General features: G+C 33.5%; 3 protein-coding genes across 8 annotated transcripts; 2 read left to right on the forward strand and 1 right to left on the reverse strand.

Moving 5' to 3' along the window:
* The first annotated feature begins 18,938 nt into the window (after positions 1-18,938).
* LOC108366642 (location of vulva defective 1-like) lies at positions 18,939-53,471 on the forward strand. 6 transcript variants are annotated; one of them, XM_017621095.1, is made up of 4 exons: positions 18,939-18,984; positions 22,624-23,439; positions 49,210-49,395; positions 53,201-53,471. In XM_017621095.1, the coding sequence occupies exons 2-4, from the start codon at positions 22,875-22,877 to the stop codon at positions 53,386-53,388; spliced, it is 939 nt and encodes a 312-aa protein (XP_017476584.1). In that variant the 5' UTR covers positions 18,939-18,984; positions 22,624-22,874; the 3' UTR covers positions 53,389-53,471. The 6 variants fall into 6 exon arrangements, with proteins under 6 accessions (XP_017476584.1, XP_017476585.1, XP_017476586.1 ...); XM_017621096.1 differs by having other exon boundaries at positions 18,939-18,972; XM_017621097.1 differs by having other exon boundaries at positions 18,939-18,972; positions 22,629-23,439.
* On the forward strand, positions 53,392-54,363 carry LOC108366641 (uncharacterized; the record flags this gene model as incomplete). The annotated part of the gene is made up of 1 exon (XM_017621090.1): positions 53,392-54,363. A coding segment is annotated over one exon (390 nt), but the record flags the coding sequence as incomplete, so codon positions are not given.
* A 5,265-nt stretch (positions 54,364-59,628) lies between these two features.
* Positions 59,629-60,995, reverse strand: LOC108366643 (uncharacterized). Its single transcript, XM_017621098.1, has 2 exons — positions 60,552-60,995; positions 59,629-60,481 (listed from the first exon to the last, which is right to left on the reverse strand). Exons 1-2 carry the CDS (start codon positions 60,949-60,951, stop codon positions 59,679-59,681), a joined length of 1,203 nt encoding a protein of 400 aa, XP_017476587.1. The 5' UTR covers positions 60,952-60,995; the 3' UTR covers positions 59,629-59,678.
* Positions 60,996-64,170: the final 3,175 nt, after the last annotated feature.

The following is a 64,170-nucleotide window of genomic DNA, read 5'->3' on the forward strand; positions in this document are numbered from 1 at the left end:
GGCTTGTCCGTGGATTACTTGGGCTCGGCTACTACCCCCTGCGAGTTGGATGTCAATTGACCTTACCGTAGAAATTTTCGTTAGAGTCTAGACTACCACTGCTACTCATGTCAAAAATTAGTTATATTTTTTTATGAATTTACTCATAAATTACCAGCAAGAAATTATACTCAATTTTCACTTCAACACGCATAAATAAATGCCCGCATTTATAATAAGTTTCTTCCACAAATTGTGGCATACGCAAATAAATCTCGCAATAAATTACATTCTTAATTATATAATGATTTATAAGCGCATTTTCTAGCAGCCAAAAGTTAATTTTTAAATGCGCACTGCGCGCGAATTGAAAGCGCGCTTACTTCCTTCGCACAAGTAAATCGTAAATGCCAAAGAAGTTACCCAACTGTAAGTTGAGACTTGTATTTTGAATGCGCTTAACTTCGCCACTGCAACTGCTGAATCTTTCATAAACTCCCACCACTTTCTTCTTATTCGCTGCTTTGTGTTCAAATTCAACCTTTGACTCTTCCTCGTGTGCCTGAGCCACTTGTGGGTAAGTAGGTCAAAAGCGCAATTAATTTAAATAATTACAGCCACTCGCCATTTGCAGCACAATTACGATAGGTACGGACAAGCAAAGTAAGCACTAAGAAAGAGTTAAATCTTTTGAGAAGCTCTTTAATTAGTTGTAAGCATACGTAAGTGAATATTTTAAGTTTTGGTTGGCGCGTTGTGGGTGTGAAGTGGAGGTGAGCAAGAGCGGCATGCGAAATGTGTTTTTCTTTTGATTTTTCTTTTTGCTTGGTTTTCATTGCGCTTTAAAGCGAGTACAACCAAGCATATTGATAGTTTAACAAAATTTATTGCATAGCTGAAGGCGTAAAGGCTTGTAATTTGTGAATTATTGACATTTTAAGCTGCACATTCTAAGGTAGAATTATGGGAAATTAGAAAGGTTAAATTGAAATGGTTTTAGGCACTTTGAACTATTGGACTATTATATAAATGTGAAAGCATAACTTTAGGCGCAAATGTATAAATTGGAGTTAGGCGAGGGGAAGTCAAATGTAAATGACAGTTAGTAAAGCTCTAGTAATTTTATGAAATTTATTGCATGTGACTAGAGGCAAGATTTCAATCTCTATGCTTAGTTCAAAGTATAGTTTTAATCTTACTTGATAGAAATGATATTATTGTGTCACATTTTAGGCGCTCCATGCAAACTAATTTCAGATTTGAGAATATTATATTTATATTTGTTAGTGAACATGTATCAGAAGCTGTGATCTGCTTTTAGGATAAAGTGCTTAATATTTCCTCAAGGGGAAATCAAAAGAAGTTGGGAGTTTGAAAGGCTTTAAGACTTTTCGACATTTATTGCATAATTATGGGTTTAATATTTTTCAACTTTACTAACTTTAATCTCTTAAGGAGGGTAGTAATATACTGATGTATGCAACTCAACTAATACCTGATTAGTCCATAGATCTCTCTTGCCCACACTCTTCTTCTAGGGCAGTCGAGGCAAGGATAGTTACTGAGTTAGGTCAAGCTGCAAACCCTTAATAAACGACGAAAAAGCCGCTGGGTCTCAGGGCGGTTAAAAAGGAAGAAAGGAGGATTGGAAGGAAGGAAATAAGCCTTCGAAGCTCGGCGAAACCCCGGTTCTGAGGCTCGACGAAAGCTAGTAAAGTGGGAAAAGGCATCTTGACCGCGAGCCGCTTCCAACATGGAGCGGAGGAAAACACGAGAACGCTTCAAGCCAGACCACCAACTAGGGCTTTCAGCGAACTATCCTGATAGAAATCTCACACCAGATAACTGAATATCAATCCTGGTTGGTCTCTGCAAGGTATGTAAGAAGATCCTGGTCAGGAATGGCAGTTATACCAAGAGCTGATCAAGCTGGAATCAGACGCAGATGAAAAATCGGATACGATCTATCAAGATATTGCTTCCTGTAGGATGTGTGAACTTTGGTCGGGAGCTGACCTACTGGTAAAGGCTTTGTCACCGGAGGAACCCTCTACCCTGACGGTTTCATTACTAAGGAAGCAGGCAACGTTGCAAGCATAGCTTTAACTAGGTTTCGGATATGGATAGTGCCACAGGTTCTACATTCATTAGCAGAACCGGAACTATGGAATACCAACTTTCGGCATCAGGGTAAGAAGATGGAACGGCACTATCGTTGAAGCACATTCCATCGACAAGCTAAGGATGCTGAAGAGCTAAAGCTATTTTTCTCTTACTACTTAATGACTAAATTGTCTTTATACACTAACCGGTACGTACTTAAGGCTTCAAACTGTGCACAATAAAAATTACAAGGCATATTTCTAGACTTAGGGCCGTTGTCTTGAGTAGCTTTTAAAATTATACTGTCTTTCAAACAGAAATTTTGTGCTGAGCAAAAATGTTTTTGAAGGGCAGAAAAATTTTAAAGGCTACTTGAGAAAATAGCACTTAGTTGGTGTACAATGATTTTTTCAAGCGATAATCAAGTGTAAAAGAGGCTTTGGAAGACTTTGATATTTTCAGGCTAACTCGTTTTCTATAAATTTTATTTTATTTTTGCCAATATTTACATTTCATAAGGCTGGCGGAAAATTTTGCGATTAAATAACAGGCAATGAAAAATGTCTTCAAACACAAATAGCTATGTACTAATGCACGCGTGACTGTAATAAACATACATTTACGCGCTTTTCACTGTATATTTTTCCATATCAATGCAAATTTGGTGACACGAGTGCTTGAAATTCTCTATATAAAGAGGTGAATTTGTATAAGTAGCTAGATTGCTAAAAGCAAAAACAATTCTCGGAACGCCTTGACGTTTTTATAAAATTATTGCATACTTCAAGGCACACACAACTTATTGAAAATACAAATTTTTTTTAGATTAGTTTAAGAGATGTGAAATACTTATATTTTCAAGTGCATAACTCTTTATTAACAAACGTGTGTATATTTTTGGCAAGTATTCTTTAGCAAAACTAAAGCATACCTTCAGGCGCAGAATGGCATATTTAAATAATTTGATTTATTTTACGGCATGTCTTGTGATAGTTACTAAAGTCGATTAGTTCTTGATTTATTGAAGCGTTTTGTGTGCTTTTTTGAGTTGTTACGACAATTCAAGAAAATCGAAAGCATACCTTTAGGCGCAGAAGCACATGTGTGTGTGCCCACGCATGCAATGAAAATGTGCAAATTAAATTAATTGAATTATTAAAATAATTTAAAAGCAACAGTTGCTGCCATTCCCGTCAAAATTTTGTTTCACTTCGTTGCATACCATTAGGCGCACCCACATTTGTAGCATTTAATGGTTTACTGTTTAATGATTAATATTCTAAACTTTTCAGCGACTACATAAAACAACGCTTTTACGCTTAATTATTTAAAACAATCCATTAAAGTACTCGACAGTCAATTGTGGTTGTCATTTGGGCGCTTGAAATAAAGTCAGCATAATAAAATTTGCAATTAATTTTGTTTTTCCAGCTTTACGGTTTCAATGTCACTCATGCATATCAAATGAAATATTTAATACACCCACACTTAAACACGCACATGCACATACGCCTTGTTGCATACATTTAGGCATCTGACATAACTCACTTGGGCACACACGCTTTTCAAATCAAAAGCAACAACGCCGTCGGGTAATAAATGTAAATTGAAGCCAATAACAAGCAAAAAAAAAGGAAAACCAGCCAACTTACACAAAAAGAGAGGGTGCAATACAAAAACAACTAAGCACAAAAACGCCCACACAACTGCACTGCTATATTGCATACGCTTGGGCGCTTCAACTATTTTGACAAGTGTAAACTTTTGGTGTGTCTATTTGCAAAAGTTGCAGTGAGATTATTCAATTCAAGTGCGAGTGGTTTGTGTGTGTGTGTGTACCTTTGTGACTGTGTTGCAACGAATTAGCGCCGCAGGCCATTTTCGACCTAAAAAAAGCAAACAAGCTGTTATGAATTTGCCACAGCAGCGCACACACAACGTGCTTGAATTGTATATTAGCGGTATGCCTGTTATACCAACAACAACGCTTTCTAATGTACATGTCGCTGCATTCGCACATCCATAACTCACGCGCGCGCATACAAATGCCATTAACTTGCGATAGCACGCACTCATTCATATAAATATTTAATGTACCTACACTGACTCAAACAAGTGACCATGTGTTGATTTTGTTTTTAAATATTCAAAATTTTTTCAAGATAATTCTTTTTGTTATTTTTTTATAACAAAACTGTCCAAGCTTTAACCCTCTTAGGACCATAAGCTTATAGTTAGAAAATAATGATTTCAATTTAAAAATGTGATTAATCGCTGCCTAAGTAAACAAATTCTTATATAAAAATTCAGTGTAGAAAATAATTTGCTCAAAAAAACGTTCATTAATTTCAACTAAAATCTTGTTTCTAACTTTTTTATTCTAAGAACAATTTTTCAAAATTTTTTGGGGGGTTTTCTTAAGTATTTTTTTCCCACAAATATTTTACCAAACAGTGTTTTCCTGCAAAGAAGTAATTTTTTGCCAAATAAATCAGATTTTTCATTATAAGGGCGAATATTTTTATTAGTCTTAAAAATTATTTTTTACGTGAAAAATCTTAAATAATTTTTTTTACTAAAACACTACTAAAATTTTGTTTACCAACAAAACTTATTTTTGAAATTTTTTTCCCAAATTAATCATAAATCATCCTTAAAATAACTTTTACTGCAAATGTATTTCATCACTAAAAAAATTTGTTTCTAAAATCCTATAAATTTTTTCTAATCTAGGTAAACATTTTTTTCTTAAACAACTTTTTTCCAAATTAGTCATTCAAATTTTCTAAAAAAAATGTTTTCGTTAAATTTTTCTAATTATAATAAAAATATTTTTTTTTATTTATTGATCAACATGATAATATGAGGTACACTGTAAAAATTAAAAACATAACACTATTACAAGCTTACACAGTTTTTTTTATGAATGGAATCACTGCTTGGGAAATATGTTTTCTTTGGTTCTGAAAAGGTTAAGCAGATTAACCTTAAAAATCCATATAGCCCATACAATTATAGTCCGATGAAGGGCAAGTTTCAAGCAGCTAAAAAATCGCACTGATTTAATTTTTTTTTTGCTGACGGATATTTGCACTTTTTTTCATATATTCATTAATTTCTTATGAAATAATAAGCGTACGACCGTTCGCAGAAAAATGTCAAAAAATCAACGCAATTTTTCATAATTTGCACTTTTTATGTAAAAACCGCCGAAGCCATCACCAAAAAAATAAAAAATATAAATAAAAATCAAAGAAATTTCCTAGCCGTTTATGTTCTAAAGATTCAGATTAAAAAGTTGAAATTTTGATGAAAATTTGTGGAACTTTCCAAACTTTTGTGTAAAAATCGAAAATTTCATTTATATGGTTTTGGCTAAAGCTTGGGCAATATTTCTATATATAAAAATTATCTTGAAAAATATTGTTAATATTAAAAAAAAATCAATACTTGGTCACTTGTTTGGGTCACTGTACATGTGATGTGTTTATATGTGTATGCGTGTGTTTGTATGTGCCTGCATGCACCAGCGCCTGCCAACATATGCTAATTAAAAAGCCATGTAGCATACTTTCAGGCATTTATACTGCTGCTATGCAACCACAATTTACTATTTTTGTGGCGCTTGAAGTGAAATGTACACGGTTGGCTAGTTGTGGTCTAAGTCATAAAAATATGCATGCAAACATAGTTTGGCATGTACATATTTTCATATGCAAATGAAATACTTTAATCGCCTAAAAGTAGACTATAAATAATTATGTCGCTTTTATTTCAATTTTCTTAAAAAACAAAATATGAATAGTGAATAACATTCAATTCAAAGCTGTCGGTTGCAATAAGGATAAAGTTTAAGAGTATAGAGAAGAGCGAGAGAAAGAGAAAATGGAATGGAAAATAAGAGAAAATTCAAACCGAAATTGTGAGTAAAAGTGCTAGTGACTTTAGCAGAGAACCTGCATTTTTTTGGGCTCTCTTAGCTTGCTCTCTTTCCGTGGAAAATCTTTTACTATTTAATTTTTATTAAAACCTTTTACTATTTATTTTTTATTAAAACTCAAAACATAATATTTTGTTTTGGCTAAAATATATAAAATATATATAAGTACAATAAAAAATAAATCAAGTATTTGAACAGTTTTAGCCTTAAAACGATTATTTAGGCGAAAAAGAACCGAAATTACAAATTTTTTCATTGTCACTCGAAAAAATCAGTTTTTTTTTTATATAACTTTGGGAAGTTTTCAAATAAAATGTTCATTTCAGAGTAAATGGACGTTGGCATCAAATACAAAATAGCTGTGAAGTTTCAAGAGTGTGCCACCAAACTAAAAAAAATAGCATGCAGAATATCAGTCGGGGCTGTTTCGTAATTTTTGAAATTATACGATTTTTGTAATTGTAATAATTTAAGATACTGCAAAATGTTAAAATTAAATGCTGAAATGTTCTTGCGAAATGAAAAGATGACTATGCTTTGAGAAACTAAAATTTAATTTTTACAATTTTTATATGTGCAGAGGGAATACTGAGTAAAAATCTTTTTGAAATGGCATATTTTCAAAAACTAATTTTTTTATCAAACAATTTGTATGTGAAAAATTTTTCAAAGAAAAAAAAATTATAAAATATTTCTTTTCATAGAGAGTTTTTTATGTGTGTATGTGTGATTTTTTAAAATTTTTTCCTCGTCCCGTTCTCGAGATATTTGGAAAACTATTAAATCGATTTGTTTTTATTTTTGTGCTGTCAAGTTTTTTAAAAATGTATTGATCAATCTCAAATTTCATATTTATTTATTATTTATGTTTGTCCATCTACCCTAAAAATTTGAAACAAATCAAACACAGGAAGTGTGAAGCCCGTCCTATTTCGTATGGAACGCCCCATATATAAACAGTTTTTAAGGCATATTTTGGGCTGAGAAAGAAGTTTTTCTCTATTGTACTTGCTAACTAAAATTTACTACGCTGGCACCTAAAACTATGCAATAATAAGTTTCTCACAATGTCGAATTCGCCTGAATATACTCGTATGTATTTTCTAATCCATGCCTTCATACAAATGTACATATGTATGTATGCCCACACAAATAGCGCCCTCATCCTCCTGTGTCCCACTTAGTTGCCTAATTTTCTCGTAATTTGCAATGTAACCACTTAATTGCGAATAAATATTTATCGTTGGCAAATAACTCCATTCTCTGGAGTAGGATATATGCATGTATAAATTGCTCTAATGCCGCTCGCATTGTTCGGCCTCCTTCCCTCTGTTCTGGTGGGTGTCACTTTGCAGTCATTCGCATTTCGTCCTTAATTGGCTATAGATTTCCTGCATTTGATTCAGCGTATGCATGCGATGAGTCTACCATAAAGTGGAACAGTTATTTTCTGCAATTTATTTAATACACTGTGCCTTAATGTAGACCAAAGTTTACCTGCGTTGTGTTTAGTATCATTTGTATTAGTTCAGACGCTGAAATCTAAATGAAGTTCCTTTGCTGACTTCATTTGCTATGTCAACTTATATGTGGGCAGAGTTGCCGGGTTTGATTTATTTTGCATGTTAAAATAATATTTTTTTAGAACATACAATTTTAGTTTTCGAGCTCTTTCCCGACTCTGTCTCAGTAGAGGTCTTCCGTTGATACATTATCGATATTTGATAGCTTTTAACGCATCTTCTTCTTTTGTATGTAAAAAGTTATCAAAAACTGCATACTCAAAAAAATTCTGTTTAAAAAAGTGAAAATTTAAATGCGTCTTTGCAGATTTTTTTAATCCCAATTTCTTACTTTGTGCAAAAAAATAATTAAAATTCTGCTAAGTGCGTACCACCTTACGTAAAAAAAATTTCCTATGGCGAATTTAAAATATTTTTTCCAACGTAATTTTGAAAACATTTTTTTTTCTTTGGCCCGAACCTTGGACCGCCATTTTACATTTTTCGGTGATAACTATATTCGGCAAGAAAAATTGCTTTTTTTTCTGTAATAGTTCTACTGAATCAAACTACTTCCTATTTAAAAGTAAAATTATTTTTGGCGAGTTTTAAGTACTAGAATGGCGTACTTAAAGTTAATGAGCTTTGGCACAAAAAATATTTTCTCCTCGATACGTGAACATCGACTTATCATATTTTAAAATCCGACTGTAATTGCCAAAGATTTAGCAAAAAATATATAAAGACGATTCCTACGTTCGGAAAAAAAAAAATAAATAATTTCGAAATTGCAAAAATACATTACACTCAGTACACATTTACGGCGATAAGGTCTAGTACATAGCTGCTCAGATTTTCATCCTTTTCAGGTTATTTGCCTGTTTTCCAGTATGGCAATACATAAACCTACACTAGGCGACAAATGAAAGTGTGCACCTTGTTCTAATGCGACACCATGCGACAGTAAATTTTACACACAAAAAATTAATATATTCGCGAAACTATGGGTAAATTATAGTAAAACTGCGTAAATATTTAGTTTTTCACTCTGACGTCAGGATTTTTTTATAAGGACTTTGAAATAAAAAACTATGATTATTCCAAAAAAAAATATTAAAAAAATAAGTGCAATGTAGGATAACAATAAGGGTATCATATAAAAGAAAAAATTCTGCAGAATTATAACAGAAAAAAAAATGTTTGGTGCATAAGGATGAATGGGTATGGAAAATGTCCTTTACAAATTTTATCCTTAAATATCCTTTAAAATTTCCAATATATATTTATGAAAAAATGATTGTTTGAGAACTAATACACATGTAATAATGTACACTGTAATGAAAAAATTGATGATTTTGAGGAAATTATTTAATTTTTTGTGAACTTTATAGAAAGTGTGAAAGTTTGATTCATATGGTTTAAATTTCAATTTAAATTTAAATAAATAATTAATGCAAAAAATTTTTCATGAAAATAATTGTGAATATCATTTATATAAGAACCAGGTGTACACTTTCATGTGTCGCCTAGTGTATGTATCTCTAATTTTTTTAACCATAAATTCCTACTAAACGCTTTATTGTCTTTATACTTGATGCCCCTGCCTTTGGTAACTCTAATCCAAAATTTATTGTACATTCATGATTTCAACTATTTGCCTGTCCTGCACACTTGCTAATTGTGGGTATGCCGGAATTGCATACTTAGTTACAATAACAAATTAACTTCATGAAATTGAGTTGCATTAGAGGCGAAAAGGGTAGGGAGAGGAATGAAAAATGCGGTAGCCTGTGGACTGTTGGGATACATGATTTTGCAGAGATTTGTGGTCACAGCAGTGACAATGCAAAATGTAAATAATGTAATTTAAGCTGAAATTTGGGAATGACGTTTTTTTTTGTTAGTTTACTGATTTATGAGTTTACAAATTGTACAAAAAGCCTTTTCTTGCCGCTTATGTAGATTAATAGAAAAACTTTTCCCCTCTCGTCACTCAGCACCATATTTTTAATCTTCTCGTCTTTTCTCCTTACTCGGTCATTTCACACACCCAAGTTCACCCTTTTCGCACAACTCATTTATTTTGATTACCCTTCTGCGTAAGCAAAGTTATTGACACCAAAGGCGATGATCAATCTGGCCACCACCAGCCACCACACTGTGCGTCTTGGTCAGCTTAATTTCCACGCTTTATCGCCACTTCTATATCTTCGGCACTTCAGCAAAAATGGTGAAAAATGGTTTTTTGCCATAAACAAATTACGTGGCTAAATCGGTTTTGTTTTAACACTTTAGTTTGGTTATATATTTTTGCAAGATTTTTTTTTTGGTTTTGTTGCTGACCAGCAGTGCGTAGATAAGTAGTAGAAAGCCAGCGTGGCGTGAAGCGCTTATGCTTATCGAGCAGTTTGAAATTAATGAAAGTCATAAATATTCAAATGGTAGACAATATGGCTGGGAGATGGAGTGAATTTGAAGGGACTGCAAGTGACAAGGCTTTTAATTTTCTTTAAAATCGCCTTGGACGCATACTTGCTGAACTAAAAAAGAGTGAGGAATCAATAGCTTATGAGCTTTGAGTGTAACAATCTGATTTCTTCCTCAAATACGCATATTTTCCCGTTTCCATTGCTATTGTTACTGGAATTACTATTACTGTAACCATTACCATTTGTATTACCATTACAACAACCATAACCGTCACCATTACCATTACTATTATTTTTACCGTTATTTTACCGCTACCGTTACCGTTACCACTATATAAGTTATTACCATTCCCATTCCCATTGCTACTACCATTAGCATTACCATTACCATTACCATTATTTACAATTACAATTACTGTTATTATTTCCATTACCATTGCCCTTTAAGTTACCTATACTATTATCATTACCATAACCGTTACCATTACCATTATCTGAGAGTATCATTACTATTACTATTACCATTACCATTGTAAATAATTACCATTACTACATATTATCATCACCATTACTATTATCAGTATAATTATTATTACCATTACATTCTATTACCATTACCATTACTATATCCATTACCATCAATAATTTGCGACTAAAAATACCATTAAGGCTTGGAAAAAAAGTTAATTACTTTGAAAGTTCACAAAATTATATGTAATTATGCTACTAAAAATATGCTTTGCACAAAACTAGAAAAATTTCAATTTCGCATTTACCACAAAAACTTAAAAATTTTTCCATAATTCTATTTTTCTAATTTTCCTACACACTCACAGAAATTTCATTACCTACTTAAATCTAATTTGCTTCTGCTGCTACTTTTACGTACTACTGCTGTTGTGACATGCGAAAGAACCAGCATTACCGTCACTCATACGCCATGTAAGCCATTGCAAAAAATTAATAACACCCCAAAGAGCTGATCCTACACTACCCTACATACACACATACATACATATGTACCGTACGCCAACGCACTCCATTGCCGCTTGCATGCCACCAAGCGTAGCAACGTAAAGCAACCGAAACTGCAGCAGCAGAAAATCCCCCTGTGACACTTTGTCAGCTTTTGCGCTTTTGCGGCGTTGCGACAGTAATTTTTCTTGTACTTTGCAAAAAAATTCACATTTTTCTTTGCAGCATTTTGTGGTTTTCATGGAAAACATTTTAAAAATAAGATGTGGAAAAAAATTGTGCAGGCAAACAAATGTGCACCGCTGTGGAATGTTGTTGTCATAAACTATAAAGTTAGTGAAACAAAAACTTGAAGAAAGTGAAAGCGAATTTTTTAAAGCAGTTTAGTGTTTGAAATGCAAAAATATAAATTGAAATCGGAAAACTAATGTGGCGCGAGTTGGTGAGCTTAGTTATTGATGAAACTTTGATACAAAAATAAAGCAAAAATGGAGTAAGTATTTTTTTTTTAATTTTTATTAGCTTCATTTTTGTTAGTAAAAATTATAAATCATATTAGAGATATTTGCCTTTAATTTTTCAAAAAAAATAAAGATTGTACGGAACAAATTGTAAATAAGTTTTATTCTGAGAAAATAAAATAACATCAAAAACTTTAAATTTTTAACAAATAGGGAAAATTATAAATTTATATAATTTATAAATTTTATTTAAAATATTTGCCTTTATGTAAATAAAAAAGAAATATTGTAAATAAATTTTACTTAGACAAAATAAAATAAAATTAATAAATTTTCAAATTTAAAAAATTAGTGATTCGTTTTCCCATAAGCTTAAATATTTCGTGTAATTTTTTTAGATTTCCCTTTTTTTCTTTTTATTAAAATAAAAATTTCGTTTTTTTTGTTTGAAGTGTTCCACTATTTCTCCAAATATAAATTTTTACATTTAAACTGCATTTCAACGAAAAAACTCTCTTAAAAAATGGTGAATTGACTGACATTTTTTTCCTCTCCTGTGTTTTGGTCCATTTTTAAACAATAAAAATCTCCAAGATATTTTTTTAATCTAAATCTTTGTTTTTTCTAGTTGTTATATAAAAATGTCTATCGAAATTCCGCTGTAAAGTACGCGTACGCTTACAAGCACAATGCCTCGCCTAGGACTCTTATCTTAAGGTCCAACAAATTCGACTTCGGAACCGCTATTTAGAAATACTTATAATATTTATTATTTGGCATCTACACTTTTTTCACTTACACGCGAGTAAATGCTCAACTCCCCTTAAATTTTTTATCAACTCCTCTCTACTAACACCTACGCAAGTAACAACCTCGTTACCTACACTCGATTCACCTGCCTGGCGTTGCTCTAAAATTCGTACAAAATAAATGTTTAACAAATGGTTGACAGTAAATTGACAACTTTACACCCATACAAAATTCATCAGCTTCACTTTAGTGTTACTTGCCGCTGCTGCATGTATGTATGTAAATATGTGTGTCACTTTACAAGTGAACTCAAGTGCGAAATGTCATTATTTGCACACGTACATACGTGAATACGTGTATTTATTACAAACCACTTTGACATCCATTACCGCATCATTACTTGCGTAATTGCATTTATACGTTGAAATAAAAAATAAATGTATACAGGTGTACATATGTACATACATATATGGGCGAGTGTGTGACAGCTGTTGGGAATTTAGCACTTTTATGAATGTACATATGTCTACATTCCCTAAGGAAATTGTTGTTGTCGAAAATCGTCAGATTGATTTATTGTCAATGCCGGTAGATTTTACTGATGTGCGAATTAAATTTGAACACATTTTTTTTGCTCCCATTAAGATTTCACAGTGGCAGCTGGAATATTTTCTTTTGTAGGGGAGCCCCAGTCAGATATCAGATGATTAGAGGAAACTAGGAAAGAGCCGGTATTGAATGCTGGATTCGCAAAAAAATGCATTAAAAATCATATGAATCTTTTTTTTACTAATTTTCCCTGTATCTCCAACACGTTCATCTACCAACGTCCGCGGGTAACTTAGCTTTGAGTAATTTGCTAGCTTCTGAAGTTACCAACTGCACGTACGTGGGACTAGGGGCTGAAAGCGTGCCCAAAAAGCAAAATTTAAGAATTAACAACAACCAATATGGTCGCTTGCGAGCTACACACACACAACTATTTTACCAACAACAACAAAAATCTTTATCAACAACAGAGCAATCGTCACTTTAATGCCATGACCTTCACATATGTATGTTCCGCATGGTCGTATGTGTGCAACCAAGTAAATATACATGCATATATCCGAGCATGTACCCTGCAGGGAATGCCCGAACTAGCCAACCAAAAACGAACCAGTTCGATAGTAACTAGATCCCTAGAACCTAGACCAGTTTAAAAGCAGCGAAATGTGGTACGTTTAAAAACTACTATGATTAACTTTTTAAAACTACAATCACTTGCTAAGAGTGAAAAGCTGCTGCCAAGTCCGATTTTTCTAAAAATTATATTTTAATGCAAGCAGCAAAAACAATTGGAAATGAATCGTTTTTTAACAGATCGAACTACCTATTTTATCTTTAACCATTTTTGTTCAGTGATACGCAAATTTGCGCGGTTCAAATAGTAACATAGTAACAGAAAATGTGGCAAGTCCCAAAAAATGAAAAAAAATTAAAACACTTTTCATTAGAAATCTATATTTAAGGTGATGAATTTAGAAGTGGTTCGAAACTAGAAGCGCACGAGTTCAGAAGTAGAAATTTTCCCCACAGGGTATGTCCATTTACTGTAAATACACTAGGGTATATCTGTATGCCCCTATGTGTAACATATGTATTTTTGTGTACAGCCATTAAGCATTGCCAGCATTCAACATCCATATAACAAACAACGTCTTTCTCTAGTGGCATGCCATTGTGTGTCCGTCGCTGCGCTAGTCAGTGTGTGTGACTGTGCTTGTGTGTGAAAATTCACTTAACTTGATCGAATTTTTATTTCACACTCTCTTTGTTTGTATCTACTGTTCTTGTTGCTTCTAGCGCTGGTCTTGTTGCTTCCGGCTTCATTTCGCTAGTAATATTGGTGTGCAGAAAAGCGAGGTGTGAGCTTTCGAGGTCTAAAACCTCACTTGAAATTTTCGCAATAATTACGTTAGTAAAGTAAGAAACAAAACGTGCGTATTTATTAAGAAAAATTTAAGTAAAAAATTTATAAAAAAGTTGATATGTATGTATTTGAATAACTACACATGTATGTACGTTTTTGTGCAAAATATAAAAAAAATAAAAAAACAACTTTTTAAAAATTTAACATAAACTTTTTTGTAATTTAAAAACTGGACTTAATTTGTGGGCATACATTTTTGGTCATTAAAAAAAACAGGGCATAATTTTTGGTGGTTGAAAACCTGCACGTAACCTTTTTTTTAATTTAAAACCTACAGGCATAATTTTTGGTCATTAAAAAATGGCCAACATTTTTTGGTAATACGAAAATACGACTTTAATGTTTGGGCAATTCAAAAAGTAGATATACATTATTTTTTTTAATAGCCACATATAAATAAAAAAAAATAATGTACTAAATAAGAAGAAAAGAACCATTTAAAGTGTATACAATTTTTTGGCAATTTGGGAGTTAAATAAACTATTAAAATATTAAAAAAATGGCTACAATTTTGTTTTTCATATAAACTAGATAAAAATTTTTGGACTTTAACTTTTTTACTTTTTTACTTTGGACTTTAGATATAATTGCTAGACAAATGTTTTTGAATATATATTACTGGTCCTCCGAGAACTGAAATTTTCAGATAATGCAAAATGGACTTAAAACTTTCGTTAACCTAAAAACTGCAAAATATATATTTATATATTATTTTAATAAACAAAATTTTTTGTGATTTCAAAATAGGTTAATTTAAAATTAGACATAAATTTTTGGTAACTTAAGAACCGAAAAAATTTTTATACAAGAAATAAATTTTTATTTGAAAAGTGGACATCTAAGTGGACAAAAACGAAATATAAAATAGGAACTTAGACCCTTTTCCTTGCAAACAAAGTTTCCTGGTGCATTCAGAGTAACATAACAAAAAAAGCGAATATATATGATTTTAAAAAGAAAAAACCACCAATGCATTACTGACTTTTTGTTGCTGTTGACATTGGTTTGTCATTCTATTTTATTTGCTTTTTATTCTTGCCTGGTGCCGTATTGTTCATTTTAATGTATTTATTTTGCATTTCACTGAATTAAACACAATTTGCGGCCAACAATAGGCGACGAACAACAAACACACACACACAAACACACGCGCTCACAATGGACTAGTGGTGAATTAAGCATTGTATGTGGTTCTAATAGTAAAAAAACAGCAACAGTTACATGGCTCGTAAAGCGTGCGGACAAAAGAGAGCTTTATACATACACGTATGAATGTATGTATGTATGTGCATACATATGTATGTAAATTCAAATTGAGCGATTTCTATACATATACTAGTGATATCTATGTACATATGTATGTATGTATGTGTGGGCGCCTGTATTCGTGGTTCTATAAAATGTCACAAAAATCACTTATCTAAAAATTTCTAATTAAATGTAACAATGGCATATTGAATACCCAGTAATGGTACTCGTATTGGATGCAGGCTTTTAAATTGCAAAATGCATAACATGATGCAAATGAGCAATTGTACTACGCATGTATATATAAGTGTGTATGTGCATATATACATACATACATATGTACCTACATATATTCATGCCATGCTGCACTTTTCGATTAGTGTTCACTTTGTTTTGTAAATAGAAATGTGTGCAATTATTTGGACAAGGGGACATGCATGCGGTTGGACCAAGCGGTATGCTTACGTAATTAACGGCTCTTAAATACTTTGTAAAAATTTTAATATTATTGGAGATGACAAAAGTTAGCCTTCACTTAGTTTAGTTGTAACTATTTGCGACGGTGTAGTACCAGGAAACCGGCTGTGGCAAAATAGGGCAAAAAGTGAAGTGTGAAAAGAAGTAATTTGATTATTTGAATTGTGTTTTTTATCGATAACTATTTTTTCGGTAATTGTCTAGAGGAAGGACAATTTAAAATTTGAATTTAAAGAAGATTTGTTTTAATATAAAACAAAAAGCTAATATATGTATGTATACACACAATGTGCTACATTGTGAAAATTGTAACCCTTACGTTTTTTAAGTTTAAGTTAAGTTTCAACGCATCGATATATTTTTTATTTTTATTTATTTTTTTACTTATGAATAGACTTAACGATATATTTCAGGTACTATTTTTTGTTGGTGGCATATTTTTGTTTATTTATTCACATATTCCTATATACTATGTATAGATTTATCGTTTCCTTTACGGAGAAATTTACAGTTGTTATTGCAGCCAAAATCATCGCACATATGGATATCGATATTGTCGTAGATATATTTTATCGAGTTACTTTCGTTCGACATTATCGATATCACTGTTGTTATTGTATTGCTTAATTTTTTGCATATCATTTCTTTATCGCATTTTTATACGGTGGCTATTCGTATTCAAAAACGCATTCGATACACAAATTGTAATTTCGAAAATTTTTACTACGCCTTACAATCCTTGAATACCTCATTTGAATGGATGTTTTATTTTTTTATCGAAAGTTATCGATATTTATTGATATTTTTTGGTGAGTTATCGATATCGAAATCATAATCGATTTGATTGATTTTATATTGGTTTTTTTTCAAGCTGATATGGACGATTTTTTTTTCCTTTTTCGATATATATGTGTGTACCTTCGAATCCGATTCACCGCAATTGAGGCAAATTTTCAGCAGTCAGTATGTAGTATAATGATAACTGTAAAATCAAATGCTGATTGTTTACATTTATATGTAAATATGTACGCTCAGTAAACTGACTCAACAAAATGCTGAGCGCCTAAAAGTAGTCAAAAAGCATACAGAGAACTAAAAATGTAGCGAAATTCTAACACACAAAATGCTTTCAAAGTACATACATAACAACAAAATGCATACAGATGTACATATGTAAATTGCATTGCATTGAATGTGGGAAAAAAGTGCATACAAAAAAATATATTCCATTGGTTTCGATATGACATTTCTCTAAAACCAAAAACAAAAACAAAAAAATACAACCACCACTGTAGTAAATACTTCACAAGCCATACAACGAAAACAAAAGCACGTTCATTTAAAATTTATGGCCGCAAATTGTCAATACTCACTTTTCAATGTTACAACATAAAACAAAATAGAAAAAAATATGTATAAATAACAGAAATTTCGGTTGCACATGCAAACGAATTCCTAACATTTTTTGAGAAAAACATTTTACGAATTACTCATAGCCACTAATTTATTTTATTTAAAAAGTTGTACTTTTGCTTACTTTTTCAAAATCAGTTTCGTAAAAATTTTGGCACAGCAAATTTTTCACAATATATGCAACAATTTTTTCTAATATTTTCCGCTATTTTTTATAAAAATATGGTTTATTTTACAACAAAAACATAAAAATATAACTCCTAAACTTTGTACAAAACTTGCGAAATTTCAGCAAATTTTCATGCAAATTTTCACGTTTTTAATCAGATTTTTTGGAACTTTTTGAGTATGCAGTTTTGCAGCCCATTAAATTCTAGTAAAAAAATGCAAGTTCGGAGTTAGTCAAAAATCGCATTGTTTTTTAAAATTTTTTTTGTTGAAGTGGTTATGCATTTTTTCCATATAAAGTATTTTCGAAAAAAATTTGTTTTGTATAAAAGAGACTGCGTGAAAAAATTGCCAACAATCGACGGTAATTCCTAGCTACTTAAAACTTGTGCTTTAATTGAATGGTCTACAGATCTACAAACTCAATAATATTCTAAAAAATTTGCACAAAGTTTATGAATTATATTTTTATGTTTTTTGGTGTAGAATAAATCACAAAAAGTAATTGTGAAAAATTTGCTGTGCCAATACTTTTTGCCGGCAGTGTATGTACATATGTATACTTATAAATATTTTTCGAAAATATTTGGAAATAAATTTTTTATTTTCAAACCAAAAAGTATCTTTACAATTGAATTCAAATTAAAAGTATAAAAAAAGTGTTGCGAATTTCTGAATATCCTTAGAAATACTGAAATAATCCTCTAATTTCTATAGACTTGCAAAATTTCAAAAATTTTACAAACAAAAAATAAAAGCTGGCTTTTTTCGTTTTGTTTTTTTTTACCATATTTTATACACAAAACTTTTCAGAAACCTAAAATTTCAGATTTTTAGTTGCCTTAAAACTACAAGTAATTTTTAGAAAACAAATAATTTTTAAGAAAATAAATAATTTTTAAGCAAACAAGTAATGTTTAAGCGAAAAACAATTAATTCAATTCTCATATAAAAATTTAAGAGGACCGTTAATTTTTTCATGATCCAATGATCGGACATAAACCAAACACCTGTGAGACACTGCCTTTCCCATAGAAGAAGAATCATCGAAATCGGTTAACGTGGTCCAAAGTTATGCGGTACCATAAGTAAAAAAAAAAAATATATTTCGACAAATTTATTACCTTCCCAATTTTTGAAGTCGGTTAAAAATAAGGAAAACGATAACTCTGCAATTTTTTGTGACACTGTACCTTCTTTAAATGATCTGACTTGCAGCAAATGCAATGCCTCAATGGAAGGCTTTAAAAATTAAAAACAAAAAAATTCAGCAAAATCAATTCAAAAGCATAGCAAAACAATCTACCCTCCAGAGGAAGTTACGTATACGCACCGTACATCTTTAACTGTACATGCGCTAAGTAAGAGAACCGCCGCAAAATTTTCTCAACACTCTTGCTGCACATTTTAAGAGAGCGGCATTCACATTGACCGAGGCATTTCACTTGGCTGGAATGTTTGAAAATTTGCCGCTATAATAAAAACCAAAGCACAAATGGCCAAAGCGAGCAGTTGAATGGCGGCAGCAGCGGTGGTAACAGCCGAAAATTTACCGGTAAAAGTAGTGGTAACTGTTGTTTCGAAGTATAAAAAGGACATTCACACACACACACACACACGAGGTGTGTGCGGATATGTGGTAGTGAAAGTAAGGATAAACGCATGATTTTTTGTCGTTTTTAAATTTCGTGCAAGAACAAGCGCGCCCTTTGAATGAGTGAATTTTTTAAGTAATTACCAAAATAAATGTTTTGGTTCACTGATTTCAAACGCCGAAGAATATTTGTATGGGCTAATAAAAAATGGGAAAAGGCAAAAAGGGACTTTAAAAAAAGTTAAAAGCGCAAAAATTGCAAGTAAAAAGTTTTCAGCGGAAAATCAAATGAATAAAAAGCCAATCAAAGCACTCAAGCGTGTGACATGTGAATATGTGGAAATGTGCCTGTGCTTTTGCTGTGCGCTAATGCGGCAAATGAAACAACAACAAAGAAAAGACAACACAATAATCAGCAGCAGCAGAAAATAGCAAATAATGAAAATAATAAATATAAAATTTTATATGCACAAATACACATACATTCATACATACATACATATAGCAGTATATCCGATTTTGGTGAATTTGTCGTAAAAATAAATTGCGGTTAAACGCTTCAATGGCTTTGCTTTGGATTTACCTCTAACCAATACTAGTTCGCCGCCATAGCGTGACGCCAAACAATAGCTGACCGGTCGGTCGATTGTGGCGATCGACAGCCACAGCGGCGAGCAAATCCTACACAACTACATACATATTTGTTTAGATACAACTTAGGAATAAAACAAATAAACATACATACAAACAAGCATGTACAAATATTTCTTTAGCACTTACCAGTAGTGTGCGGTCAACTAAGTGTGTATTGCTTGTGTGTATCGCCTTTGTGTTAATGCTCGCTTTTATGTCGGCACTATAGCCAAGCATATGGTACACGCTGGTGCTGAAATGACAAAAAATACTTTTCCAATACAATTTGTGTGCTTCTCTGTGTGCTTGCATGCTCATGAAAAGTTTGCAGTTGATTGAAAATTGTAATTTAGTGCAGAGTAGTGGAAACTGGCAGAGGATATATTAAAGCAGTGAAAAAAACACATTAAAAATATTACGAAATTTTTAAGTGAAATAGTTGCAAACTGTGCGAAGTGATGAGTGAATATTTTTCTGGTGAATGCATTTAAATCGTAAAAGGAAATAAATTTGAGACACATAGAACATTTTCGCAGTTCATACTTTTGGAAAATCGAGAAAATAAGGCAAAAAATGGCTAAATTGAGAATCGTTTAAAAAATTAAATGCTCTAAGAAAATCTTAAAAAATAGAGAATTAAAAAAAGATTATATAAAAATATATATTTTTTTTTAATAAGTGAGAAAAACTGAAAAATTATTAAAAAATATCAAATAAAAATTTTATTAAAAATTTTTTTTTTCGCAAAAAATTCAAAGATGCCTGAAATGCTTCAATGGAATTAAAAATAATAGCTTATGTATTGAATCACTCAGGAAAATTTATATTTATAATTTAAATTTATATATATTGAAAAAATGTTGACTATGAAATTTAGGTGCTCAAATATAAATAAACAAAATTATATCAAAGTGGTTCTCTTTATGTAGGATTGGGCCAAGTTCTTATTGAAGTTGTTTGCTGAGTTTGAGCTGATGCGGCCGTTTTAAATGTTTTTGATTTCATTTAACACGGCCGAAGCAGCTGGTTCTCTTTAGTATACAAAAACAAAACACAGGAATAAAATGTTTGGTATGGAGATTTTTTATAAACTTTTTTTAATTTAAAATTGAACTAAATATTTTTTTAATATAAGTTTATTTTTTTAATATAAGTTTTTAATATAAGTTAATTGCAAAAAAATCGCGCTCTATTTTCAAGCTAAAAATAATAAAAATTTTTAAGTTTAAAATTGGCATACATACATATTTGTATATGGGTGTTTCCAGCGGAAGGTCCCCCCGACAAAAAAAAATAAAAGTTTTATATCTAACGTATTTACGGGCCGATTTGTCTGCTTTTTAAAATATATACTGGCTAGTATCATCTTTGCATAAAATGGTCTTCCTAGGTGGTGCCAAGGTCGAGATATTTTGAAAAACCGTATTTATGGTCTGATTTGGTTCGAATTTGGCGTATGTGGTTGAAACATAATAAATCATAGATTTCTAATAAATTGACCCTGAATTGGCGCTGAAGTCAAAATATAAAGTATATTCTACATAAAATACATGTTTTATTTGCGTTAAAAATTCATTTAAAAGCAATATTAACAAAAATATAACGATGGAAATTTATGTCACGTGACGCCACGTCACGTCACGTTTCACACTTGGGGTTGTAAAAGAGAATTGAAACAATTTGCATTAATTCAAAAAACTCTAAAAACAACTAGAATTGCTCCAAATCATATTAAAATAAGTTTCATGAAAATAGCCATCCACAATTCGCAGAGTTTTGCGATTTTGTAAGAAAAGAAAAAATCAACTTCCATTTTTTGTCACGTAACGACACTCTCTTTAAATGCTTATATTTCAGGACCAAGCAGTTCGATTGATTTCATTTTTCGGTTAAATATAGAGCTAATTATGTGCTATACAATGGCCCAAAAAAGTTAAAGAAACAAATGGTATTCCTTTTTTGTATCACATTGAAATCGTACGACTGTCCCGTGCGCCACCATGGGAATGCCCATATGCAAATACATATGTATTATAATGAATTGGGGATAATTTAAATTAAAACATTTTCTTAAAAAAAATTTATGGTGAAATTAAAGACTTTCAGGATTAAAAAAAGTTCTTAACTTTTATTTTCTGTAATTAAAAATTCTGCGTCTTTGCAGTTTTTAATTTTTGAGGTAAAATTTTTATATATTTGTGGCGAAAAAAAATTCTGTTCGCCAAACAAAAGAAGTAAAAAAATAATTGACTTTTAAAATTCGCACTTATAAATTTTTTAAAATAACAAAATTCAATTCTCCTTTATTTAATAAAGTTAATATTCTCCTTTGCACTACCTTAGAAGTAAATAAAAAATAAAAAAAAAATGTTAAGCTAATACAATGTTCTATAAAAAGCTGCATATTTTCATATTTCTTAAATTTAAACGACTTTAAAATTGTGATCTAATTTTTTTCCAAAAATTGTATTTCTTTTCTGTTTTGAGGAGTAAAATATTTTAAAAAAACATTCTACAAAAGTTTTAAATTTTCTGGGGTCGTTTGCTCAAGTAATTTTTAAAATTTATGTGCCTTCAAATCCAAATGTTGTCCTGAATAAATGTGATTGGAAAACATGTAAATTTTAAGAGCTATGTACTTGATAAAATGGCACGTAAAAATCTAAATTTTAGATAATTTTGATAAATGTTTTTTTGGAAAATCTTTTTTTCTTACATATATACATATTTTTTTTAGAAATCTGCTGCAGCTTTGTTGAAAAAATAAAATATAATAAATTTGTTAAGGAAAAATCTTTTGTTTTGCAATTTTAATAAGAATCATTTATTTTGTATATTTTTTTGTGCATCAGAGTTTTTACCATTTCATTTAAAACAACAACAAAATTGTAGCTCAAAAAATATTTTTCGATTTTTGCAAAAAAGATGTATTTAAAGCATGCAATGTTTTTAAAAGTATAAAATTTTTGAATGAACTAGAAAAGATATAGAAAACTATTTAAAACTACTCGAGCAACCCTAGTAAAAAGTGTAAAAAAACTTACAAAATGATCACCAAGCAATTTTGATGTCTTCAATCAAAAAAGACAAAGCAAGAACAATATCAAAATGTGTGAAAAATTGTAACAAAAATATAAAAATTAACCAACAACCCAGCGCCCAAAATCGCACCAATCGGTTGTACAAAACTCACAACTCCACCCGCACCCACGACACCGTCCTAGCCGGCGATGCTTTTGGAGCTCCTCGAATATGCCACAAGACTGCTGAGAAACAATATGACAACAATTATACTCGCAACAACAACGGCAACAGCAACAGCAACAGCGACAAATAACATCACAACAAATTTCAACAACATCTCCATCCCAACCGGCGCCACTCCCGTCGTCACCACTACCCTTACATCACTTCCGACCACACTACGCGACATGCTACCCGAACGTCCTGCCGCAACGACACCAGCACTCGAGACCTTTAATTCTACACTTAAGACGCTTTTTAATAAAACACTCGCCAATGTGGCGCAAGCTAATTTAAGCGATTACACCACACCGTACACGTTGCTGCCGCCCCTCAACAATGTCACTGGCATTAGCACGGGCATTGGCATCGGCACGGAGGGGAGTCCGTTGGATAGTGGTAGTGCAACAACGGTGATGTCGTCTGTTCTACCAACGCTACCTGTGACGCGCTATACCATGGAGGCGACTACATCGTTACCCGCGCAGACAGTGGCCACATTCATGGCGGCGGGACATAAAAATCGCGCCACGATAATTGTTTATCCTACAGGTGGGTACATACATACATACATACATATACATATGTACATAAGTGGTATTGTGTAGAGCTAAGTGCGAAAAGTACTGGCGTTTGCGATTAAATTAGGCACATGAAAATAGGTTGAACACCTGCTGAGCCTTGAGTGAAAGAATGGAAAACGAGGTTTGCGTCTGAATGAAAATAGGTAAAGAAACGATTTTGTTGAAAAAAGGGGTTTATGTACATATATATAGGTAGGGATAATTTAAACTGAATATGTCAAATGTATACCTAAAACAAACTTCGTTCAACTCTCAAAACCCAAAAGTGTCCAAGCGCGAATACTTCCCGCACCCCAACTAATGATTTTTACCTTTTTTCAGATGACTTCGAATCCTGGTACTCCTTATCAGACTTTATCCTTTGTGAACTATTTTGATTTTCATCTGATACTTCACACAATTAATCCTCTAGCTACTTGGTACGAACCTAGGTGGTGGGGATTGGGCTGGCATAGGGTAGTCTGCAGGGCTCCACCTCAGGAACTCAGCTAGAGCCACTCAGCAAATGTTGAGCCAACGCTGGCAACCTTCTGCTTTTTGTGGAAATAAGGGAAGGGACGGTTGGATGTGAGTAGAATGGCCTCACTAGTCGGAATGTCATATTTGCGGAGTAAGTTTTTAGACTATGTGTGGGCTCCGTTATTGGCCAACAATCCAGAGCAGTAATGCTACTGAACTTTCAGTAGATTCGATGACGAAGTCTGAACCGATGCTTAGTTCTGGTATCACGGTGGGCAGGAGTCCATAGAGCGTATTCAAACCTGTTCATCTGTCACGGCCCTTCAGGGATTAGAAGGGTGGTTTTGGTTTGTGCCAGCTCGATACGGAATTGTATTTCAACCCTATGTCGATCCAAATTACGGCAGAGGTTTCGAGTAGACCTCGAGCTCTACCAAGGTGGTTGGTATTCACATTTCACAAAGTTGATTGGTACCGATAATGATAATGCAGTCTTTTTGAGCATCGTAAGGTGATGCCTTCCTCGCCTGGGCTCACATAAAACACATCGGACCCTGAGCTGTCTTCCTTAGACAGTGCTAGTATTTGAAGTAGTTAAATTATAAGGATCTACAGAAAGGGATTGGCTCATAAAGTTAAATATTATTAGAGCTATGAGCTAAATAAAATTCGTTTGTTTCCACGAGATAGACTTTTCTGACTTAATGTATTCACAACTTAGGGTAAAAACATACTGTAGCGGTAACAAAGCGCATCGAGCAATGCGTCGATTTCAAACGCATATGTTTCAAGGGAAAAAGGGAGGTCTGGGAAAACCGGCGTCAGCTCCTTCTAGGGAAATTAGATCCCAAAGCACACACACCTCAACTCAAGGGCGAGGTGCGGCACCTGCTTTAAGGCTAAACCGGCAGGATGCTGCTGATAGAACCGTTGGAAAGGTTACGATTTTATTTCCCAGCCATAGTGACTGAGGGAATTAAATACAAATACTAGTCGAGGTGATAGTCGCTCTCCAAGTCTTTTGCTCTGAGAATTCCGACAAAAACTCCTCCATATAAACTACTACACCGATTCGGGAATACCTTTTTATAAAAACGGTACCTTTTCTTGCATGTAACCGGTGAGAGTATGTACATCATCCCTGCTAAAATTTAGCAGGTACACAAAAAGTGCCATAGAGTAAGTTTTAGATAAATAGAGTTTTAGATACAAAGGATCTGTCGTGCTTCACATTAAGCAAGTAGGTCAGCTCTTTCATTGCTATCAAGCTTCTGATAACCCCTTCTCGGACAAACGAGGTTTATTAAAAAAACATACCTAGCACATCGGGCCGGTCTTGCCAATCTTTGGCAAACAAATCTCTCTGGAGAAAAGTCTGTGGCAAAGCCAGGGTCTAGCTCCACCCTGATCCAACCGGGTCAAGTTTGCACGGCAGCAGGGGCCCAAGCCGATCATACAGTCATCAATACCACCCATGCCCTTAGGCATGATGGTGGTGATGCCTCCATAGCCTCTGGATGTGGGCAGAGTGTCATCTTTGACACTGTCTCAAGACCTTCTCCACCTCTAGTGGCAGACTCGACGCTATGGCACATCTTGCTAGTCTACCTTCGGGAAGCTCTGCCGGTCATGTCCAAAAACAAGCCAGTTGCGCTGTCACCTCCCCAGCTGTGGTTTCTCCTGAAAGGGGAATAGTGGCTTCAACGGCTGTGGAATCGAATTACATGCCCATGCACGCTAAAACTTCCTTCCAAAGCGATAGGTGCCTCTGAAAGGAACTATCATATCAGAAGAGCCGCTCTACGTATCATATTTATATAGATCATATATAGGCTGAAAGATGCCAAACAAGAGGACTTGACCGGAGAGCAAATTAGCTCTAAAGCTTGGACAGAACCTTCCCCGGAGAATCACCAGAAGAAAGCCAAAGCTGACCTTCGAAAGCGGAAGTGCTCGTAGGAGGACAAAACGTCCGCGGGGAAGAAAAGAAAAGGCCTTCCAATACCCAAATGGAAGCAAACAGGGAGACTAAAAAATCCTTTGCCGATGTGTAAAGCCTGGAACACTATGTATATGTATTTTTAACGTCCGAAGGCGCTCCAATTTTCTTAGTCCTTAATTTCTTAGACTTTCTGACGAATATCTTTCGATTGCGCTCAGCTAAAGGCTAAGCTGAACTGAGCTGAACTGAGCTGAACTGGGCTGATATAAGTGTGTTAAGCATACATAAAGACTGAACTGCAAGTAGTTCGGAAGGGTATCAGCTGGTTTTGGGTATATAAACTTTTTGGTGTCTTCTTACTTAACCGCTTCCACTACAAAAAACTACAAGCGCAAGTAAAAAAAAAATCAATTCCACGCGGCGGGTTACAAATTAGCATATATCGACAACAACAAAATTGTCAAACAGATGCAAATACTGTGCAGCAGGGTGGAGCAGCGAGCATACGTCAGCCGTCAGCCAAACATATAGTTAGGTATATATATATATGTATGTAACTAGGTAGTCAAGTAAGAAGTTAATGAACTCTTTAGCAGCGAAACTTTCTTAACACTTCCTCTTCACAAACTCAGCCTCTTTCCTATAAACGCCACCAAGCGCCAAGTTGTTGTGTGAAAAGTGTTGGATTATGTAGTGTTGAAGCAGCCCATTTGAGCTTAGTAAACTTTTTATAACGTTTTTTTTTTGTTTTTGTTGTTTCTTATACGAAAAGTTTTACCTTACGAAAAGGGAATCTTAATGCGCGCCCGCACATGTTTTGCTGCCGAAAAGTTTTGTGCGCTTCGTGCGAAAGTATTTGAGTGTGTGTTTACGTGTTAGTCCTATCAAAATAAATAGCAAAGCTTCGCTTCTTGCAAGTATACCTGCCGGCTGTTGGCTGACGCGCTAACTGCCTTACTGCCTGGCTGCTGGCGGAAGCATTGCATGTCCTGGCTTTACTTGACTTGGCTTAACTTACACTCTTCCTTGTTTTTGTTATTTTAGTTTGCTTGAGTGAGATTTATTTAAGCAGATGACACGCGTTTCCATTTTGTACCTAAACAACTAAGCAAGCCAAGCAACTTTGCTCATTAAAGATTTTCTCAGCGCACTAAATTGATATAATAAAAAAGAAAAATTGTTTAAGTTTCTTGCTCATATGAGACGAACAGAGCGGAGCGGGTAGCGATATGCTGTTTCCGAGTTGGAACAGGGGGATGGGAAGCACATCTGGCGTAGATATGCGACCAGTTGGAAAATCGCACAATTCAGGCGGAAAAGCGATTTGAGGTCTGACATGACTTTGGTTGGGAGTTGAGGGGGACGTATGGATAATAATGGCTTGAAAATGATAAATGTATTTACTTAATACGCATTTGTGGTCTTATCTTTTATGAGTTGAATGATTGATGCACGAAATTAAGCTATGAAATCATACGTTTGCTACTTTTCCTTTGGGTAGAGCAAAGTTGAACCAGACTGTCTAAAAAGTTATCTCAAATTGGCTGAATGTATGCATATACCGAAATTAATTTTGACTGATTTTTATTAGTTAATAACGAATAATGAATCTGTGGTTTTGATCGTTTCATGTTATTAATTACTCCCTTAAAGCTATCACAGGCTTGAAATGATTTGATTTACCCTTTACTTTGTCTTTAAGGACTATGGGTACCCAGACCCATAATAATAAAGTCCACTTTATCATTAAGAGGCTTTCGTTAAACAGAATGGCCTTCAAAAACGTTTGCGTTTCATGAAATTTCATGATCATAGGTACTTTGGTTGTCGAGATATTTACATTTTTATTGCTTATATTTGTACCAGCTCTTTGTACATAAGGGTTAATGACATATGATTTTTTACTAGAAAAACTCGCTTAATTGAGCACCAGCCAAGGCGAATTCATATAAGGTAGTGTTGCTGGAACAGCTGCTTTAATTCGCCTCCGTGCACATATGTCAAAACTCCTTATGAGTGAGTGCGAAAGTAAGAGTGTGGGCATTTTATTTCCCTCTTAATCCTTGAGCGGATTAAAGCTGAAATTTGACATTTGCGTGGCACCAACATACTTTTTTTCTTTCCAAGATCTTTTGAAGCGCATTATCGCTTTTCACCAATTTTTGCACTAACATTGCCATAAATCTTCTCATGCTTAATTTCAATATACATATATACGTATGATTGTGTATGTCAGCTAATGCACATTACATCTATGCACTAAATTTAGAGGATGGTAAAAAGTTCCATCTCTTATCAGCTTGCCAGCTGCTACCAAACTCGTTAGCGCCCTTCTAAACAATTTTCTTATAACTTTTAGAGTGTAAATATACGTATGCATACGGTGACCATTCGTTCCGATTTTGAGAAAATTGTCTCGCTGAATATTTTTTAGAAGTCGGGAAGTATAAGTGTCGCGATTTTCAATATTTTCTTTATTAATTTATTAAGACTGTCCCTGTACTCTGGGCCAAAAAAAAATTTTTGTACAAACGAGGCAGCACTTTCGTTTGCAGCACAACGGAAATACATAGAATATAAGTGAGCCATAAAGATAGCCCCAGCATCCTTATTAATCATATAATAATATAATTAATGAAATTATAAAAAATTAATACTAATACCCTCAAAAAATCATGGATATGAAAAACATAAGCTGTAGATAGAGGGGCGAAAATATAAATAGCGAAGAGATATTATAGTTTTCTCCCTTGCGATTATTTAATTTTTATTGTGTGTGGCTATGTAAGTCAGAGTTTGAAACTTTGTACAAAAATTAGCAAAATCCGACAACGGTTCATCAAAATTTTGAGCTTTTTAATTAGATTTCTTAGAAATATTCTGAGTATGCAGTAACCCATTCAATTCAAAGTGCAAATTTTATGTAGCTAGGACTTACCGTTGATATTTGGTAAATTTTGTGGAAGGTGTTGCTCATTTTCTCCATACAAAAAAAAATTTTGAACATACTGTGTATGGAAGAAAATGCGCAAACAAAAAATTGCTTAAAATCAACGGTAAGCCCAAGCTTCTTCCAACTTGCACTTTATTGTACTAAAATTCAATGGGCTTCACAACTGAATACTCAAACCAATTCTAGAAAATCGGATAAATTATATGCATTTTCATAAAAAAATAATAAAAATTTTTTAATTTTTTTCTGTTTGTTTTGTTTTAAATAAAACTATATGAAGCCTTTTTATTCTAAAAACAAAATTGTTTGTTCGAATTCGATGCTTTAGAAATGTCCCGATTTTGGCCTCAGAAATCTGGTCACCGTACGTATGAATAATATAGGGCGCTTTTTTTGCGACTATTTCTTTTTTCGCTCCCACCTCGAAATTTTTTGGGAAATACCCTAAAAAATTCCTTGGGCCAAGGCGAGCAAAAATTTCAAGTTTAAAATACACGTAAACTTTGGTTTTTTTTCTTAAAAATTCAAAGGAATTTGGTGAAACATTATTGGGTTTCTTCAGAATTTAAAGCTCTATAAGAGTGTCCATTGTTGCCTAATCCTAACATCCACCAGCGAGATAGTTAGGGTCAATAAATCCATTTTTTTTATTTTATGAAATTCTCGTTTTTTCCCCTATCTCGCGCAATGGACACTTTTGTAGTGCATTAAATTTTGAAGAAACCCCATCATTGACCATGATTATATAACCAAAAACCTCTGAGCTGTAGAATTTTGAAAAAATAAAAATTTACCTTTATTTCAAAAGGAAAGTTTTTGCACGCCTTGGTAGAGCTCTTCATATTAATATTAAGGGCTAAAATTTTCAGGGAATTTTTTTAAGTATTTCGCACAAAATTTCTAGGTGGGAGTGAAAAATATAGTCGCCAAAAAACAGGCACCCTAATGTATATGCAAGAGTGAGTGCCCACTTTACGTTTTAGCTTTAATGCTGCTACCACCATCGCCGCTGCTGCTGCTGCTGCTACCACTGCTACTGTAACTGTTGATGTCAGTGCTCATTTGTTTCAGTTGCGCGCTATTTAACCTTTTTGTGGCAATGGTCTTTTTTTTGCTTTTCTGTTGTTTTTTGCCTTTTTGCATGTTCTACTCCACTTTACATATCCTTCCGAAATATTTCATGCGTGTATGTAACTTATATTAGTTTGACTAGAGAGCGCGTGTATTCTAAAGTTGTCTATATGTGTATAAAGCGCATATTAAATTCCCCAATGAAAAATTTACGTAATCTATCAACGCATGCCAGGCAGTGAGCACACAAAAAACATGCACGCTCAATTATATTTACTTATTTAAGTGCATGCATGTGCATGTTTTTTTTTGCTTTCAAGCCAACACACACACACAAACATACCTACATAACTGCATACGTGTATGTAAATTTTTCTCATTTGCTGCTCGTTGTGCAATCTTTTTACACTTTACATATGTTGGCTGTTGCAACAATTTGCGCATTTTAAATTTCATTTCAACAATTTCAACAACTTGTGTGTATAAATATGGCACATACACACATAGATACATCCATTCATTCGTGTACTCATAGCCACACTTGCTGTGCGTCGCTTTTGTTCTTGTGTTGGACTCATAGTATTCCCCCAGCGGCCATGGCGTATACGTAACCTCAATTTGTATGCTGTTTAGTTTATTAAAATGTAGTTAAATATTAAAGTTGCCCCAGTGACTTATTTCGATTGATGCCGACACACATGCACGCATACATACACATACGCATACCGTCATAATTTGTATAGGTATGTATTTTATGTATATTTAATGCGTCGATTTATTAAGGTTTCGCGTGAAAGTAAATCCGCATTAAATTTCGACAGCCTTAAAGCTTAAAAATTTTCGACCCTTTTGTCATAAATAGGTGTGAATGCATACCGGAGGGTATATGCAGTAAATCCTGCTTGTATTTTTATATGTATGTACAAGAATATTGTAGCATGTAGCAAAATATTTGTGCGGTTTTATATTTTTTGGTACGAAAATATGAAATTAAGAAGATTAATTTGGTAATTTAAAATGACGCCTTAGTCACATGATTTCAATTTTCAGATAAAACTAAAATAAAACAAAACAAGATAAAGCAACCAGCGAGGTAGTAAGGGTCACTAAACCCAATTTTTTCATGAAATTCTCGTTTTTCCCCTATCTCGCCACAATGGACACAAGATAAAGCAAAGTAAAATCCAATAAAATAAAATAAATCACAGCAAAAAATGTCATTTTAAATATAAAAAAATTCATAAAATTTATATGTATGTAGATATGCATATTAATATTTTTGCTAAGAAAAAATTTAATTTTAGAAGCAACAAAATGGAATTTTGAACGAAAAAATTTGTTCAGCTTATAATATTAAAAACGACCAGTTAAAGAATTAATTTTTTTCATAAACATTAAAAAAATAATGTTTTTATAAAAACTCCTTTCCCATTTTTTTTTTTACTATAGGTATTCAATTTTACCAAACTTTAAAGTCACCATTTATAGTTTGCTATAAAAGTTTTATTTAAGATAAAAAAATTCATTCACAATTAAAGAATTAATTATTTTCATAAAAATGTAAAAAATAAAGTTTTTATAAATACTCTTTTCCCATTTTTTTTACTAAAGGTATTAAATTTTACCAAACTTTAAATTCAAAATTTATAGTTTGCCATACAAGTTTTATTTAAGATAAAATAAAAATCATAAAAATTTTTAAATATTACATTCAATATTTGATAAAATCTTAAATAAAAAAATACGAAGGATAAAAAGTAAATACGTATTTAATTAGACACTCAGCCAAAAAAAATACTTTAACTTTAAATTTTCAACAAAATCCCCAAAAATCTACGTTTTTTTTTCAAATCGGCAGTTAAATATGCTTGAATAATTTTAAGGTGTAAAAAAATATTCTTGCGAAAATAGTCAAATTAAAAAAAAATTATGTTGGTTTAGTTTAGTGCTTGAAAAACATCAGACAATTTATTTTTGAAATTGCGCTTTATTTAATAAAATCATATATTATGTGAATAAGGTGGCGTTTTGCCTTTCAAATACTTTTTTCGTGGAGAAAATCTGCGTTAAAGGGCAGATAAATTTTGAAATTGAATTGAAAAATGGCCCTTAGGCGAAAATTAAAACGATAACAATATCTATTTGAAATTTTATCCTAAATATGTAGAATTTCAACTCTTTTGTAGATATAATTAATGATACAGAAGTAAACTTTAAACCAATTTAACAGAAAAAAATAAAATTTTATTAAAAATTGGATGTGTTTATATTTCTAAATTTAAATGAAGATAACATAAACGTTTAAAAAATACTTGTTAATCCATTCAACAGATATACTTTTGCGATAAAATTAAAATACAAAATGAAAGTGTAAGCAAAGTACAAAATTGTAAACAAATAACCAAATAGCTAAAAAAACACAAATTTATTTTCATTAAAGTTTAAGAAATAATTGTAAAGCCTTTCATTTAAAATATACTCTTGCGACAAAGTTCAATTATAAAACGAAATTATAAATAAAGACAAAATTATACACAAACAACAAAATTGTTAAAAAAAAACAATATTTCGACAAAATACTAAAAAAAATGTAAACTACTGCACTTTAATGAAAACGAAAGAATATTTAGGCAAGCATAACTAAAAAACTGGGTAAAAGATAATTTAATATATTTTTTTTTATTTAAATTGTTTCAGAAAACAGATAGATATAATTAAGTAAACAAATGTGAGTAAAAAACTAAATTTTTTTTTAGGAAAATTCAAAGCAAATTCAACATTCCAAAAAAACTATAATTTGTTCACTCGAAAATTAGTTCATAATTAGACGTAATTAAGTTTTCAAAAGTTTTTTTTTTATAATTAAACTTAAAAAGTAAACAATTTAAAACTGAAAATACCTAAAAAAAAATTTATGTATTTTTTTACTTACATTTACAAATTAGAAAATTATTAGGAAAATCCCTGAAATTTGTTGGCTGCAATTGTTTCAGACAAAATTCATAAAGAAAATAGAAATTAATTAAAAAAAAATATCGCTTTTTGCAATTGAATAATAATAATAGATTGGCGCTTACATATATGTTAGTGTTTGGCCGAGCCTCTCCTCCGATTTGTGTGATGTTGTCACACAAAGCGGAGGGACCTACGGTTTTACGTCGCCCCGAACGGCGCTTGTATTTTTATGAGAAGCTGTTTTTCATGGCAGAGAAACACTCGAAGGTTCGCCACGCCACGGACGACCGCTGTTAAGAAAAAAACTTTTTCTATATTTTTTGCGATGTTGCTTTGACCAGGGTTTGAACCCGGGTGCTGATGAGTGAAAGTGCGCACTACTTACCACTACACCACAGCGGCCGATTTGCAATTGAAATTAGTTTAAAATTCTAAATATTTAATTTAAAATAAATAAAAAACTATAGAAAGATTGAAATTCTTAGAACTAGAAATAATTAGAACTTGAAAAAAAAATTATAAACTTTTAAAATTTTTTTAAAGCAATGACATTGCTTACTTAAAATTTTATTTTAAAATTTAATTTCAAAATTTACTAGATAATTAAAAAAATATCATTCACAAGATTTAGAAAAACTAAAATTACAGCTTTTATCCTTTAAATGAAAAATTTAAATTTCACTTAATTTTCAAAAAAATGTAATTTGAATTAGGAAATATATTTGAAAAAATCAGCAAGGTAAATATTGACAGTGCTAACATTTGAGTTGCCAATTTTTTCATTTAAATTTTAAAAATATAAAGTACAAGTCAAAGAATTAATTTTAATGAGTACAAACGTTTTTTTTTTAATAGTAGTAAAAAACGACCAAGCATTTTTTTTTTGTAATTTCAAAAACTTTGAATTTTAGGAGTCCATTTAAAAAGCAGTGGAAAATATACAGTTGATATACAAATAGCTTTCCTAACGCTTGGTATACAGTTCTCAAGAAAGACGAAAAATTCGCACAAAATATCGTTCAAGAAAAAGAAACGAATTTTTTTTTTACAAATTTCTTCAATCAGTTTACACGTCTCAAGAAAAAATTATTTTTTGTCATTTCAATGCCTAGTGGAAATTCGGCATAAGAATTGAAATTAAATGAAAAATGTTGGACAAATTTTTCTTAAATTTTCCATAACAAAAAACGAAAAACATTTAAAAACCAACAAGGCGCACATTGGCAGCTAAAACATTTCAACCTTAGGCATAAACTTTTTCACAACGGTAAACGCAATCTGCGGGGATGACAATAAAAATTTTCTAAATAAATGTCTAATCTAATAATCTTATGAATACAAAAATCCCAGCGCCTTTTTGGCTTAAATCCAAATTCAATATGATTGGATTACACGTCTACCCGCCTAACAAAAGACAACAGCGGCAGAGCGAGAAGAGAAGCTGAATGAGTGCAACAAATGTAGATATGGGCAAACTATTCAAATAAAAGCCATGTAACCTTTTCCATTTTCATTTCCATCTCCATTTCCACGTGCCCTTTTTATGTATAGAACATCACACAAAAGCTAGCTGCTGCTTGCCAACGCTAATGCCAGCGCCAACACCAACACCAATACCAGCAACAGCAACAGCGCAACTGACAGTCGCATTGCTGATTGCCAGCTCAGTTGGAAAAATTAAGTCTGCAGTTGAAAAGCATATAAAGCCAAGGGGGTCAGCAAAGGCGACCGGTTGCAGCAGAATGCTGGCAGCTATAGCGCAACTGAAGTCTATTTGTGAGTGTACACACTCTCTCACATACCACCTTTTTAAACAAACTTACAGCACAGCGTGTAGTCGCTTTAGTAAATATGTGAGAATGTAAGTGTGTAGAGAGCATACACTTGTAGTCAACAAATAGGGTGCTGAGTCGTGTAAAGTAAATAAACGTGCAATGGGTTGTAGTATAAAGAATCAACACCAACAACATAGAAAACACCAACTAAAGCTTAAGTCATTTGCTAGCTGCTCACAAAAGCGCTCTGCAACTCAAGGCTGTTAGCTGGTTGATAACGTTTGCTCATGACCATCGTTCAACGAAAACTGAGTGATGTGGATTGGAGTGCTTTATGAAGCTAATAACAAAACTTTTTCACTATCGGATTGTCTGTTTGACTTTACCTGCGCTGATTTTAATGAAATATTTTATAGGCTTCTTTTAAATGAATTCGGATTTCAAAAGATGATACTCCTCGTTTCCTTCTTTCATGTGTCTTTTAAAAGTGTATTTTAAAATGGCACTCAAAAATGCTAACATAAAAATTCGCGGCAACCAAAGTAACTTTAAACAGTCTGTAAACTGTATAGCAATTGTAAAGTATTGCCTCTGAAAGTGAATGAAAATCAAGGCAATACCTTAAACTCCCGGTAAACTTCTTGAGTTTACCTGTCAAGGTCCATTTGGTCGATAATGGCCACCTGCAGATGCATGGGGGATTCGAATGAATTCTGAGGTTTCACCGTTTTCGACCCTTTTCGACGCCTCGTTGGGCCCAGCTCTAACTAATATGCCGCCCTGATAGCGGGTGAGTTCGGCTGTTGCTGCAACAGCGAAAGTTGCTTGACCTTTTTTTTGCTTTTAGTGCAGCTGACCTCTAGTACTTTTTGATAAGGTCTCAGTCCCGTTTTTAGCTTTATGATATCTGCTTAGCTTCTTTTTGTTCTCCATCCTCCGGCGGGCTGACGCAGACGTGAAAAGCCGGAATGATTCACAGAGTAACAACATCTCAGATTCGCAGCTAATATCATCGACGTTACTCGTGACTACGTATAATCGGAACCATTGTCGATGGAAAGACTCCGAAATTGGGATCCGGTGTCCTAAAACACACCCGCTGCCTGCCTAAAGAAGACTCGGAGGCAGGACCCTCTTCCTTTCCAGTTAGCATTCGTAGAGTTCCACTGCACAGCACGGCAGATGATCTTCTCACCCACCATATACATACCTCTGATACTGGGTATCTTCCAGTACAGCCCTCTTCTCCTTATTCCCATGCGCAACATGCGAACAACTCCGCCCTGGCGTTTCTTTTTATGTGTTGTAGTAGGGCGGTCTAAACAATTAGTGTTATCGTTGTACTCCTCGTCGCCTGACTCGGCTAGCCTGAGAATCTTAGGACTATAGATGCATGCGTGAAGGTGTTGAGTGTTGTAAGGACTTTACCAATATACTCGGCATATGCTTGTAACTTCTGGGTTCTACTTTGTATCGTGCTTTATCGAGTGGAAGGTCTACATATGGCTCTATGTTCGTTCTATTTTTGCGCACGTGGTGTCTCATGTGTCGAGGAGCCGTTCATTTCGAAGCAAAGCATTTTGGTGTTATCCCCAAACATTGATATCCCACGTGGAAATGCTTCGATAGCGAGATGTTGTGTTCCTTCATCACCAGTAGAGCCGCGCGTAAAGCTTCGTTCTAGATCTTTTACAGATTCCTCCACTACGTGTCACTTTACCACAGTGGCGCTGAAAAGTTGACCAATGGTCGGCCAATCGCCTTCTACCCTGATAGCCGGGGCTCTTTGTCGGCTCAAAATGTGCTGCCGTGTAGCGAATTGAGGGCTTTGTACCCAGCACTTAATTGGTTGCTGGTGGCGGAAGTATGTGCTGAGAAGGAAAAAATACGATTGAATTTCGAAATTCCACTTTTGCGCTCCGAATTTGTCGCGGTCGAGTGATTAAAGGTGTACACCACCATTCGCTAGGACCAAGCTTCGTTCGCTGGGCAGAGAAACATCTCAAAAGAAGTTGTTTTCAAGTTTGATATTCTCATAAAAACCATCAACCATTCGCACTCCACCAATCCAAGAGGAAGCTTAGCAAAGCAAGTGGCCGATGCACTAATTATTGTTTTTGTTTTAAATTTTGAGTTCTAAAACTATTTTAATGAAAGCTTAAGAGGTGAAGTCGGGTGCATGAGAAGCGGGTAACTTTCCACTGGGTACGTGGAAACAGTTCAAGGCAAACATTTTGTACCCTTAAAGACTTTTGAAGATAACATTTTACATTTTTTTCTAGGCTAGACATTTAGTTTCCTACCCACGCTTCTGTTGTTATTATCTCTCTTGTTGTGTTTCAAACACACAAAAACCCGCTGCACCTCCTTTTTTGCTTGCACTTAGTCACGTCATCCTTTCGGCAGAAATATGCTTTCAAAATTACCTTCGAAATTCACGGTCTTCTTAAAAAATGCCTCATAGCTGCTTGCCAAAATAGCGCACTATCAACTGCATTCTTCCTCGCATGCATGCAAACTTGCAACCGTAAATCCTAAGCAACCCTCTACTCTGTTAATAGTCCGCCGTCATCTACCACAGCTCATCTGCCATCCAACTGTACTTAATGGTTTTTTTTTTTTTGTTTTTTGGCTGTTTACTCAACATGCTAAACCGCCACTTGAGTCGTTAAAATATTTTCATAGGCTCGGCTGGTCGTTAAACAACAAGCACTCTGCCCTGCATGATTACATTCGACGCAACATTCCGCAAATAGCGGCACGGAAAACCACTCCCTGTCTCCTTCATCGTCATTTGCTCGCCTATGTTGATGTAGCAGCATGCAACCTTCCATTCAAGTCGCACTTCAACCCAGCATTCATTCAAAAGCTGCTACCAACAACCAGCTATGTCATATCCGTTGAGCATCCATTTCGCCATCTTGCCACCATTCTCCACTCGAGACCAACTTATTGCTGCGTGTCCTTCGTTGCCTGCGCTGTGTGCTACAACAATGTATCTGCCCATTTAAGTGCTCATTCATTCGTTGTTGCTATTGCTGCTGTTCATTCATTCCCCTGCCCATCCATCGCTCATTCAAGTCGCTCATTCAGCTGACAATTCAACATGGAGTGAAGTGGGTGGCGATCATTCGCCTATACATCCTCCTGCTTTTGCGTGACTCTTTCACTTACCGGTAGATAACCTTCATCAGCAAGAGGCTATTGAGCTATGAAGCGGTTGTCCTACAAACTGAATACACCCTCTCGTCGCTTTTTAGTGCTACGCACACTCACGCGCTTCAAGTGAATTCATATTCATGTTCATACATATATCCTCATATATCTACATACATTTGCATGAAAATCTATTCCCACCTGCATAATGAAGGCTTTCTGTCGCTGAAAATGTTGATACACATTTCATATTTAATTTCATTCGACTGTTGTTTTTTAATTCAACGCTGCTTGTTGTTATGGTTATTGTACGGGTATCTGCCAGTGTAGATATTTGAAATGTTTAAATTGCACTAAATTGATGACAAAAAGTGCAACTTTTTGAGCTTAACTGTAATTTTCACCATTTCAGTCAATGCATTACCTCCCTTTTCCTGCAACTAAACAAAGCCAATTTTTTTGTCTATTGCAGTGTATTTATTTTTCAATTCATTGTACATCATCAGTTAGTGTAGCCTTAATTTAACGTAACTTATAATTGAGCTAGCCTATAGAGTCATAGCCAGTTTTGTCAGAAAGTCCAACTAAGTTAAAGCAAGTTTCATTAAGCTTACAGTTTAACTTAAATTATACACAAATCAATTCTTGAATTATAAGTCACATTTTTTAAAGTAAACCCCGCGAGAAAATGCTACGGTCAGCCGGTTTGGGCTATTTATTATATTTTTTCCAAGCAAATTTTAATTATTAATTTTTATAAAAGTATAACATTGTCTAACAAAAACTATAAAAATAAAACATAATTTAAATTATTGAAAGAAAAACATCAACAACGGTGTTGCGCATTTTTATCCACATAAAATAAAATGCGAATATTCGTTATATGGAAGAAAGTACGCAACACCGCAAACAAAAAAATTCCAAAAATCAACGGTGTCTTTTAGACACTTCAAACTTGCAGATTATTATACTAGAATAAATGGGCTACAAACTCTGAACAAAAACTGTGAAAATGAAACTTTGTTGATTTTTTATTTGTAAGGTTTTTGTTAGAAAATGAGCTAAAATTTTATAAAAAAAAAAATATTAAAATTAATTAAAAAATAAAAATAAAATAAATACCGGGTGACCGTGTAATTTTGTCAAAGATGTAGACAATAATGATAAAAAATTAATACAATATATATGTCAGTTCACATTAATGAAAGTAAATCCCATAAAATGATATCACTATCGATAAAATGGAAATCCTCAATAGAAATTTTTAATTTCAACGCATGAAATTTACATACATTTTTTTTTACTTTTAAACCCCAAATTGCTCAATTACTTCTATTTCTGCAGGATCGCCATTAGCTAAATTGCATTTGCAAAGATTTTTTCAATTCCGCTGTTGAAATTGTACTTAAAATCGGCAAATTGTACGTTTGTACTTTTTAAAATTAATTGTACTGAAAAAAGTACAATTGTACTTAAAATATCAACACTGGTAGCTGCGTCACGTGGAACGTTATCCGCTAAATATCGTATTAAAATTATTAAAATTCTCTACAGCGTTTAAATTGTAGTATCATGTAAAGTTTAGTGTGACTAAACTTACGTGCTATGTAATGTTTCAAGAATAAATTTCCAACTCTTATTAAAAAGTATCATCTGTAATAAAAAGCCGAGCACCTCTGCAGTAGAGATGCCGTTTATAAATCGATTAAATCGAATATCGATTAATCGAGGCCTCCCGATGAAATTTTTTGTCGATTTTTTAGTTTTTTCAGTGAATCGATCCGAAAAAATCGAGAATCGACATTCGATTTTTTCTCATTGCATTGGAAAATATAGAAAATTTAAATCAAATTTGAATTTAAGCACAAAAAAATGAAGGGGCTTGGATATTGCCTCTAGCTGTAATTTAGAGTATTTGCGCTAGCGTATTTAACAAAAAAAGCCATAGCGCAGAATGGAGCAGAATGATATTAAAAAAAATAAAGCATTACAAAGCATGCAAGTGAGCGTCATTATTAATTTATTAATATTTTCTAGAAAAATTTAGGAGATGCAGTTTTGTAGCCCATTCAATTTCAATTTTAGTATAATAAAAGGCAAGCTTCAAGTGGCTGCAAAAATCGTTGATTTTTGGCTATTTTTTTTTTTGTTTTGTCGATGCCAGGCATTTCATTCATATGAAAATTTAATCGAGCATACTTTGTATAGAAACTACATACTTAATACTTAAATTTGTTTTAAAGGGTAATTATGGAATGAAATATGCAGTTAGCGAAAAAAAAACATAAATTCGAAAAAAAATTGCAATTTTCCTAAGTAGCGCTAAGAGTTTATAAAGTTTCTGTTGAATGTTCATATATGTAGTTGTCTTAATATAGAAAAACCTGTCAGTTTCACTTAGGTATTTACGGATTATTAGCTACCTGATAGAGATGTCAGTGGCAAAAATACATCGATGTTTTTTCTTTGATTTGATGCATCGATTTCCATAGGAATTTTCAGGTAATGTTTCACAACAAAATATGTTATTAGCACAAATGTAGAAAATTTGAAATAAATTACTGCAACTGAGCTAATTATATTTCTAACGGAACTTTTTGGAGCCATTTAATTTTTTTGGTCAATATCACCACTATTATTTGTACAATTTAAAAACTGGAATGACGGTTAAATGTACTAGAGATGTCAGTTTTAAAAAAACATCGATGCATCGATACATCGAGTGGAAAATTTTCGATGCATCGAGGTAACCCATCGATATTTGCGATATTTCGATGTTTTTCCGACATCCCTACTACCTGATAAATCTAGATATTTAAACCTTTATAGCAATGCATGTTTTAAAAAAATACTCACAATGAGGTTTGTAATTTCAGTGTGGGTCCGAATGCCGTATTTTGTTTATTTAAGAAAAATAAGCAAATACGGTTTTTGGCTAATTATATGAATCGATCTTGGGAGATCGGTTTATTTTTTGACGATTTCTCACTGCATCGATTATTTTTATTTCGATTCGAATCGATTTAAAAATCGATTTTTTTTATTTCGATCTGGCATCTCTATTCTGTACGCGCAAATCTCAGAAAGTGCGGGATGGACTTGGATCCACATTTTTTTATTATTCACATTTGTAGGGTAGGGTTGATTAATAAAAAGAATTCCTATTTGCCAATCGGTGTTAAAACCAGGTACGTGAACCGCATGAAAAATTTGGTCGGTTCGGTTCAGCGGTTCGTACCGTTTTTTCACTTTTGAATTGGTTCAACAAAGCGGGTTTTTTGGTCTTTGAATCGGGGTTTCGGTTCGGTTCAACGGTTTGGAAATCGAAAAAAAAATAACGCGCAAGGATAAGTGTCAAGAGTCTGTCAAATGAGATGGGTTGCCATTACATTTAATATTGCTACATACCATGTTTCTTTACCAAGTGGCAATATCAAATGTAATAGCAACCCATCTCATTTGACAGACACTGGACACCTCCAAACTTTAGATAAAAAATTTTCTTTTGGTGTCAACATGTCTAGCAAAATTATTATTTGTTAACGACGTAAGAAATTCGAAATTTAATTTTTCAAACTTATAACTTAGTGGCAACTCTGGTAAAAAATTTAAATACTTATTGAAATAACAGAAAAGCTAAAAGTTTCAAACTTATAACTTAATGGCAACTTTGTTAAAAAAATACATAAAATATACATATCACACATTATTTTTGATTATTTTGCAATAATTAAAAAAGGTGGCAAACACATGTCAATATATAAAAAAAAAATCTGTAGTGAAATCTTTTTTTATATTTATTCATTAATTGAACTGATACTCTTTTATTATATAAAATAAAAAACTTTAGTTTGAAAATGTGTGGCAACACTGCTCCAAAAATATTTTTTAATAAATACTTTAAAAGATTGGTATTTTTTTGTTGTTAACGAAAACACAGATTTTTAACGATTAAAACCAAAACTTTGATATTTTATGTCCTTAGCATTTTTTCAAATAGGCTGGCAACCTTATAAAAACTATCTAGTTGTACTACTAAAGTAAAAGATTATCGCTTAAGTGAGCAAAATTATGCGTCTGAGCTTGGTTTATCTCCTATAAATGTATACATACTCGTACTATATTTCAATCCCGCGCCGGTTTATCGTATTCAGCCAAATTCTTTCCTGCCATTGATCACACTTACCACTGCTGGCCAAAATCATAAAATCGCCTATTCGTGATTGGGGCATTCGTTTTTGTTTTCTACGTTCGCATTCAATGCAAATCTCAGTCTGACTTATTACGCTTTAGTGCTTTGCTTCTGCTTCTCTCCAGCCTCCACCCAACGCTAGTAGTTCTCCGCACAATGAAGTCCTATTTTTGTGGTATCCATGCCCTATTTTTGGTATTCATCATTCATTCGCTTTGTTGACTCTCAGTAAGCCACTTCCTTTTACATACAACAACTCTCGTTCCGCCTTCGTCTTTTCCTTAATCACTTTTTATTCATTTTGCTTTCGGAAATCACTTTTTGTTGACGTCTGTTGCTTTTTTCGCTTTCCTTAATCGCTATGTATCAAAGCTCAGATTCACTGTCCCTCCCTATATATGCGGCACTCTCCGATTCTAGCTGTCTAATCACCAGCAGCCAAAGAGCTTCATGTCTTGGCTTTCATCTAATTTAATTTTCCAATTGGATTTGTTGGTATAAATGTATTTTTCACAGTCACTGCTCATTCGTTTGTCGCCCATTTCCATCGATTCACTGATATTTGTCTGGCAAATTCAATTAAATTAGCAAATGAGTAGCCTCGAAGTGTGTGTGCTTTTGATATGTTCGCATTGCCAAGGTCAAGTTTGTAATTTATCAAAAATAGCTGCTCGCTTTGATTTATGTACACTGCCGGAACAAAGTATTGGCACAGCAAATTTTTCACAATATATGCATCAATTTTACAACAAAAAACATAAAAATATAATTCCTAAACATTGTGCAAAACTCGCGAAATTTCAGCAAATTTTCAAATTTTTAATCAGATATTTTAGAATTTTTTTGAGTATGCAGATTTGTAGCCCTCTCAATTTTGTTAGTACAAGTTTTAAGTGCCTAGAAAATACCATTGATTATAGGATTTTTTTTTCACGCAGTCTCTACCATACAAAATTTTTTTTTTCCAAAATACTTTAAATGGAAAAAATGCAAAACGCCTTCAACAAAAAAAAAAAATTTTAAATCAATACGATTTTGTATAAAGTTTTCATTATTTTTTCCTGTTTTGCAGGGCATGCATTTCCTGAGTTAAAGAAACTTTGTTAGAAAAGGATACCTTTTTCCAAACGATATATCTATCTTTAAATTTCCATATTTTCGGTAAACACAAATCTTATTGAAATCGGTTTTAATTACCATTTCAGTATTTTTAATGGCATACATTTTTCTTAGAAATGCTCTGCTACATATATTTCACTCGTCTAATTTGCTGTCTTTATGCCGCTTTCAACTTCCTTTCTGCTTAGATTACCCATTTGCAACCTTTTAGCTTTGGTTTCCCAAAACATCAATTCATCAATTTTCCGTTTGAAATATAAATGCAAATAATGTTTATGACATTATTTACCTCAAGCAGCGTGATTAATTACCATGGAATTGTGTTTTTGAGTGAGGATAAGGTTGGCATTAATCCATCAGTAACAAAAATTAATTTTTTTTGTTGGAAGTCTTTTCGACCCAAATATATTATCGGGCCTGCCATTTATGCAAGATTGGAAACAGCAAATACGCGGAGGTGGTAGTATTTGGAATGGGGAGTTTGTTGCCCAAGTTATGAGTTAGTGCGGCTCCAACTAATTTTTTTTCTGCCTTTAATGACTTCCAAACACAAACTAAATGAAGCAGCTTGCTCAAAATTTTTTGAGCAGTGTATTAACGAATGGTCGTAGTGTACAAGAGCTGTGTTGCATTTAAAGTTACTAGCCGATAAATTCAAATATCCTGATGCTAATCAAACTCACCACGTAAAACGTAGATATGGCTGCATAACATACTGAATTGAGCGCTCGACGTTGTTGTAATGGTATAGTAGCTAAGCCTAGAATTGAGACGCGAATTCCTTTTTTCTTTCCTCTTGATAATCGAATCGAAGTTTTTGGAATATATCAAGTTATCGAAATTGCAAGGTTACATAAGTTTATTGCGTTATCAAGGCTTATCGAATTTTATCAATATCTTTTGAAAAATATGCAGCTATAAAAATTAACTGAGCAATCGAAATTTATAGAGGTATCCAAAGTTAGTAAAGTCGAAATTTATCGATCCTTCGGAACGCAGTTCTCGAAATTAGTCGGGTTATCGAAATTTGTTGAGTTATCGGATTTTAATGATTTTGAAATTGACCGAATTATCGATATACATGTATCAAATTATAGAAATTTATCGAAAAACTGGAAATCCTCCAAAAATTTTCAAAGATATAAAAAATTTTATTCACGTTTTAGTTACAAAGTAGGAGAGTAGTAGTAAATAATTTTGTACCTTAAATCAAACGACGTGCTATGTTGGAAAATCTTTCCAAGGCTTTTAAAAAACTAGAAAAACAGTTGAATTTCAACAGTAACTGGCACTCCTAGTTTGTACTAAAGCCTGTTCTTTTACAAAAAAATCAAGCTATGTTATGTTGTGTTATGTTATGTTATATTATGTTATGTTGTACTGTGTTGCATTATGTTGTGTTGGGTTGTTGTGTTGTGTTATGTTATGTTATGTTACGTTATGTTATGTTATGTTACGTTATGCTATGCTATGCTATGTTATGTTATGTTATATTATGTTATGTTATGTTATGTGACGTTACGTTACGCTATGTCATGTTATGTTATGTTATATTATGTTGTGGTGTGTTGTATTGTGTTGCGTTGTGTTGTGTAGTGTTGTGTTGTGTAGTGTTATGTTATGTTAAGTTGTGTTATGTTATATTCTGTTATGTTGTTCAACGCATTTCACCTCAATTCACTTCAATACTCAATGATATTTTTAGGTGAAAACTTGCACACCATGCTTCTCTCAACCGAAGAGTGATAGCTTTCTATTTTCATATATAGCTTAAAGATACAGTAAAAGTAGCCAACCCAGAGGGAAGTTTTATGAATTCCGGGCTACACTTTGGTGTTCCAGTTTGATGTTGCAAGGTTAAAGTTACGCTACTGAATACCCTTGAAATATTTACTATTTAACTAAAAATCAACAGTCGTTCAGAATTTATATATTTTTTGCGCGCTTTTCACTTCAATCATTAATTTTTTATGCCAGCTTGATATCCTAATTTAAAATTTTCCCGCCCTATTAAGAGCTGGCCTCCAACATTTCAAGTATAACTACTCTATGTATTTCCATGCAATAAAAACAGAAATAAGCTGCATAATTTTTCGATAACTATAAATTTCGCTCAATGCCATGTCACAGCAAGGCCAATGAGCAACAAAAGAAATGGAGAAAAACCAGCTCGATAATAAGCCTAGGCTAAGGCAGCGGGATAAAATAGATAAAAAGCTAAAAATAGTAACAAAAAAGGCTAATATAAGCAGAAGCATATAAAAAAGCAAAAACATAATATTATTGCGAAAAACAAAGTCAATGTATGCCGAGTTGGCTGCATCACCAAGGAGCGCGCCGTGCTCCGCTGTCGTCACCATGCATCATTAAACTCAATTAACGTCAACCAGCCGCCATCAATACGACCGAGATAAGCGGCAAGCAGCCAGCGCGCAGCGAAGCCCACAACAAAATGTGGCACAAACAAAAAACAAAGCCATTAAGGGGCAATGAACGAGGTAGCAGCTGATGAGTAGGCGGGTAAAAAGCGCATATTGTATAAAGGAAGACAAAACAAAAAAAAAATGCTTCGCATAAATAAGTAGAAAATAGGTGGCATAAGGACGACAAAGCAACAGACAGTATGTATGGCAGTCGGTGCAGGAAGTTGTGTAGTGCCGCAAAGTGACAAAAATCAAATGTCAGCCACGACAGCCGACAATCGGCGACGAGATAGGAAACCAAAAGTTGGAATGTCTCGCAAAGGTGATGAGTTTTTTGTTATCAGAGGGAGGTTGTGCGCCTAAAAGCATACCTTTTAATGGCAGCAAACGCCGCATACTTATAGGCGCATCTGTATCTGCGCTACCTTTAAGTGTCTTTTTTGGTTTATAGCAGCCATTTTTCGGTCTGTCGTTCATTCCCCACATTCGTGCCATGTTGCCTGTTATTAATGTCACTTATTTGCCAAAAAAAAAAAAAAATAGCGAATCGCAAACTTTGCTGCTGACAACCAAAAGTTATATTACATTAATGTGAATGACAAGTGCACGTCGACAGCAGATGAGGATGTCATTGTGCGTCAGTGGCTGCGAAAAAGTGCTTGCTTTAGTAGGTGGTAAATTTGTGTTAAGTAGATATTTAATTTAGCACAGATATGAAGCGTCAAAGTCAAAAGTCACATAAACGACCCAGTTTCAGCGGGTGGTAAGTCAGCTATGTATGTACGCAGTCGCTGAAGCTAGCATCAGCGTGAGCTTGAAAGTATGCAACATATTTTATGTGTTTGATATATATATTTGTATATCGAGTATCTTTCTGTGTCACTTAACACGCAATTTAATGAGGTTGACAGCGTAAACATAGTTAATTTGCTTAGGGGCGGCATATCAAGGTTTCGGTTGCTTGTAATTAAACGAGTTTCAGTTTGTTTTGCCAACCCAATAGCTGCCAGATGTGTTGCAGGCTTTTGAGAATTTGAGAATTTTTCATACGAAATGAGGTAAACTTTTTTGTCTTCTTGGCTCTTATATGGACAATGTAAGTCCTACTCGTATTTATGTAGATATCGAAATTGCGAAATTTTTGTTTGGAGGTACCACATATCTACTAACATTTGGCAGTCTCTGTGGCTTTAAAATACAAGTTTTAATATTAGCGCCTAGGAATATACAATTATTTGCTATACTACCCCGACAAGCTTAGCGGTGGGGTTCTAGATAGAAGAATTGTATCGCGAAAAGTTTCTAAATAGGCAAAAACTGTGCCTAAAAATATGCAATGTCGGCAGAGTAACACGGTAGTCCCTCATAAACCCGATTTCATATTGCCTCACATAATCTGAATATTAGTTTTTTTTTATGAAAATTTTTTTGAATTTTTTTGTTTCAGCATCTGTCACCCTTAAACTTCATTTTTGAAAGTGCTTCACTTTTTTTTTACTTTTTTCTTTGTTTCGCCTATTTGTGGTTATTATTTAGTTTTTAATTGCATTCCATAATTGTTTTCATTCTATTTGAAGTGTATTTACATATGTACGTTCTATATTTTTTTGTTATTTTTTTTAATACAAAAATTGTTTGACTTCATTTTATTTTAGTTTTTTTAGTGTTTCATTTATAATTATATTGCATTCGAAAGTAAATTTTTGTTTGCATTTTTAATTTCAATATTTTGTTGCTTCTTAATACTTAAATCTTTTCAATATTGTTTTTAATTTCCTAAATTTTTTTACTTAAAATTTTTGCTTTAATTTTGCGTTACCAATTTCTCATTTTAAAAGGTTTTAAATTTTCAATATTTTTTTTTTTTAATTATTATTGGAATATTTTAGTCCTTAACTTCTTAAATTTTAAGTTTAACTTATCAATTTTAATTTCAAAATCTTTTTAAATCATTATATTTTCATAAATTTTTTTTTTTTAATTTGCAGATTTTTTAATAGAACTTTTGATTTAAACTGTTTTTTTTTGTATATTATTCTCATTATATTCAAGAGTTATTATCATTGCAAAATTTCTTGGTTGCAATATTTTTTTGATGTGATTTTTTTGGTTAATTTTTTTAAATGGTTACTTTAAAAAATTGTTAGTTTCATTATATTTCTAATTTTCAATGTTTTTTCCTATTATTTTTTTTTATTCTCGTTGTTAAAATTCTTTGTTTCAACATATTTTTTTTTTTGTATTTGTTTGTTAATTTTTTGTTTAAATGTTTTCTTTAAAAAATTGTTAGTTTGATTATAGTTTTATTTTTCAAATATTTTCAGTTTATTTTTATTTAATTTGCCAGTTTTTTGAATAAAATTTTTGGCATTTATATAATCGTTATTTTAAAAAATTTTTGTTTTAATATTTTTCCATTTGATTTTTTTCGTAATGTAAAAATTCTACCTAATTTTTTGCCTTACATTTTGGTTTAAACATGTTTTGTTTAATTTTTATTTTTCAAAAGTTTTTATTTTAGTTTTCCAGTTTCTTTTAGCTATAAAAGCGTTAAGTTAAATATCAACAATATTTAAAAATTTTCAAGATTTTTGTACCGTAAATTAAAAAAAAAATTTTGTTTTATATTTATATTTTTTTGAAATTATGGAATTCGCAATTTTAAAATAGTTTTAATGTTTTTTTTTTATTTTAACTTTTTTCATACTTCTATCTTTAACAAGTTTTTTTTTTAATTTTTCTTTTATTTGTATCGTAAGAATTTTAAAATTACGTACTTTCTTGTTTTTTCTACATTTTTTATTTAAAAAAAAAACTATATTATTTTCTTAATTTATGTAGCTTTAAATATATTAGTTATTTTTTATTCGCTTCATATTTGTGATTAAAAAAAGACAGACTAGCTATAAAAACCTCTTAAAAGTGGGCACTTAATTTTTAATTCCTTAAATCTTAATGAAGTTGTATATAGCTGACGTGTGTTAGTGTGTGTCGCAAGTATACGATAGCGATACGATATTTGTCTTCCAAAATCACAAGTATCAGTTCTTTTTTCGGAGTATTAGGATACCACTTACTTATAAATATAATGTCTGCTTTTAAATTTTAGGAAAAATCGCATTCCCTTGCAAATTCTACAGTAGTGAAAAAATAAAACACCAAGTTACAATATTTCAAGTTTCCAACACAAGTGCATGTGTACTCAGGCGCTGCTCATATTGTACTTCCAAGCAGTCCTTCTAAAGAAAAAATACTTATTTTTAGAACCGCTTAAAATCTCAACCGCAGCTGGATCAAATGTCAAACATTTTAATTGAGTGGATTAAAATGAACTACAAGGCAAACACACACTTACACAGATGCACACATACCATGCACTTACTTTCATTCGAGTCGCACACACCCACACAATACATTTACACTCAATTAAATGCCGTTGAAAAGGGAAGTGCTATTCGAATTACAAGTGCGACTGTTAGACTATACAAATGTATGTATGTATATGCAATGCACGTATGTATGTGTAGATGGGTTTGTAAGTGGCTGCGACATTTTACACGACTAGTATTTCTATACGTACATATGTATGTACATATTTAGAACGAAACATACAAATCAAGCATAAAAAATATTTACTCCATTTATGTATATATTTTTCATTTGCTTTCTTTCTCTTTTCTCTTCTCATTGCAGTTTCGCCCGAATCTATTGTGATACCCATCGTTTCGTGTATATTCGGTTTCCCCATATTGGCTTTACTCGTCATCTGTTGCCTGCGGCGTCGCGCGAAATTGGCACGTGAACGTGATCGTCGTCGGAATTACGATATGCAGGACCACGCTGTGAGCCTGGTCAGATTTAGTCCCATACATAGGCTTAGTGAGTTGTTAAGTGTTATGTGTGTGTGTGGGGTGTGCTTATTTTCAATTAATGAGTAAGTGAAAAACTGACTTTTAAAAATAAGGACACCCCTAGGATTGTGTACAATTTTACTCTACTCTGTGCAATCGACTTTTTTCTAATTGTTTTTTTACTTTGCTACTGATGCTTGCTGCACTATTTTAGTACTTATTATTGTAAAAACAAAAAATTTAGAATTAGACATTTTTAGAAGAAAACGTGCACGATATGTTTTTTCGCTACAAAATTTAGAAATTTCTACATTTTTCATAATATACTTCTAATTGTGTATGCAAAAATAGTGGCACGCAAGTATTTCGTCTTACGATATTGGTATGTTAATTTAGTATAATAGATTTTTAGTGCAAGAAGGTAATCCAAAAAAGTGTCTGTTAAATAGATTGTGAAAATCTGTTATTTAAATAAAATATTTCTTACGACATTATGCTGTTTAGAACGTTTTCAGTTTAATTTAAAAATTTTTGTTTTCAACGAATTAAAAACCATCTTTGGATGCTTAGCCGATATAAAAGAAATTACTTTTATAAACCATAATTTACGACATTGTATTTTTCAATGCGTTACGAGTATTTTGTGGACATTTTTGATATGAAAGTAAATGAATGTTGCAAAAATAGTGGAACGCAAGTATTAGACCATTTTTTGTTTACGATATTGGTAAAAAGTTACCATGTTAGATTTTTGTGAGGACCTTTTTGTCATCAACTATTTTATAAGATATTGTTTTTTTTTAACGTGTTTTGTCTAAAATTTTGCAACAAAACAAGACAAATTTTATTGCCAAATGGATTGCTAAGAGGCATAACTTAAAAATTTTTTTTTACGATATTATCTATTATCCTTTTAATTTCATCGTTTTTTTCACAACTAAGTTTCAAATTTATAGAAAGAAAGAATTAAATTTATAAAAAAGCTTACTTCTTCCATTAATACATATACGATATACATACATATGTATTTATCTATAAAATGTTCGGATTTATGGTTCTATCAATATTTTTCTTATTAATATTTGCTAGAAATATTTTCTGGTATTTTGAGGTAGGCTGAATAAGACCTTCAAAAGCACTCAGTAAACTACAAAAAATTATTAATAAGAAAATCGTCATCTAAAAAGAGAGAGAAAAAGAGATTTATCTATAATATCAAGTATCATATACCCTTTATTTTATTTTGAAAAATCGCGATACATATATATTTTACGACATAAGTTTTACGATATGGGTTTTACGATAGATTTTACTAATTTTACAATTCTTACACTCTAATTGTTGCTTTTTTACTTTTTTTTTAACGCAATTAATTTTGTATTGCAACATATTTTACGATATGAGAAAATATAGTTGCTTAAAGTCTGCCAAAAAACACTTGAAAAATTTTAGATAAAAGTACTAAGTAAATATACTTTTTACACAAAAAATTAGAAAAAATAGTGACTTAAACTCTGTCAAAAAACAGCTGAAATCTTTAGATAAAAGTACTAAGTAAATATACCTTTTACACAAAAAAATTACGATATTAAATTAAAGATATTACCCTCTTCAAACAATTTTTTTTCCCTTCAAAAATTAAAAAAACTGTGTCGTTACTTTTGGGTTTAAATTATTTAAGAATATTTTTGGGACTAATTTCATATTAGAATTTGTAAAAAAGTGCATTAATTTAACCGTTCACTTAATCTCGTAACCTACCCATGCAACTGGTCGATAATTGTCAATTTTAATTTAGTGGCGCACAGCGCCTAAAAGTATGTTTTACACAAGCGTGCGTTGCCTATGTACTCTCGCGTTCCTTGTTATTACTGTTCATGAAACATTCATGACCCACAACAGGCACTTCCGAAATGTCGGAGTTCATCAGCACATCTGGCTGTCAGCGACAGGTTCGGAAACAACTTCAACGCCGCCAAAAATTACAAGAGCAATGAGAGTAGCCAGCTGCCGCTTGGTGGCTGATGACTCGCGGCTTTTAGCAGCGCTGACAATGTCTTCCTGTGAACTGTGAATGCGTGTCTTTGACAGTGAATTTTTTATTTTTTTATGGCCGTCAGGGAGTTTGTACGTGCATGGAACTGTGAGTTGAATTGAATAGCAAACGCAATAGCATTTGCGCGTCAGATCTACTTTTAGGCGCACTTAAATATGCTCACACAATCACCCCAACATGGTGCTGTCGACATTTCGTTGATTTTGGATTATTTTTATTGCGCTTTTTAATACATTTTTTATTTCCGAATACTTTGTCATCTACATTGAACTTAACGGAAATCGTTCGTTTGCGTGCGAGGGAAGATTTTAAATAGTTTTTTATTTTTGACGCAATCACCTTCGGGTTTTAATGCGGCATACATATTCGTTTGTGCAGTTGGATTTATGTATTTGAAATTCAGTGAGTGTCCTTGGCAACAACTGAATTTTAAATATACATATTACGTTCTTAGACTTCTCACTACCACATAACCAATCTAGCGCATAATCTTCATTCAGCTTATCATCGATTATCTACTTTATTCGTTTTGTGGGAAAATGTGGCTTAGCAATTCTGCCTTAATTTGAAACTGCTTGCTTCATTCCACCCGCACTTTTCTTTCTTCTATTATAATTTCTCACGATTCGCAAATATCATTTGCATACTTAACGTGTCTATTCCATAGATTTATGATTGGGAAACATGCTAAGTGGTAAATTCGTGCCTTGTTTTGTTTAATTTCAAAAGTACATTTAGAATAAGTCTTTCATTTAAGAAGTTCAATAACACTAAATATGAATAGACCTACGAAAATATGAATTTCAATTTTAATTACACAATAGAAGTTACGATATTGAATTTTCATTTCTAAAATTCGTTTTACAAGTCTTTTCTAGTTAGTATTAATTATTTAAAGAACCACTTTTCTCAGTACATACATATATCCGTATGTATGTATGTGAAAATCTTACGATACAACATTTTTGAAAATAGAATGTCCGAAAACTACTCAGGTTGTTAGATTTTAAATTATAATTGATTTTAAGCAGCAAACATTTTCGATATTATTTTTACGATATTACAATTTTCATAAGAGGTATGCACAATTATGTTTTATGGTGCTAAGTATGTATGTAAAAATAGTTAAGCACAAATTTACGATATAACTTATTTTTAAATAAAATTCTCCTAAAATTTTATACATACATATAGTATGTTACATTTAAAAGCCCCATATAATTAAAATCCTGTCGAGCTTTAAAGAATTACGTACGATATAATACTAACGATATTGAAAGTTTCGTTAGAAATATATACAATAAGTTTTCCTGATGCCACGCGTTACGGAAATGAAAACAAGATTACGAAATAAGGCTATTAAGCTTATGTACTTTCAAAAAGTATTTTTTCCATTCCTAATATATAAATATTTTACGATCTTAGATTTACGATATTAGGGTTTTTGCTTCAAAGCAACTTTTGTATGAATTTAACTTAATTTAAAGCAAAATCAGGGGGCTTTACAGAGTTTGTTATGAAGAACTTAAGATATATTTACGATATTGAAACGGACAAAACGGCTTTAAAACTATGATATTTTAGTGAGACTTCATACGTGTTTATTTTGATTTAGTTATAAATCTAGGATGAAAATATATTAATCAACCGTCCAAAAATCTTGAAATTACCAATATCGTAAGTCGGTTGAGGTGTCTAACTTTTTATTTCTTGGTAACTTCATTGTTCGAATGCGTACTAAATTTTTCTACTTACTTTCTCCCTCTCCTTCACACAGATTACCGACCGTCGCGAGCTATCAGTTTACGTCCTGAACGAAGCCTGAGTCAGGGTTTCACCTCCCTCGAGCTCGATACCGTAGTGGAGGAACGCTGCAGCGATGTAGAACAAACGCAAACGGAAATACTCAATGCCGAATCGCCCATGGAGACGACTTCATCCTACAAGATGTCCTTTTCAAGCTAACAATTAGTGGATAAACAACAAAAACAACAGCAACAGCAGCTACAACAACCACAACACCTATTACAAATCTCCCCAACAGTAGCAGCAGCAGCAGCAGTAGCAGCATCGGCGGCGCCAGTGTCACAAACAACGAGCAAAGCTTCACACAGGCGTTCACATTCGCAAACGAAATTCAAAATTCGTAAAACCGAATCGGTGCAGGAGACGCATTTTGATGGCAGCAATACCACCACTACGCCCACCAAACGGGCCGCCAGCAAGAAACGCCACTCAATGCGCAAATCACGTTCACTTGACGCCGAGGCATACACGCTGGCCTGCGTACAATCGCCCCTCTGGGCGACGTTAACAAATGCCCGAACAATCAATGAAATACTGCAGGACGAATACTAAGGCAGCGGACGAAGAGCAAACAAAGTAAAGAAAGCAGAAAGCAGCGATGGTGAAGGCAAGTGGTATGCTGGTCGAAAAAGAGGAAGGAGTATCTATAAAACGCGAGTCGAGTGTGAGTCAGCAAATTCCAACCCAACCCAGCCATTTCGTGCGAGAATGAGTTCAATTCGGGCACCCCCGCAACACCGTCAATCCATGCAGCAAATGCAATTAATTCAGCAAAAAAAAAAATGGGGGAAACACCCAAACAATTGGGAAGTGTAAAAAATTATATAATTAAGTAAAAAGGAGTTTCCCCAGCAGTATTAAAGCAAAGTTATCAAAGAATTTTACAATTACGTCTCGTTTAATGTGTTGATACCCTTTTATTATGTATGTAAATTGAAAAAAACTATATATAGCGTAAATGTATACATATACAGCGATGCATTGATATTTGAAAATTATGTAACATAGCGAAAAATTACCGTAAGAAAATTGTACTAAAGAATTTACTATCTAAATTTGTATTATTTGCAATGTTAATTAAATAAACCCTTAAAATTCATGGGAGATGAAAGAAGAAACAAAAAACAAAATAATGGAGTGAAAAAAAATAATAAAAATTTCCAAATTGCAGCTGCAACCCAACATAAATACATATGGTGTTTTAATTCACTGGAGTATAGAATGAGCGAGTTCTGTCTTACACTCAAAAACAGTTTGAATAAAAAATGAAATCAAATTTTGGTTTTATTTCTGTTGACAAAAAAACTTTAAACTAAAAACAAGTTGGCTACGACAAATCCGAATAGTTTAAAGTCTTTTGGTGCTATGAGAGCTTTAAGTGAGAAACTAGCAGCTACAATTGTGGATCATAGTTTTTTGTTGTACATAATTAATTTATTTTTTTAATGTTAATAAAAAAGGGTAAAACAAAAATATTTATAAGCTATTTTTTCAAAATTCCTCCACTTGCTTTTTTTTAATCTTCTTTTTTCGGCCAAAATTTGTTTGGTACAAATTTTTCTTTATGTTAATATATTTTTTTTTTTAAATCTTTTCAAACTTAATTAATTCTTTTTAAATTTCGTTTTTTTTTGTAATTTGCTTAGTTTATTTAAGATTTTTCGAATTTTTTTCAAATTTTATTCGAGGTTTTTTTTGGTAATTTTTTTTTTTTTAATTTGAGGAAACTAAATATTTATTTGAAAAAGTTTTCATATATTTTTTCAATTTTTTTCCAAATTTTTTAATTTATATATTTTCATATGTAGTACATATGTATACAATAGAGTGGTCCAAAAACAATAAAGTCGGAGTTTTGATGCCGCCACCCCCTAGGATTTTTCTGAACCGAAAAAATATAACCCCATTTTTTTATTTTGAAATCAAAAAATATTTAGGGAGTGCTCACAGCGCTCAAAGTTTTCCATATGTGGAAAAAATAACTTTTCGTAAAAATGGTATAAAATTCTTGAAAATCAATATTTTTCGACCGGAAAACTGTGGAAACTATGGAAAACTTAAGGAGACTTCCTATATTAATATCCACTTGTTTATTTAACCATTTTTTAATATTAAAGATTTTTTAGTGGTCCCCCCATTGCATTTGCTGGGGGTTTTGGAGGACCTATAAAATATAGTTACCATGAAAAAATTGTTATAGAAATATAGATTATAGATTATAGATTTGTTTTTTCCCCATATAAAATACGTGGAAAACTTTGAGCGCTTTGAGCACTCCCTAAATTTTTTTTATTTTTAATCTAAGTTTTTTAATCCTCTTTTTTATGACAAACATTTTTTAGTTTTAAATAAGTAATTCTTAATTTCGAAAAAAACTTTAAAAAAATGATCACACTTGCGTTTAGTTTTTGTGTCTAATTTATTTATTTATTTTTATGTTTATTATCTTTGGTAAACATTTGTTGTTAAAAAAAAATTATTGAAAACTAAAAATTTTATTTGAAGAATTTTTCATGCTGTTTCTCATCCTTTGTTTCGCTTTATTAATTTTTATAATTCTAAAATTTCATTTAAGTTTAAATAGTAAATTAAAAAACTATTCTTCAAGATTTTTGGCAAGGCAAATTTTTTTTTTTTTTTTTTTTCGGTCCAGAAAATAAGCATTTTCGGATAAATTTGAGCTTCTTATTTATAAAAAAAAAAGTTGTTTGAGCCAGTATAGTCATGGGCTCAGCTGTGACATGAGAATGTTTAACTGAGGCACTCATTAAGAAATTACTGCTCCAAAGCTCAACTAGCCTTTATTTACATAAAACACATTTCAAAATAATAATAGATAAGCATACCTGTTAGAAAGAAAAAGTTATTATTGCGATAGAGAACACCCAAAACCAAAACAGAATGGATCTTTGATAATACATAGAGCAATTTCCAGCAAAACTTTTTTCGTTGCAAATAAGCAGGCTTTTGTAGAGTGGAAGAAAGGTGATAAAAAAAAGCTTTTGAAAGCATTCAAAGCTTATGCAAATATGTTGTCATGTCCATTAGCCATTGTAAAAAAAAAATCTTGCCGCCAGTGCGATTTTTGGGAGGACCGCCTAGAGGCAGGCTGGGGCATTAAAGGGTTAAATACTTGATATATGTACATATATATGTACATAACTCCGGTTTGTGAACAACGACTTTTTCTCTTGGCCCCTTAAACCTACTGCGCCAGCACCTCTTTCCCTTTTCTTTGACCGCGTTGAATCAGTAAATTTCCTGGATTTACCGGTAGTTGAGATCTTCAAATTTTCCAGAGCTCATTCCTTAACCAGATCGGTCTCTTGAGGAGTGAATCCTATTTGAAAATGAAAATTTCAGTTAAAAATTTCCACAAGCCGTGTATCTCTGTGCCGACTGAAGAAACTTTTGCAATATACATATTTACTAAACATACAGAACTCCTAAAATGCTTGGCAAAAACCATTAACTTGAGCAAGCTTCTTTTGCAACTTTAGCTGCTCAGTACACGAACCAAACTTTCAGAAACTTTCAACCTCCCTCGGAGCTTAAGTAAAGAAAAACTTAACGCGACTTTGGAACAGAAAAGCAGTCTAGGAACAAAGAAGCTTTTAACCACACTTAGAGCTTTATTGAAACTGATGAGCTTTGCAAATAAATTTCGCAAGATTTTGGGTAAAATTTGTTCTACAAATAGCACATGCGCTTTAGATAGCTTTTACTACAAATGTACAAGCTGAACTTTTATGTATGTTCGTATGTATGTAAGTATGTACTGACGTAGTCATGAAAATCTGTACACTTTCAAAAGATTTTGTTGCCAGAGCGATGATTTTAAAATTCCTCTAATTTTCGAAGGTTGAAAAATTTTCAAATCATAGAAAACCGCCTCTTAAACTCATCAGCTATGACGTGGGGAAACCGTCTTTTTCAGGATAAAATAAGATTGAGTGTCACACGTTCTTTAAGTTAATCAGAGCATGCTGTAGAATGAGCTGCTGATAAAGCCCAGTACCAAGCCCACACTTACAGATTATAGAATGCTGGCTAAAAGCTTAAAACTGACTCTAATTTAGGATTTGGAGTTTAGCTCGAAGTTAACGTAGACCATTTTCTTATTGAGAATGTGGCTCGACGGGTGCAGCCATACGAGAATAGTGGGAAATGAACAGACTTCCTCTAATACTATATTCAGTTCTATTGCTCACTTCTTCGATAATGGTAATCACTAACAAAAAATCCGTGAAAATTTGTGGCCGCCAATTTAAGTTGCCTAATTCGAGATAGGCCATTTCCCCTTTAAAACAATGTGCCTTAGGGTTCCCAAAACAATAATATAACGTTTAAATAACCAAAGGTGTATGTAGTTTAAGATGCCCTTTTGATAGAAGCTTAATAAAAATAAGAGAGAAAAATTGAAGAGAAGCTTATCATTTTTTTATTAAATCTCCCAAAGTCACTTAAGCTGCATTGACGTGCCCAGATATATTAACCTGTGATGTCTGGGAGATGTCGAAAGAAATTTCTTTCAGAGCCAAAGTGTCCAGCGACCACAAGGAACTTGGAAATTAGCTTGTCGAGGCTTTCGCAAAGCTCCCAATAAGCCAAGTCTAGGTTAGGTTAGGTTAGGAGGGCGTGTGTGGAATATTTCATACTTTCACTCCGCGACAGAATTGTCCATTGTGAGTGCCCTCTTTAAGTGAGTGTCAGGAGGAGACACGTACCTATAATTGAAAGAGTAGCTTCAAGTCATTATTCTAATTAATCACTGCTACCTCGCCCAGAACGTTGAATAAGCGTAAACCCAACTGCTTGAGGCGCTTCGTCTACTGGACAACGACACAGAAAGTGATCAATTGACTCTTCCTCGTCCTTATCATGGCGGCTTCTGCAGATAGTACTTGTTGGTATTCGTCACCGTTTGAAGCATTGGTACTGCAGCACAGTGTCCTGTGATGACGTCGTTAAGGCATCTTACTGCAGATCTATTGAATTTCAGTATGTCCCTTGTGTTTTCCCTACTAAGCCGCAGCCATAATAAACTTGTGGTCTCACAGTCTTCCCATTTCTTCCACAAGTCATTCGCCGCGGCCACGGTGTAATCATCAATTTTCCTAACGTGATCACTAAACGGGGATAGTACGGAGCTATTCGCTTCTTCTATTGCATCTTTGAGCGCAATATTACTATGTCCGAGGACCCAGCATAGAGTGACGTTACTACGGCTCAGTGACGCCAGCGTGGGGCGACATTTAAGTACGATTCCTAATTTCACTATTATTTTTGATCCTATTGCCTTCACTGCTGCGTGACTGCCGACAAAAAAAGTGGCTTTGTCTACTGGAACTCTATCACTAAATAAAACGCTAGTCGCCCTCTCTATAGCGTAGATGTCCACTTGGACATTGCAGTTGTTTGGTAGATCAAAGGACTGGTTGATCTGCAAGTCCTTCGAGTAGACACCAGCTCCGGCTCCGGTTCCTTCTTTCAACTTTGAACTATCAGTGCAGATAGATATACCCCCTCTATTACTGGCAGTCCTGCATCCCATTCTTCTCTGGTCGAGAGTCGAGAAGTCTATCTTTTCAATAACCGCCCGCGGGTGGTCAAATGGATGCGTCTAGCAATGTCGCTGTGTCCTTGCGACCGTATGTTACAGATACGAAAACCCTCAGATGAGTCAAAAGTATAGCCAGTCATTCCACGCCAGCTTCGGCTGTAGCACCAACAAATCTAAGCCCCAGTATTACGCATCTAGTGGAGTGACTATTTTATATCAGCAACTTCTGCTTGAAATGCGGTCCAAAATTCTGAAGTCCCAAATTTGAGGTACACGGATCTAAGCAGGGCCAGCTTTCCTTACGCATAAGCATCTGTAGGTATGACGTCGAAGATTTGCGAGAGTCTGTAAGCGGGGTCAACGCTTAGTAAAAGAGTGCGCAGCACGATGCTCATTCTAATTGGACTGTAGTATGTAGTCTATATATAGTACTACAGGATTTGCATGCACTATAGCTTCTTAACTACTGTAGCCTTCCTTTGTGAGCTTCGCTTAACAAAGACTGCATATAATATAAATACGAAGTGTTGGTCTCTGCAACTGGTGCCTTTTATGCTCATTTTTCAGTATTTGACCACCCGTAGAGACCCGTTACAAAATCAACCACTAATACTTACACTGTCTGAGAGCACAACTGGAAATCCACAGATTTTGGGCTACTGAATACTAGGCGCTTTGTGAGTCATTTTATGACTAAGTTGAAGAGGAATGCACTTTAAACGAAGCCTTAAGCCACAAAAAGCAATATAAAGTGAATTAACTACATTATCAAATTGTATATTTAATTTTTTACATTTAATTTCACTTAGAGCAAACGTGCATAAAGAACTTAACACCGAGCCTTTTGATTACTTTAACTTTTAACTTTAAAAATCCCCAAATATTATCAATTTTCCTTCTTTTTCTTATGGTTAATATTCTCACTTGTCACATCCACACTTGCCTTATTGCTCGAATTCGACTTCCGCTTATTGCTGCGTCCGCTAGCGACACCATTGACGCGTCCAGCTGAACTCGATGCCTGAGAAGGCACTGCAATGCCCACTGCAGGTGCAACGGTAGGCAAACCACCAGCAGCACCACCCAACTCGACCGCATCCAAGTGCTCCATTTTAATAGCACGCGTGTTCATAGCACCAGGAGCTATCATTAGGAGACTACTATTCCGTTGAGAGCCAGCTACTATAGCGCTACCGCCGCGCTCACACTTCAAGTGAAATTGTTTCAAATGCACCTGACGCAGTGAGGGCGGCGACTGGCGTACGCCGTCGGCAGGCACATGATGCCCATTCATGCGTTGCTTATCGTTGTTGTTCAACTCACCGCTGCCACGCGTATTACCGCTGGCAGGCTGTTGCTGCTGCTGCAGCTCCTCCTGTTGCTTCTGCCACTCCAAGACGCCTGTGAGCAGCTTAATATATTTGATAGCCATGCGGAGTATTTCATTTTTGGAGAGCTTCTTATCTGGCGGATGTGTGGGCACCAGCTTACGCAACTCAGCAAAGGCGCCCGATACATTTTGTTGCCGCCAACGTTCGCGTGTATTGGTGAAAACTTTGCGTACTGGAGCACCGCTAATGGGTTGTCCATTCTTCAAAATATTGCTGCTATTTGGAGGAGAATTTGTTTGACGCGGCGGCTGGAGGATGTTGTTCATGTTGCGCGGTGAAGTTGACTGGGAGCGCGAGGCTGTACGAGGGAGAAAAAGTGGAATAAGAAATTAACTATTAGGTATTTTCAGCCAACAATGGGCGCTCACCTTCTCCCTGACTGCCATTCGAGAGCACACAGCTGCGAAATTCCTCCTCCTCCTCTTCGGTGTCGTTGAGTGAAAAATCGGATAGATCACCGTCGGAAATTGACTCAGTCTTGGGATGCAAGCAGGCTGCGGGAGTAGGTGGTAAACGCACCAGCGCTGGTGGACTACAATTGCCATTAGTCGCACAGCTGCGCATGCAACTGGGCAACATTGCTGGTGCAACTTCTGCTGTGCCCGTTTTTGGTGAAACTGACCTCGATTCAGCAATGGAATTCGGTGAGCCATTTTCCAATTTACAGCTTCTTAAGCCATTTGTGGCATTCGCCGGATTGCTGGTGTCATTTTTGTTAGCGACGTTGGAGTTAAGCTCATCTGGCTCACCCATTGGAATCCAAACCATTGAAAAAAATTTCAAACAAATTTAATTTACGCGGAGCAGTGGTCCTTTCGGTTTCAGCAACAAATTTAAAATGCGAATCAGTCAATTTTTGTGTGTGTATTTCGAGAAGAAAATTTTCATGGAAAATCTGTGTCGGTGGCGCTTACATATGGCAGAAAACCACACCCTTTTTATGGGCGGCGCTAACATGCATGCAGTGCTGTTGATACAAGCAGTGCATGCAATATGGCCGCGTGAAGCAAAAACTACCCTCAATAGTGTGGTGCTGCTGTTGTTGTTGGTGTGAAAACAGCAATAAAGGAAACCGCAACCATGGTAAATGAAAACAGTGACCACCAAACTGTGATTTTATATTTGAATTTCACGATAAATAAATGCTTAGTCCAACAAGGCTAAACAAATTGTTGATTTTATACGTGAAATGCTCCATTTTGTTGTTTCCAATACGGTAACTTAAAGCTGAAATTAGTCAAGAACGTAAACCTACCGGTACGTAAACCCGTGTCAGCTGACACGAGCCGTCTAACCAAAGCGCCATGTAAATGAAAACTCAACACCGCAGAATTTTTCTGTAGTTGTAGCCCGTAGCGCAGAAATCTGCGGAATTTAGATTTTTCCATGTCAGCTGATTTCTCCTTCTTTAGATGGTTGCCACTTCGTCAGTTTTGCAGATGGTAAAAAAGTTATAAGTTCCTATTCAAAATATGTTTAAAATATTTGAAATTTACTATTAAATAAGGTTTTTGTTGAAAACTAAGTAGTTTATATTTAGCTACAATGTATTTTAGCACGAAAAATTGTGGTTGAAAGGGTAAATTTATGAAAAAGCATTGAAGAGTGGCAACAGTGCAGTAAGCAACACTGAGGGCTCCAGTAATCGACAAAATTCTGCGTATACAGACTGCGTTTAAGTATACGTTCTGCGTTCTCGACTAATTTCAGCTTAAGCAAGCCTATGTGTTGTCATAAAATTAATTAAAAACCTTGTCAGCACTCCACTAACTCCACTTTTCACTATAACAAAGTTGTTGGTTTTCTTAGTAAATACAATTTAGCATTTCATGGAAAAACTACACAAAATTCAACTTTTTCAATTGCAGCTAATTTGCCACTGATTTTATAATTAACATTTTCCGTTAATTCGGTACAAATTTGAAGAACAAAAAATTAAGTTATTAATTGTTAAAGTTGCACAATTCACCATACAAATTTCATTGGTTACATGCAAGGGTTGGAAATGAACACAGATCTTGGTGCTGCCAGATGATGAAAATAGTAAAAAAAAGTCGCGGTTTTTTTATTGAGAATTTTCATTTTATGTATATTGAAATACTCTTTTACATAAAAAAGCGCCGGAGCCGAAGTATTGATTTGAATTGATCCAATTTTCGATTTTTCAAAAAAAAAAATCGCGCTATTTTTTATAAAAAATTTTCATTATTTATAGAAGTGAAAAAAATCACGCGATTTAAATTTACTGGATTTTAAACATTTACAATTCTATACTCCTACTGTGATGTTCACTTGAAATGAATTTTAATAGCAAGTTTATGAGTTATACAGAAAGTAATTTGGAAAAAAGTAAAGTGCTAGAAGTTAGAAAAACGTGTGGGGGAATTCGCAAAGTTGTGTATATTGAAAATATTATAAAAATTTCCAATCAATGAACAGTTTAATTTAAACGACGAATGGAAAATTATTTTGAGTGCTTCTTTTATTAAAAAATTAAAATTAGTGATGTGCAAACAACCTAATTGCTGTACTTGCAATATAATCACTTAAAATGAGTGAAAAGGCTGTTTGTACAAATTACACTTTTAAAAAAAAAAAATTGGTCGTATTTTATCTCAAAAAACGGGCCCGACCTCCTCTTATAGATTTTTTTTTGTTGATTTGAACGGCATCTATAAAATTTTTCTAGCACGTCCAGTTTTTGAGAAACCAACTCTTGAAATGTCGAAAAATGGCAAAATTGGCTAATTTAAAAACTAAAATTAAAATTATAATTTGGACGTAGTTTTTCCGAAAAAACACGTATTTATGAAAAGCCAATTTTCCTGATGGATTCTACCTCATGTCGATGGATTGAGTAAAAAGGGCGATGTTTTTTTCTTCGGAAAAACTAAGTCCAAATTCTATTTTAAAAACAATGTTTTAAATTTGCCATTTTTAGACACTTCAATAGTTTTTTCTCCAAAACTAGACGTGCTAGAAATTTTTTTAAATGCACTTCAAATCAGCTTGAAAAAATCTACAAAAATCCGTTTTTGAGATAAAATACGTTAAGCGCCAATCTATTATTAAAATAGATACATACAGTGCGGGAGTTCTGTAATAACTTTAGTATAAAACGGGATTTAGTTTATATTTGGACGGGATTTTATTAACCAAGTTACGTGCAACACTAGTACGTAGCTGCTCACTACCTAACTTTGTTATCTACTCGCTCCGAATCAATTTATTACTTCGGCTTCTCCTGTTTTACGCCTACTTTAATTAGTTGCAAATTCAGCTACTCAAAATGCAATACATTTTTGTAAATAGTACCTGCGGTCAAACTAACAAAAGCATACATATGCACATATATGCTGGCATGAATAACATTAGGAGCACCTAACAAAATGGCCTAGTGGGTAAATATACAAATTATTTGTACGTATACGTATATCGTTAATAGTACCCGTTAGAGATGAGTTGGGGACTAATTGATCTCCAATTATACCCACAAGGGATGAGTCGAGACTAATTGACCTCCATTAGTACCCGTATGAGACTAGTTAGGACTAATTAATGCCCAATTGTACCCGATGGAGAGTAATCTCGGAATACTCTCTTTAGAGATTAGTCGCACAATTTTTTGCAGGGTATAGAGGTCGCAGTGGTGTAGTGGTAAGCAGTGCGCGCTTCCACTCCGCAGCATCTGGGTTCAAACTCTGGTCAAAGCAACATCGCAAAAATATAGAAAAAAGTTTTTTTCTTAACAGCGGTCGTCCCTCGGCAGGCAATGGCAAACCTCCGAGTGTTTTTCTGCCATGAAAAACAGCTTCTCATAAAACTACAATCGCCGTTCGGAGTCGGCGTAAAACTGTAAGTCCCTCCGCTTTGTGTGGCAACATCAAGGCGCACGCCACAAATCGGAGGAGAAGCTCGGCCAAACACTCATATGTTTAAGCGCCAATCTATTATTATTATTATTATTATTATTATTATTATTATTAT

Source organism: Rhagoletis zephyria, unplaced genomic scaffold, assembly GCF_001687245.7.
Source record: "Rhagoletis zephyria isolate East Lansing unplaced genomic scaffold, Rhagoletis_zephyria_1.1 Rzeph_scaffold_02354, whole genome shotgun sequence".
NCBI lineage: Eukaryota > Metazoa > Arthropoda > Insecta > Diptera > Tephritidae > Rhagoletis > Rhagoletis zephyria.

Bases quoted from the DNA above. Each gene is read 5' to 3' on its own strand.
- LOC108366642 (XM_017621095.1), top strand. From the start codon at position 22,875: ATGCTTTTGGAGCTCCTCGAATATGCCACAAGACTGCTGAGAAACAAT. The intron at 23,440-49,209 runs GTGGGTACATAC...TTCTCATTGCAG, and splicing joins GATAATTGTTTATCCTACAG to TTTCGCCCGAATCTATTGTG. The intron at 49,396-53,200 runs GTGAGTTGTTAA...TCCTTCACACAG, and splicing joins TAGTCCCATACATAGGCTTA to ATTACCGACCGTCGCGAGCT.
- LOC108366643 (XM_017621098.1), bottom strand. From the start codon at position 60,951: ATGGTTTGGATTCCAATGGGTGAGCCAGATGAGCTTAACTCCAACGTC. The intron at 60,482-60,551 runs GTGAGCGCCCAT...TCCCTCGTACAG, and splicing joins GAATGGCAGTCAGGGAGAAG to CCTCGCGCTCCCAGTCAACT.